Genomic DNA, 72,089 nt, shown 5'->3' with positions numbered 1-72,089 from the left:
ACCACCCTGATTTCAAAGTGTTTCTGTTTGCCTACTACAGATTTGCTCATTCTGTTAGACTTTAGTTGGACACTTAGGTAGTCAGGGCCAGGGTTCCCAACAAGAAAACAAGGAGCTAGGACAGCTAGGATAAAAGCGCACTAGCATCCTGGTTTACAGCTTAGGCAAGACCACAGTAGCATCCTGTCTAGCAGCCTCTGTAGAAGTGCCTTTTGCAAAACATCTTGAGACAAAAAAATTAACCGTAAGACATTGGTCACTAACACAAGTTGCAGCAGTTAGTCTTCAAATATCAGTCCCAAAGACCATCAACATGGGAACAATAACCCAATAACCCAATAGGTAGACAGATGTGAGATGAAAGCCCTGACTGGCACATGTTAGCAGCCAATCCTCAGGGAGCCCACACTAAGGATGCTCAAGATAGTTCCACTAAAGAGCTTATAAAGTCCCTGGATGTGGGATGTCTGCATGGCTCAGTTGGTTAAGTGTTTGCCTTCAGCTCATTTCATGATCCCAGGGTCCTGGGATTGAGTCCCACATCTGGTTCCTTGCTCAGCCAGGAGTCTGTTTCTCCCTCAGCCCCTCCACCTGCTTGTGCACTCATTCTCTCTCTCTCCCTTAGACAAATAAATTAATAAAACCTTAAAAAAGAAAAAGAAGAAAAAAACACTGGATGTGAATGACAAAAGGGCAGCCCTCTCAGGTCCCCTCCCTCTTCAGGAGCTTTGTACTAGGCTCAATAAACTTTGCCTTGCTGCCCACCACTCTTTGTCTGGTCTACCTCTTCTTTCTTTGAAGGATTTGACCAAGAACCTCCAGCACCAAGGAAATAGAAATCCTGTAATATTTCCTTTTATTTATTTATTTATTTATTTATTTATTTATTTATTTTAAAGGCTTTCAAAATCCTGCCATTTTCCATAACGCTCTTACACATGGTATTTTCTGGGATTTTGATCTGTGAGCCAAATTTAAAAAAATGTTTTTCTTCAGGCAGGTGAATTTTTATTAACATTCACATTCACATGTTAACATTAAGCCTTACTAACATAACATATGATACATGTTTGATCCTAGATTTGTCATATATTTTATATTGTAATGTTAATGAGTACTATTAAACTGGCCATATTTATTTAAATGCCTTAGGGGTTTACTTTGCTCCTTATTTAAAGATTTCTTTTTTTTTTAAATTTTATTTTTTATAAACATATAATATATTTTTTTCCCCAGGGGTACAGGTCTGTGAATCGCCAGGTTTACACACTTCACAGCACTCACCATAGCACATACCCTCCCCAATGTCCATAACCCCACCCCTCCTCTCCCAACCCCCCTCCCCCCAGCAACCCTCAGTTTGTTTTGTGAGATTAAGAGTCACTTATGGTTTATCTCCCACCCTTTTGGAGGGGCTCCTGGGTGGCTTAGTCTGTTAAAAATTTCTTTTGTCATTTAGAAGTATTTTAATTTTTGTTCTATCAAGTCTGTTATCTTTATTCTTTTTGATGTATTATTTCCCTGTTTTCTTATTTAGCCTTTAATTATCTGGCTTGTTGATTTAGCTTGCTGGTGTTTGGTTGGTGTTACTGGCTTATTGATGTTAGCTCATAACTGTTGCCTCTGTAACAAGAAATGAGCTTATTCTTTCTTTTTTCACCTCCTGATTTTAGTTGAATTATTGCTACTCTGTAAGAATGTATTAACATATAAAACATAACCCATACTACACAACTCATAGCATATTCTTCTTCTATCCATTTCCCCACTTTTGTTTCAGCTTTACATCTGCAATTAAGAATTAACTGCTCACCTCCAGTCTTCTGTTGAGGTTTGTCCAGTAATCCCTTGGTTGGGTAAAACTCATCTTCTATTACATTGCTCAACAATGGCTCTTGGGTACAGAATCCCCTATGTCATGCACATTTAAAGTTCTCTTTCTATAGCCTTGTTACTTGAGAGAGAGCTTGAATGTCGATTTTGAAAAATCTGATGCCAGTCTAATCCCTCTGCCTTTATGAGTTATTTAAGCTTTTTGTCTGAAGGCCCTGTGGGATTTTTCTTTTTAAGTTTGAGCATATTTCTAAGGTATGTCTCAGCATGGACTGCTGCAAGTCTGTTTTTCCTGCTACATAGTCAGCCCTTTCAATATATGAAATGTTTTCTTTTATTTCTAGAAAGTTTTGGGGGTTATACTTTTATATGTTATATTTTAAGCCATAATTTCTATTCCATTGTCTTGTTCCTCTTGTGCAGGGACCCTAATTATGCATAAATTATGTCTTCAGTTTAAGCACTTTCTCTCAGACACGTTTTACTTATGTTGTCTCATTTTCATTTTTTTGGAATATGTTCCTTCTTATTTTTAGCCCTCTGTATTAAGTTTTCACCTAGAGTTAATCATTTTTGGCCACCTCATTTGGCCTTCATAATTGACAGGATTTTACCCTTTCCTTCTTTTTATGTTCTGCGTTTAATTAACTCTCATTGCTTTTCTTTTTACATCTTTTCCATTTCAATGCTTGCTCTTTTGAATTTCATATTCAAGATGTTTTCACATGCCCCAGTTCTCCTATGAGATTAGTTAACTGAGTTTGGAGCAGATAGTTATAGTTTTTTTTTCTGATACTGTTTGGGGAATGGGCAGATCATTTCCATTGAACGAATTATTTTAAAATATCCTTCTCTGTTTTATTTTTTATAATCAGTTTGAATATATGATGCTTGCTTTCATCTCTACCTTTCTGGTAAGGAGATGGGGTTGCTTAAGGGTGGTTTATAAGATTTTAAATTTAAGTATGTTCTCTTTTTGTCAGTGTAGCAAAGTATGGTTTCTTTATTTGATGGCTTTTGGCAAAGATAGAGCGGTGGAAGGAATTGTGTGTCTTTAACTAAAGATGTTTTTCCTCTGGTGCCTTAATGTCTTGTTACCACACGGTCCAAAAGTGCTTCTCCTTTCTTTTTTACATTCTTTCTGAACTTTTTCTCCCTGAAAGTGTTCCTTTTTCAAAAATTCTTTATCAAGTCATGTGTGCATGGTTTTTTCTTTTTTTTTCTTTTCCCCCAAGTTTTTATTTAAATTCCAGTTAGTTAACATACAGTGTAATATTAGTTTCAGATATAGAGTTTAGTGGTTCAGCATTTCCCTACAATACCCAGTGTTCATTACAAGTACCCTCGTTAATCCCCATCACCAATTTAACCCATCCCCATGTCCACCTCCTCGCTAGTAACCATTAGTTTGTTCTCTGTAGTTCAGAGTCTGTTTCTTGGTTTCTCTGTCTTCACCAGCCCCCTGCCACCCATGCTAGATGCAACATGGGGGGTTATGGTTTTTTCTTTTTAAAGATTTATTTATTTATTTATCATATATATATATATATATATATAGAGAGAGAGAGAGAGAGAGAGAGTGTGTGTGCAAGCCAGAGGAGGGGAGGGGCAGAGGGAAAGAGAGAGAGAGAAGAGAATCTCAAGCCTATTCCCCGCTGAGCATGGATCTCAAGACTCAGAACATGACCTGAGCCAAAATCAACAGTCAGCCACTTCACTGACTCTGCCACCCAGGCATTGCTTGTGTGCGCAATCCTTTCTCCATGGTGGGTTCTAACCTATTAGAGTTCTTCTTCAGCACTTTCACAATGAGTGTTGCCTCTGTCTGTCTGGTGGGGATTTGGGGATCAGTCTTAGACCTGTCAGTAACCTTCATTCTTGTCTTTTTCTCACAGATGTTCCCAGACTACTCTTGCTCTCTGAGTGTGGTAGGAGCAGTAGAGATAAACTACTGGACTTAGTGTTGATTTCTCTGCTTTCAGATAATTTGAATTTTGGATATTCTTCAAGTTCAACTGAATGTAGGTGGTAGCTTTACTGGTGTTTCTTGTCATTGTCATTGTTGTTGTTCTTTTGGCTCTATCGGGATATTTTAATTTAAGAAGTGCCATTTCTTTGGCTACAATTTATTACCTTCCCTTTTTAAATTAAAAAGTATTCATCAGCTCACAGCTTGTAGCATTCAGATATATAGGAATATAGCACCATTTTTTTTTTCCCCTGTAAGAGTTTACATAGAGCCTAGAGCCAAGTATGGCAAACTTTTTCTATGAAGAACCGTATGTTAAATAGTTTTCACTTCATAGGTCATGTGACCTTCATAATAATTCTTCAAACCACAAGGTGTGATGTGAAATCAGTGACAAAGTAGCACTCTCAGCTGACCTGCAGATGTGTAACTGTAGATGGTTTCCCCCAACCACAGATGCATGATGTGTTATACTAAACAATTTTTATTAAGTTACTTAGTTTGGGGGTGATTTGTTTAAAGCAATAGATAACTGGATATAGCCCATTAGAATAGATATACTCATAATATATTTATATTTACACAGTAGACCTTTGAATAGATATATTCATAATATATTTATACTTACACAGTAGATCTTTGAACAACACAGCTTTAAACCATGTAGGTCCACTTATATGTGGATTTTAAAAAATTAATACAATACTGTAAATGTATTTTTTTCTTATGATTTTTTAAAAAGATTTTATTTATTTACTTGACAGAGAGACACACAGCGAGAGAGGGAACACAGGCAGGGGGAGTGGGAGAGGGAGAAGCAGGCTCCCCACTGAGCAGGAAGCCCAATGCAGGGCTCTATCCCAGGACCCAGAGTCATGACCTGAGCCGAAGGCAGATGCTTAACTGATTGAGCCACCCAGGCACCCCTCTTTATGATTTTCTTAATAACATCTTTTCTCTAGTTATTGTAAGAATGCACTGCATATTACATAGAACATATAAACCCTATTAATTGATGATTTATGTTATCAGTAAGGCTTCTAATCAACACCAGGATATTAGCTAAGTTTTGGGAGAGTCAAAAGTTATACACAGATTTTCAGCTGTGCAGGGAGTTGGTGTCCCTAACTCTTGGATTGTTTAAGGGTAAACTGTATACAACATACCACTGTTGGTGCTAGGAGAGAGAATGGCATTTACTCATTTTTTTTAATTGAGCAATTCATTCATTCATTTCTTATTAGAGCTTTTTGTATATTAAGGATTGGCTTTGTATTTTTTTAATAATAGTGAATAATCTCAAATGATACAGAATTCATATGTCAAAAGAGTTTCCATTTATTTTTAAGTTGAATAATGTATTATTCCAATAAAACATTTACACAAAAGTTAGTTATTTCCATGGTCATATTCACTTTGCATGACTTTCTGAAATGATGACAGAAATTTCAGTATTGGAAGGGAGCTGGAGGGATCTTCTAGGTTCAATATTGATGAATACTTTCTTAGTTCTTTTGATAATTTAATGAATTTCTCTTTCCAGAAGGAAAAGACTGAAATTATTTTCTTTATACATAGCAACGCAGAGCTCCTTTTTACAGATGGAGCCAACATTTGTGGAAGGTAAGGGGAGTACATGGATGTCCAAACAAGAAAGAACCCATAATAGGTGATGAATTTGAACCAAGTAGATTATTGGCTTTTGATCATTTGAGTTAAACTCTTATTCTGAACTAAACACAATTTCTTCAGCTCTCTGCTGTACTTTGGTGGCATAGATAAAGTTAGAGAGCTACTTTAAGGTTCATTTAATTCCCTTGGCAAAGAGCCAGCTCATAAAATTAAGTGATTCTTCACTTTCTTCAGAACACTTTCTCTGGCTTACATTTTTCTTTCTGACAATTTCCTGGGAAGTAACTTCATGAACACATAGAGCACTGCAAATGTGAATGTGGGTGAGAATCTATGCATGAAAATCCCAAATGACCCAAAACATTGTTTGTAGCCAGAGGAACAAATTCAAGAGGACTTGGCACCATCCAGACATATGTTACCAGATTTTGTTTAGTCAAACCTGACATAATAAAATATCAAAGGTTTGTTATTTGAATAAAACATTGTACTTTATGATCTTCGTTAATATTGCCTTGGATAACTTTTGTGTTCTTTTTTATATTTTTGATATATTGTGGAAAGGGGAAGAACATGTACAAATAGAGATTTTTTTTTTCTTGGGGGAAAAAATGGAAATCTATGATAATCATTTTCCAGGGCCACAGCAGTATTTCACAGATTTTATGCAATTCTTCTCAACATTAGACTCCCTTGGGAAAGTTTAGCAATATATTCATACTCAGTTCTATACAGACTCAGTTCTTACTAGGTATGAGACATTATGCTAAACTCAAAGATAAAGGAACAAGACCTTGATACTCTTTTCAGAACATCATATTCTAGGTCAGAGGTCATAAAATTGGCACCAATTTGGTCTGAATATATCCATTATGTTAGCCAATACAGAGTTAGGCTCCCAAATTTTAAATTAGTGGCAAATTCAATTCATATTAAGCTATTGCATTTGGCCTTAAAAATCAGAATATATAACAACACTAAGCACATGTTACACATGACAGCTATCAGCTGAGCTAGTGCTGCTCCTTTAGAAGGTATGAACTCTCACTTAATTCTACCTGATCTATACATTCATGCTGTTTGTGGGACCTTGTAAGCACTTGAGTCTGCGATGTGGTCACATTGATATAGAAAAAAATATAGACTCATTGATAATTACATTTTATGAGAAAGGCTGAATAGAGGCATTTTTATGAAGCCATGGGATATGGTATGTATGTGTGTGGGGGGGTGGATATTTTGGAGGAATATTTCTGGAAATATTTTATTGACAACTTATGTTAAGTTGCATTTGTTTGTGAGATTGATTTCCTGGTTGTCTAACAATGTTTTAAGGAAAAAAAACTCATAGTGAACTGTGAACTCCATCAAGCATAATTTAGGCACCCACTCCTTCATGTTGTCAATCTATAGTTCCATTCATTGTCACATGAGTATGTACAATGCTACATCCACTCATTTATACACTGGATGTTGAGATCTCCCTGGGGATTGGCTTCAGTGCCATTCTCCTCTCTGCCTAAGTATCTCTCCAGTTCTCTTCTCCATGGTCTTACTCAGGTAGGATCATTTTTAAAGTGGTGGTAATGGTTTTACCTCTTGTTACTATCACAGAGGTCTATGAATTTTTATTAGGGGGTATTTCAAATCTGAAATACCTACACAACTGAGAAGATTAGAGTCCTAACAATAAAATGCTCTTCATTATAACAAGCCAATATTTGGAAACAGGTGCCCATCGAATTATGTCATATAGACTTGGATGTTCATCTTACTTTTGAGATAAGCCTTGACTAAGTACTTGGAAAGCATGATAGATGAACTGAGGGATAGAGAAAGGAAAGCAAAAGAGTACTAGACTACACAGTGCTCTAGGATGCTCTGGGCTACACTGGGGCAGGGGGACAACAAGACACATGTGACTGTGCAATTGTGACCATGAAGAAAGGACCATGTGGGAAGAAGGAATTCACAACTTAGACTGGTACTTCACCTGCATCTGAACTTATTCTGCTGTACTTGGCATTTAACAACAGCAATCATCTGCACATTTGAGAAATACAGTGACAAGTAAAATGTTTGCTTGCCAATAAGCTCTATGTGTGTTTATGTCCTCAAAAAACCCAAGTAATTAACTCTGAGGTTTCAATCCAGAAGAATCATTTAAATGATGTGATATTCATGACTAGAGAATGGTGCTTCATATGAAATATAAAAGGCCCCAGGAAAATAAAACCAAAGCATTTTCTTGCTTTCCTTTAATACCAACCAGATTAATGTAAGCAAAATAAATGAATAATGGAAATAATGAATTATACTGTTTAAATTTATTTCCATTAAAAAAAATGCATTGCCTCAGAAACCTGAGTGCTCTAGATGGATTTTTCATATTGGTACAAATCATTACATTATTACTTAATCCTTCACTTCATCATACCTGGTTGAAAAAAGCCATGTCATGAACAGCCACATAGTTAGTCCTGTTTCCCTTTTCTTTGTGATTTATAATTTCTCTGCAATTAGTCTATTTTATACTGTCATTAAACACAAAAAAATTACAAAGAAAGGCAGTACTTAATTTCCTGCATAGGCAGGTGGTGTTGATTGCCAAAGATGAAGGGCCCCACAGGAATCAGCTTTAGACTTGAAATTTAATATCTCTATCAATTTATTAATTACCTTGAAAAAGTAGTATATTGCCTCCTAATTTCCAAATTGCAATTACAAAGGATAATCGATTTGCAATGGAACAACCGAGTTGAGAGCAGCTAAAATGCAAAAAGGGCAAGAATTTGTAGGCATATCCAGAGGGAAAAAAAGTTTATACAGCACAAAAAGGTGAAAAGTAATTCTAGATCTACACTGCTTAGAAAATTAAAGAAAAAATATGAATTTACAACTTTATTCATTGCAATGTCTCCAAATAATGATAAACAAATGGAATTTTCCAAGAAGACAGGGGGGATAAAACATCCTGAGATGCATTTTTTTCCACTGTCCCTAATCTACCCGATGATTAATTGGGATGTTTTAGTTGTCAGTCCTGAATTTCATTTTAAAAAGTAATTACTCTCTGGGTGCCTGGCTTACTCAGTCAGTAGAGCATGGGGCTCTTGATGGCAGGGTTGTGAGTTTCAACCCCATGTGGGGCATAGAACTTACTTAAAAAAAAAAATGAAGGATCCTTTTAAAAGGAAAAGTAATTACCCTCTCCTTTGTTATGACAATTCCTGTGCCAGAGATACTGTAATTAAAACCATAAGAAGATGTCCTTGAAAAGTAAATGATCACCTAACCCCCCAAAACACACCCACATACACTCAGGATGAGGGGACAAGAAAGGAAGAGAAAAAGAATTCACGGCACTTGCCTTAGTTCACGGCACTTGCCTTAGCTTGGATTACCTACCCAAAACAAATCCTAGGACAAGGGCTTGTATCTTTGGGAACTTGGAAACAGGGCCTGAGGTATAGATTTGTGCTGAGTGGGTTTTCCAAATCAACATGTATGAGGAAGTGGAAGTGGATTTGGACAAATGGGGAAATTGAACTGTGATGTCCTGCCAACAGAGGCCTCAGCCAATTCTACACAGGGCTCTGAATCTGAGATGGCCTTGCAGAGTTCTTCCCAACTAGGGAAGAGGTCTAGGCCTTTGTACTCCAATACTGACCTGTCCTTAGATGTTAATTCACCCTGGAAAAGTAGGATGGTCTTGAGTAATGCAGCTCTTTCACTGAAAAGCAATTCTCAGAGAACCATCAACAAACAATACTTTCAAGACCTTTGACTTGAGGGCCTTTGATCTCATAGGAGGGTGACAGCAGAGCACTTCAGCAGCCAGTGCAGCTTTCTTGAAGGTAGATTGTTTTGAAAAGTGATCACAAGGAAGAAGATGGGGGTGTGGGGCTGTGAAGAATAAAACGGAGAGGAGGCATGAGTTCCTTATTGAGTGAACTGGTCACAGACGTGGACAACTGGGGCTCCTGCTGGGAACATTCCAAAGAATTTTGTGGAATGCACAGAAACATCCATCTGAGACAGAAAATGGGAATTTTGTTGATTGGCTTCATTCTCCAGTGTGCGAGTGTTGCTCCAGGGCTGTTAACTGTCTTACACTTCTCGACTTGTGCTTGTGCCAGAATAACTGAGCAGTCTCCTGCAGGAATCCTACATAACTATAGCTAAAACATGGCAGAAGGCAAGAGCCACGTGGTGTAATTGAGATAAGGTGCTCTCAGGCTATACCTGATGGTGGCTGGTTGCCAGAATAGGGGCCAAAGCAAAAGGGTAGGCTGAGGTGGTATCCAATAGAGAGTAAATCATAGTAGCTTTGCCTTATCTATTCTTAATAGCTACCTGACATAGGATCTTCAGTCTTTCTTGCTTATTTGGCAAACTCATAACTGGGAATCAATATTTATTGGCTTTATGTCCAGTTGCATTTTGCCACACATATTACCACCAGGAATATTTGGAAAAGCATGATGAAAATCTTTAGAACTATGTTGGACTCCAATTGAAGAGCTTTAACCTTTTTTCTCTTTAGATCAAGGCAAAAATATCAAGATTTTTATATTGCTTTTTATAATAATGAGTTTGGTAGTATGCGTTTTCTCATTTATTCAGCAGCCTCAAGGAAGTACGCAATACACATACGTGAATTTTTCAAGTAATTTCTAGAATCCTAGAAAGGGAGATCATATTGGAGAACATCTAGTGAAATTAACCTTATTTACACTAGAGTGAACTAAGGCCAAAACAGAGTAAGTCACCTTGATGATAGCACACTGCTCATTAGTGACTGGACTGAGTAGGACCCAAGTTCATGACTGCAGTCCAGCACCTCTTCCATCCAATACTTCATTTCCTCCCATACTACATTCCCACCTTTTCACTCCTAACCATGACTAAGCACACTACCTTGTTCCTACACTTTTTTAGCAGAATACACTGAGCATAATCTATTATGTAAAATGTTAATTTTGTTGCAAGATGGTGAATTAGGTATAAGTTCCTCTCTTCTAGCTAAACCAAATCAGAGATACCATGCTTGTTTTGTAGAAAGTAAATAAAAAGCTTTGCTCAGAAACAGGAGTTTTTATCTGAAAGACAGGAGACTCTCATCTCTGAAAGAGCAGTGTGGGTAGGGTTGGGCTGCCGAAGAAGACAGGGGCCAATGACGTGTAAGAGAGCAGAACATAGCTGGAAGTGTAGGAGTGACATCAGGGGAGGGGCAGATCTGGGGGGCCATAGAACAGAGAGCGGAGGACGGTCAATGACACGATGAAGTAGGTGATTAGTTGGGACACCAAAGCCAAAGAGGGTGGTTATGCCCACTGCCCACTCACTTAGCCCTGCTCCCCAATTGGTTGCAACAGAATTGTTGCCTCCAGGAAGCAGAACTCAAGGCAGAGCGACAGGGCCGTGTCTTGGGCCAGAAGAAACCTGCCAGCAGGCAAAAAGAGCCAACAGAATAACTTGCCTCTTTTGTCCATAGCTCTAGGTTGAAAAATACTTTTTTCTCTGGAGAATTTGCAACCCTGAAAATGCACTTATATATTTTTGAAATTTAAATTATGTTACCTTTCTGGTTCAGACAATTATAAGCTAAGGATTAAATGAAAACATGCTTAGAATGACAGTACCTGGATACTTATAGAAGAAAATAATTATATGGTGAAAATATTCTCCATTCAGCCTCCTTCAGGATTCTCCTCAGTTAAGATCTGTTGGGTCCCCACAGTAAAATTACAGGACACTGGAGCAGAGACAACAGTGGTAGAGGAATAATCTAAGAAGCACAGACACTGGGATTGTTAGCTAGAGAGCACTAAAACAAAGGAGCACTAAAATTGCTTAATTGAAATGAAGGAGGAAATACAAATATCAGCAAGAAATCATATTGTCAAGTAAGAAAAAGGAGGTGTCCCTGGGTGGCGCAGTTGAGCGTCCATCTCTTGGTTTTGGCTCAGGTCATGATCTCATGGTCTTGAGACTGAGTCCTGCATTGGTCTCTGAACTCAGCAGGGAGTCTACTTGAGATTCTCTCCCCCTTTCCCTCTGCCCACTTGTACTCTCTCTCTCTCTCCAATAAATAAATAAAATCTTAAGAAAAATAAGAAAGGGCAGATTTGACAAATAACAGAATAAAAACATTATAAATGAAAAATAGTTCTTGAAATTAAACATTCTGCTTTTCAAACAGCAGATTAGATACAATTTAGAGGGAACTTTCAAACTACGAAAGTGGTTTGAATGCACTTAAAGGAAGAAAGTACTTTTAATAAGAGATGAAGAAAATGTGTCTGAGAAGTTATGAGACAGAATAGGAAAAGATGTCCTAACAGACATTCAACATTCCAGGAGGAAAAAATAGAGAAAGTGAAGAGGGAATATTTATGGCTGAAAAGTTTAAAAAATCGATAGAGGGTATACAGACGTGTAATCAAGAGAAGCATGGAATATTCTCAGCAAGGTAAATTGTTTTTTCTCAGATAAAAGCCTCAGATAGTTGTTGTTACAGAACTGGAAGAGGAAAGACAAAAGATCTTACAAATTGGCGAAAAGGAAAAACATTTCAACAGAGGAGTGATGTTTAGACCAAGATGATGGAACCAGGAACAAGAATAATCCTATCTACAAGGGGCTCAGGGAAGTTAACTATAACTCTACAATTATGTGGTCAGCCTAATTTTTGTTGCTGAATTAGCACAAAATAAAGGTATTTTCAAACAAGCAAAAATTGAAGGAATTCACAACCAGTAGTCTCAGTGAAAGAACTTTTGAAGGAATTTGGGGAAGAAAAACAATGGTCCACAATAGAAGGTCTGGGGTACAAAAAGATTCCTCCCACTGTAGATAATATAGTCAGTAATATTGCAATAATTCTACATGGTGACAGATGGTAACTAGACTTGGCAAGGGGGTTATTTCATAATGTATAAAATATCAAATCACTATGATGTACAACCAAAACCGGTAGGATATTGTATGCCAGTTATACTTCAATTAAGACCAAAATCCTTTGAAGCCAATAAATGGTTAAAAAAGAAAGGAATGATGTTTATTTGGGGTGATTATAATACAACTAAATTGCTGACAGTAATATTACATAAGTTACAATGGAGTCGTATTGAATGTGCTTTAGTTCGTTTCCGTATCTTACCTGAGATAAAGAGGTGGATTTACTCTAGAATTCAAATATCCGTGTGTGCTAGACATCCCCCACTTACCACTCAGCCCTCTCTCCATTATCTTGCTCTGTGCCTGGGAAGGGGACCCTTGTGGACTTCTGCATGGGTCCCTTGCCCTTTAGATTTCAGTTGGTTTGGAGGTGACAGAAGAATGAAGTAGAGATATTTGTTTGCCTGGCTCCCTCCCAACAGGGTCACAGGTGGGCTGCATCCCTCTTTGAAAGATAGAGTCTGTTAGATAGGCCTCTTTTAAAGCTCTTACAGCTGCATCTGCTTTTCTTGGGCTTGGAAACTACTCTTCCTCCCCTGTTCTTTGAAGCCTCCATGTGCTAATGATCACTTATGGTTCCTTACAAAACACTGTTATACCCTACTATACCTTAGGAAAAATCCTTTATTAAAATATTCTCATTTAAGTGCTTAGTTCCTTGAAAGTACCCTGACTTATATAGCATGCTAACAATATAAGGAGAACTGCTGAGTAAATAAGAAAACAGTGTATAACTTGTGAAAAAGTAGAGGTTGAAAAATAAAATAACCAAGTCAATCAGAAAGAAGAAACAAAACAGAGGAAAATATTTAAAAATATGGAAATATAGAAAGACAAAATGATAGCACTAAATTCAAATACATCAATAATTACAAAAATATAAATGGACTAATCTTAACAATGAGAAGATACTGAATGTCATATTGGGTAGAAAAACAAATATATTTTATTTTTTTATTTGTAAGATATATTTTTATTTGTAAAATATATTCTTACAGGGCATACACCTATAACTTCTCAAAAATTTTTTAAGCAAAAGAATAAAACCAGGAAAGCTGGCATTGCTATATTAATAAAAGACAAACTAGAATTTTGGTTGAGAATATTAAGGATACAAAGGATTCAATAAGTAATGATAAGCAAAGGATCAAATATATGGAATATAAAAAATAATTCTGAACTTGAATTTATAATATTACCTCAAAAGACCTAAACTGAAAATGGGTAGAGGAGCATCTGGGTGGCTCAATTGGTGAAGCAGCTGACTTGAGTTCAGGTTATTATCTCAGGGTCCTGAGATTAAGCCCTGAGTCAGGCTCCCTGCTCAGTGGAGAGCATGCTTCTCCCTCTCCCTTTGCCCCCCTCTCCTCTTGTGTTCTTTCTCTCTTTCTCAAATAAATGAAAAAATCTTAAAAAAAGAAAATGAATTGAAGCTAAGGAGAAACTGACAAATTTAACATGCCTCTTTCAGTAATTGATAGATTAGGTAAACAAAAGTAATTACAATAGTATCAATGATTTGAACAATACAGTTAGTGAGTTTAATATAATGGGTGCATGTAGAATCCTATATTCGCTTGTTAAGAATACATCTTTTATAGAACACCTTGGGTATTCATATAAAAATGGACTATGTACTAAACCTTAAAAAATCTGTCAGCAAATTTCAAAGTCTTGATATTAGAAAGAGCACATTCTGAAATCAAAATTGATTAAGTTGGAAATAAGTTATAAACATATAACTTGTTAATTATAACATTTAAACATATAACTTTGGGGGGCATTGAAGAAACCAGGTACTTGCCTTTGTACCCATATCCCAGGTTTTGCTAACTGCATCTGTGGTGATAACACAGTCCTCTGTTCCCTGTACCATCTGGATCTTTCATTTTAGGAAAGTCTGCAATTGTTGCTATTCATATAAGTGCAGGTAAAATCAGATTTGCATCCTGTCCTAAACAACTATAACACCTGGAAAAATATATTAAAATAAAACAACAACCACTTTCAGGCATTGAAAAGCAACTAATGCAGGCTTGTAATGCTGGAAACTCAGGGTACACAGGGTGAAACACAGATTCACCCAGGCTTGCATCCTGAGGACATACTTCCAGGCCATGATTCAGGGAAAATGAGTCCAAGAAGGAAGCAGTGGTTTTGCTGGTATAAGCAACAGAGAAGAGTTCAAAGTACTAAGGTGACTGAGATTTTGGTGGTAGATTGACTGAGGGTGGACCACAGAGAAGGAGCTGCAAAATATGAGTAGAAACTCATCTTAGGTTCTTGGAGGACTTGTGGCTATGTGAGAACATGGGAGAAAGCAGCCGCTGGGAGGTCAAGATGTAAGTGAAAGTTCTGAAGAGCATACATTTCTGGGAAGACATTAGAAGTCAAGCTTAGAGTGGAGAGATTTGGAGGGACAAATATCCCAGACCTTCAGAAAACCCAAAAGACCATACCGTTTGAGAAAGGATAATACACCAGGCATAAGGCTATACCTTAGGAATAAACACAGAACTACATTAATAAAAATATTTTAAATTTGAGAACAGTTGATACAATGTTACATTAGTTTCAGGTGTACAACTTAGTGATTTGACAAATTTATACATCACGTTATGTTCACCACCAGTGTAGCTACCATTTGTCCCATTACATTACTATTATGATATCATTGACAATATTCCTTATCCGGTGCCTTTTATTCCTGTGACTTATTCATTCCATAAATGGAGGCTTGTATCTCCCATTTCCCTTCACCTGTTTTTGACCATTCCCTCATCCCCTCCCTTCTGGAAATCATCAGTTTGTGTTCTGTATTTATAGTTCTCATTCTGCTTTTTGTTTGTTTATTCCTTGTTTTTAAGAATCCATTTATAAGTAGAATCATATGGGATTTGTCTTCTCAGTCTGACTTATTTCTCATTTAAGTATAATACCCTGATCATAAAGTTATTCACTGGTCTGGAGAAGAGAGTGGAAGAACTCAGTGAGACCTTCAACCCAAAATGACATTTGAAGTGTCTTAGCCTGACAGAATATAGATAATCTACCAGCAGTTTATCTACCTGTCAGAACAAAACCCAGACTCTTTAGAAGGGGATAGTAAAATCCCCAGCTTTTATAATGTTCATCTACAATGTCTGGCATTCTGTTACTAGGTACTTAGATACTTAAATAAGCAGGAAAAGGAACTGATAATTAAAAGATAATTCTGTCAGTAAAAGGACACCAAAAATGATGTAGATTTTTGAAATAATAGATGAGGCTCTAGTATAATCATTATTACTATGTTAAAGAAAAAAATAAAAAAAAAGGACCAAAAAAATGGATGAAAGAGGAGTATTTCAACAAAAAATTAGAATTTATAAATAAATCAAATGAGCATTACAGAACTAAAGATATAATATCCTAGGTGAGAACTCACTCAATAGGCTTAACAGCTGACTAGATGCAGCAGAAGATAGCATCAGTAAATAGGAAGGCAGGCTTATTGAATATACCCAAAAAGAAGGAAAAAGAGAAAGCAAACAAACAAAAAAAAAACAGGACAGAGTATGCCAAAAATACAGTGGGGTATGATCTAAAGGTGTAACATATGTGTAATTGGAGTCCTAGAAGGAGAGGCAGGAAAAATGGAGGAGAAGAAAATTTGAAGAAATAATTGTTGGGAATTTTCTAAAATCTCATTAAAAGTACAGAGAAACACAAAGTCCTGAAAATAGAACAGGAAGCAGAGAGTAAGCAGCAGGTTTCTAGTGTAGTTTTTCATGTGACAAATGCTTAATGTCCCTTTAATTAGTGTTCTGCAGTGCACCCATAGGAAGGAGCTCAGACATGGGAATATCTGTTCCAAAACGTTCTCCATGAATCCTCCAACCAAAAGGATTTTATGTTGAACTTTTCCTATAAGCCAATGAAGCTCCTGCCAGAGTGACACAAGCCCTGGGGGGGCTTGGGGTATCTTTTGTGTAATCCTATGGCTCTGCATTACCATTTAAATGTCAATGACCCCTAAGTGTATCTCCGTAGTTGGATTCCCTTCAGTGATTAATAGAATTATTTCCAAATGAATAAAATACTTTCATTTGGATGCTGAAGAATGATCTATAATTAGCATGTCCAAAGCATCATTAATGACAGACAGTTCAACTCTGAAACTCCCCACATTAGTAAACTGGCACAGTTATTAAAAAAAAAAATCTAGAAACTACTCTTGATTTCTTCCTTTCTTTCATCTCCTACATTCATTCCATTAGGATTTTTGGTTAAGTTCTACATAATCTTCAAATTCATTCATTTCTGTCTATTTCCACCACTGGCCCATAGTCCCTACCACTATCATCTCTGCCTAGACTACTAAAATATCTTCCTTGTTTGCCTTCCTGTGTTCACTCTTGTATCCTCATCGCTGTAATATTTTGCAAATACAGCAGTATGAGTAATGTTTTTGGAATTAAAAAAATCAGATCATTTGGTTTAAATTGTCTACAGACAATTAAAGGTTTAAATTTTCATTGTACTTGGGATAAGTTTCCTTAGTCAGGCCTCTGAGACCCTGTGTCATCAGGCACCTGATTTTTCTTCAGCTTCATCTCTCATCCTTCTTCCTTTGTCATTAAAATGACTCCAGCTACTGCTCTCTTTCTGTTCCTTGGAACAATGAGCTGCCAGGCTGTCCCTGATGGCTGGCTCCTGGCTGTTTTTCAGACCCCGGTTCAAGTATGGAGACCTCACAGGTGCCTTTGCTGAACAGTCTCTCTCTTTCACAACCCTGTTTTATGTTTATTTATGCATTTACTTGTTTATTGCCTTCCTTTCTCATTAGTAAGTTTCATGAGGCAGGGGATGTTTTTCTCCCCAGAGACTAGAATAGTGCCTACCTGTAGTATGTGCTCAATTATCCATGGATGAGTGAAGAGACATACAGAAATGTTGATGTCCAAAGCAGTCTTATTTTCAGACGAGATCAGGCGCATTCAGGGTGGTATAGCCGTAGATGCTATTTTTCAAAGTTCCATACTAGGGACATTGAGCACGCATGTACTAGTTTGCTCTCAGGTACATTCTACACTTGACCTTTTCTCTGTATTGTAAGGAATGCATTTCCATGCTTTGTCATGTTCTGGCTTCCCAACAGTTTAACCAACAGGGGATCCAGGAGAAATTTGGGTTTTAGAGGAGCTAAGAGGCCAGAATGTTTCATCCCCAGTCTCCCTGTTTCAAGTGGCATCTCTAACAGTACTACACTACCTTGTGGCTCTAGCTGTGGAGTATGGAACAATGGGGTCTGAGCTCCCCCTGGGAAGCCCTTCATGTTGTTTTATCTCTTGCCATCGATACACCCCCAGATCCTGTCTGTGCTTTATGAACATCATTTTCTCAAGTCCTTCAGTCTTGAGCTGGTACAACTTCTTGCTGTTCACTGGTTCCCTGTCTCCTGTTTGTCTCTTTCACTATGTACCAGTTCCCAGGACTAAATATTCTTGTTTGCAATACCTGCAGTAGTTTCTATTTTTTTGAGTGGACTTATACTGATCCAAGCACATATTTCCAAAATGCTGTCATTGCTAAGAACACTTTGATGCTCCTCTTATACAACAGTTATCATATCATGTTTTACGAACCATCAAAAACAACAGTCTGATTAGTTTGATTCACTCTACAAGCCTACGAGTCACTTTTACTATTACCAAATACCTGAATGATATTTAAATTTTTAAAAAACCCACTATTCCCACATGTACTAAAGTTTCTGGTTGGAATTATAAAAGGGACATTTAAATTTTTTGAGAAATGACTATATTGTTGGCATAACAATATCCTTCTAAACATATCTATGTATCTTGTGTCCCTTTCTCTCATTCTTTCTCTCTCTTTGCCCCTTCTTTCTTTCTTAGATCAATGATAGTATTTTATAGTTACAGCAACTCACTTTTGCCCTTACAGATCTCAAATAGTATGGTTTATGGTTAGATATTGGCATATGTTTGATAATTTTAAAAGTTGATTAGTCAGCTCTAGACAGAGAAATGAAGAGAGATAGGAAATTTCGATAGCATTCTGTAATCTATATGTTCATTGTATTTTTATATTGTCCCTTGGATGTCAGTTTCATGCTTTAGTTTCATTCTACAAGTTGTTTATATGTAATTCATTCTGTGCAAGATATTCTACCTTCTCATGAAACAAGCACAAACTTGAGAACTTTTACATATTCAAGAGAAATGAAAATAAATCCTAAATTTATAACTAAATTTATATTGATTCTCTGACCAAAAAAAAGGCCAAGATCTTAAGCAAATGACTAAAATGAGTGTCAGTCATTTGAATTTCAAAATATGAACTGATTGTGTTCCAAGCAGCATTGGTGCCTGCATCTCCAGATGAGCCTTCTCCAAGAAGGTGTGTACTTCACAACAGGCTTGTCAAGGTCCACAGACAGTGAAAGTTCCACTGTAACTCTTGTGGGAAAAACACAAATTTACATGCAATACAATTCTTGTAATTGAAGTCTGGTGTGAGTAATGCAATATTTAACTTGCCTTTACAAAAGAAACTATTCATCAGATCAAAATTTGATATAGTAGTCTTTGTAACTTCTAAAAAATCATGAAACAAACAATTGTTAATTTGGTTTAGTACCTGTCACCCACTGTGTGGTATAAACAAACTGAAAGGCATTCTTACCCTTCAGAGCTAAACGGTGCTACTTTTATGGTGGCAATCTCTGAATCTCAATATAAAATATTTTTTTTCAAGTTCTGTCATATGGGAGAGCTTTATAAAATCTTTACAAAATCTTGTTTTGTAGTACATATATCAATGAAATTTAATGTTTAAATTGCATAATAAAATATATTTGTTTACTTATTTGTCTTTTATATCAATTGACCAATATAACAAGAGTTGTGTGTGCATCAGAATCTCTTTTCTAGAGGTGCCTGGGTGGTGCAGGTGGTAAGCATCTGCCTTGGGCTCAGATTGTGATCCCAGGGTCCTGGGATAAAGACCTATGTTGGACTCCCAGCTAAGTGGGGAGTCTGCAGCTCCTTCTCCCTCTGCCTTTTCCCCCTGCTTGTGCTCTCTCTCCCAAAAGAATGAGTAAAATGTTAAACAAATAATCTCTTTTCTGGTGTTTCTTCCTTCTGAATCTTCCATAAAGCTAGTCAGAGTCAACACCACTGATAAAATGCTGGGAGAGAGAAAAAGAGAGAGAAAAAGTGGACTTAATCCTGAAGATTAGTTTTATTTTGAATATACTTGGTTTGTGATACTATGTAGCTAAATAGCATGTCTAAGATACATAACCCTCCTTGATTCTGCTCCAAGGAGAGTGGATGGGGACTTAAATGCCCCCTCCTATGCAAGACATGACCACATGACTACTTAGAGATTTTATCTTTTGAGTAGGCCACAGAGTATGTCCAGTATAAAGAGGAGGGACCTAGAGAGTGTGCTCACATCCCAGACATTCTGTGTGTGTGTGTGTGTGTGTGTGTGTGTGCACACACAAAGATGGATAGAGAAGAGGAGCAAAAGAAGAGGTGGGAGTAGGGAAGCAGTCTCTAGTTCTGTTGCTGGGGTTTCCTGCCATTAGAAAATGTTTCTTGGTTTATATTTATACTTTGTCCCATAAAATTGTTTTATTTTCTTCAGTTAATTATACATTTTTACTTTTCATCTGTATATATTATTTCCTCCCAATCTCCTTTTAAATATATTTTCTTTCCATTTTTTCCCTTTGATTATTCACAATGACTGTTTTTTATTTTCCTGGAGCACCTAGTTGTAGGAAGTTCTTATAATGAAAGGACAATGTCAAGATAACATTCCATGCTTCAGAATCTCTACCAAGAGACTGACTTGTACAATCTGAAATGATATGCTTTGTACCACAAAATTTGGTCTGAAGTGATCAACATTAAGAAATAACTAGGTAAATTTATTGGACTTTAAAAAATAATCAAACAATTTTGTGGGCAGTGGAGAAAAATGATCTAGTCTATAAGAGTAACACAATTAAGCCAGCTTCATTTCTCCCTGGCAATAGTTAAAGCCATAAAACAGTGAAATATTTAGTATTTACAAAATACTCAAGGAAAGAAAGTGTGAACGAAGAATCTTACATCTAATCAAACTGTCATTTATGTGTAATGACAAAGAAAAATTTTTTTGAATATGTAAAAATTTAGATAATAGAACTTTATAAAATTGTAATCATAAACATGATAATTTCATCTTTAAAAACATTGTTATGGATTGAATTGTGTCCCCACAAATTCATATATTGAAGCTATAATCCTCAATGTGATTGTATTTGAAGATGGGTTTTTAAGAAGATATTAAAGTTGAAGGACTGATATTCTTACACTAAGAGAAAGAGCCACCAACTTTCTCTCTCTGTACACATGCCCACCCAAAAGGAATGGGTTTGGAGGGTACTCCTGTATTGTGTGAGAATTGAATTAAAATTCAATAGCAAGAAGGCTATGAACCAAAAAGAGAACTTTTACCAGAAACCAGCCCTGCTGGCACCTTGATCTTGGACTCCCAGCTTCCAGAAAGGTGAGAAAATAAATTTCTGTTGTTTACACTCCCCAGTCTGTGGCATATTGTGATGGTAGCTCTAGCTGACTAATACAAGCATACAATCCACCCTAAATAATAGGAGAATTATGTATAAAACACAAGGAAAAGAAACAGCATATACAGGAAAAGTTGTAAGAAAAAAAAATTACAGAAAGCAGAAAATGTAATACAAAATAATCTGAGATAATTGAGTCTAAACATATCTGTGAAGTTAATAAATATAAATGAACTTAATTCACCTATAAATGTATAAAAGACTTGAAATGGAATTAAAAGTCAAACCTCAGTTCTGTTCTATATGTAAGGGACATTCCTAAACTGAAGTGATTCAGAAAAGTTGCAGATAAAATGATGAAAAATTACACTAGAGAAATGCAATGGAAAAGAGAAAGCAGAGTAATGATGTGTTAGCACATAGGATTCATTTTTTAAAAAGATTTCATTTATTTATTTGTCAGAGAGAGAGAGAGAGAGAGAGCGAGCGAGCACAGGTAGGCAGAGGGAGAAGCAGACCCCTCTGTTGAGCAAGGAACCCAATGTGGGACTTGATTCCAGAACCCTGAGATCATGATCTGAGCTAAAGGCAGACACTTAACCGACTGAGCTACCCAGGCATCCCTACCATGTAGGATTCAACTGTGGCATTTGTTATGGCCTACTCAAAAGATAAAATCTCTAAGTAGGCATGTGATCACCTTACTTGCATAGGAGACAGCAATGAAGTTATGAAACACCTCCATTTTATCTCAGATGTACCTAACTTATGTGCTATTTTCTAGGAAGCCATGGCTCATATATCTTAAGATACATAACTTAAGATTATTAAGTTATTACCACAAACATCCAGGAACATCCTGCTAAGAGCATTTAATAAATAAGGATATTCACCCTAGCTGTTTCCATTAATTTATTTTCTACAGCATCTGTTATGGCATGCTTACAAGTAATCAGACAGCCACCTGCCTCTATATATTACACAGGAGTACCCTCCAAATCTCATTACTGAAGAGAAATGAATTGCTGGCCAACTGCTTCACTTCTTTCTTCCTAGATATTAATATCAGACAACATAAAATACAGGACAGAAAGAACTACATTAATGTTAATAAGTTAAATTTGCAAGGAAAACATGTTATAAATAATTATGAATGGCAATGCATCAGAAATATGGAAGTAATATCCATGAAACAGAATATAGAGGCACAAGGAACAGAATGAAACACATTTCTGGTAAGGGAATTTAATTCAATTCTCATACAATACATCAAGTTGACAGTAAATAAATAAGAATACAAAAGACTAAAACAACATGATTAGTAAGGTATGTCTGATCGACTTTTACTAACGTTTGTATTTTTACATTGGAGAGAATTTTTTTTCTTCAAAATCTTGAGGAACATTAACACTTACCTTCTGTTAAGTCACAGAAACAAATTGGAATATGTATTGAAAAGGACAAAAAGAAAGAAAGAAGGAGGTGTGTCTCGGCGGCCCAGTGGGTTAAAGCCTCTGCCTTCAGCTCAGGTCATGATCCCAGAGTCCTGGGATGGAGCCCCACATGGTACTCTCTGCTTGGAAGGGAGCCTTCTTCTGCGGCTCCTCCCACCTTCTCTGCCTGCCTCTGCCTACTTGTGATCTCTGTCTGTGAAATAAATAAAATCTTAAAAAAAAAAAAAGAAAGAAAGACGGAAAAGTTCAGATAACACTTATTTTACTTTTTACATTTTAGTCATGATGGTATTAATAAATAATTATTTAGGTAAGTAGTAAATTTTCTTCAAATTCCAACTTGATATGTTTCACTCAAAATTAAGGGAACCTTCTGGAACAAAATGGTTTTACATGATACTTGTACATTGCTTAAATACTACTCATAATATAACTATGCATGTCCATTTAAATTGGGCAAAGAGTAGGAGACAAAAAGTGAATCCTATGTTTTAGGAGACTATTTTGACAATCCTCTTGTTGCAAGTAAACCATATTTTTCAATTTAATTTTGTTAAAGATTTATTTATTTTATAGAGAGAGCAAATGTGAGTGGGGGGAGGGGTAGGTGGACAGAGAGAATTGTTGAGCAGACTCCCAGCTGAGCAGTGGAGCTACATGGACTTGATCCCAGGACCCTGAGATCATGACCTGAACTGAAATCAAGAGTCAGCTGCTTAACCGACTGAGCTACCCAGGCACCTTTCAATTTAATTATTTTTTATTAAGGTATAATTGACAAATAAAACTTTAAGATATTTAAAATACAATATGATCATTTCATTTACATGTACATTGTACGAGGACACCACCACATCAATTCAACACATCCATAATCTCTTTTTTTATTAAATTTTTTAATTTTTTAAATTACTTTTCAGTGTACTAGAATTCATTGTTTATGCACCACACCCAGAGCTCCATTCAATACGTGCCCTCCACAATACCGACCACCAGGCTGGCCCAACTTCCCACCCCCCGCCCCTTCAAACCCCTCAGATTGTTTTTCAGAGTCTGTAGTCTCTCATTGTTCATCTCCCCCTCCAATTTCCCTCAACTCCCTTCTCCTCTCCATCTCCCCATGTCCTCTGTGTTATTTCTTATGCTCCACAAGTAAGTGAAACCATATGATAACTGACGCTCTCTGCTTGACTTATTTCACTCAGCAGAATCTCCTCCAGTCCAGTCCATGTTGATACAAAAGTTGGGTATTCATCCTTTCTGATGGAGGCATAATACTCCATAATGTATATGGACTACATCTTCGGTATCTATTCATCTGTTGAAGGGCATCTTGGTTCTTTCCACAGTTTGGCAACTGTAGCCATTGCTACTATGAACATTGGGGTACAGATGGTCCTCCTTTTCACTACATCAGTATCTTTGGGGTAAATACCCAGTAGTGCAATGGCAGGGTCATAGGGAAGCTCTATTTTTAATTTCTTAAGGAATCTCCACACTGTTCTCCAAGTTGGCTGCACTAACTTGCATTCCCTCCAACAGTGCAAGAGGGTTCCCCTTTCTCCACATCCTCTCCAACACACGTTGTTTCCTTTCTTGTTAATTTTGCCCATTCTAACTGGTGTAAGGTGGTATCTCAATGTGGTTTTAATTTGAATCTCCCTGATGGCTAGTGATGATGAACATTTTTTCATGTGTCTGATAGCCATTTGTATGTCTTCATTGGAGAAGTGTCTGTTCATGTCTTCTGCCCATTTTTTGACATGATTATCTGTTTTGTGTGTGTTGAGTTTGAGGAGTTCTTTATAGATCCTGGATATCAACCTTTTGTCTGTACTGTCATTTACAAATATCTTCTCCCATTCTGTGAGCTGCCTCTTTGTTTTGTTTACTGTTTCCTTTGCTGTGTAGAAGCTTTTGATCTTGATGAAGTCCCAAAAGTTCATTTTCACTTTTGTTTCCATTGCCTTAGGAGACATATCTTGAGAAGTTGCTGTGGCTGATATTGAAGAGGTTACTGCCTATGTTCTCCTCTATGATTCTGATGGATTCCTGTCTCATATTGAGGTCTTTCATCCATTTCAAGTTTATCTTTGTTTACAGTGTAAGAGAATGTTCGAGTTTCATTCTCCTACATATAGCTGTCCAATTTTCCCAGCACCATTTATGGAAGAGACTGTCCCGACTGTCCTTTTTCCACTGTATATATTTTTTTTCCTGCTTTGTCGAAGATTATTTGACCATAGAGTTGAGGGTCCATATCTGGGCTCTCCACTCTGTTCCACTGATCTAAACACATCCATAATATCTTTTATCTTTTTTTTTTTTTTTTTTTTTTGGTGTTTGAAAACATTTGAGTTCTACTTTCTTAGCAAGTTTCAATTATAAATTACAGGGTTATCAATATGGTCATCATGTTATTCCTTACATCCTCAGATTTTATTCATCTTATAATTGAAAATTTGTATCTGTTACCAAAACTCCCTATTTCCCTACCTCCCAGCCCTCTGCTTGCAAGAATTCACTTTTTTTTTTTCTTTTAAGTTCCACAGTAAGTGTAACTATACAGTATTTGTCTTTTATGTCTGGCTCATTTCACTGAGCACAACACCTTCCATGTTATCACAAATGGCAGGGTTTCCTAATTTCTTAAGGCTGAATAATATTCCACATTTTCTGTATTCATTTATCAATTAATGGACACTAAAAGTTACTTCCATTCCTTTGCTATTGCAAACAATATTGCATTGAGCATATGAGTACATATTATCTCCTCGAGATAATGGTTTTATCTCCTTTGGATATATACCACAAACTGGGATTTCTGGATCATATGGAAATTCTGTTTTTAATTTCTTGAGGAACCTCCACACTGTTTACCATAAACAAAACTTGGTTGTAGTTCCTCCTCCTCCTCCTCCTTCTTCTTCTTCTTCTTCTTTTCTTTAAGGAAAGAGCACAAGCAGGGGGAGAAATGGAGGGAGAAGGAAAAGCAGACTCCTCACTGAGCAGGGAGCCCAACACAGGTCCTGACCCCTGGCCCCTGAGATCATGACCCAAGAACAAGGCAGCCTCCTAACCAACTTAGCCACCCAGGCACCCCAACTGTAGTTATTTTTAGTAGTTTTGTCTTTTAACTTTCACACTAGAGTTATAAACCATTTACCCATTACCATTATAACATTAGAATATTCTGAATTTAACTATATACTTACCTATCTCAGAGTGATTTATACTTTTATAATATATTTTTCTTTTACTAGATAGTGTCCTATTATTTCAGTGTGAAGAACTACCTTTAACATTTTTTTGTAAAACCAGTCTACTGCTGATGAATTCTACTGACTAGAAAACTGTCTGTCCTTCAATTTTAAAGGACAACTTTGCTAGGTTGAACATTCTTATTTCGCAGTTTTTTTTTTTTTCTTTCAGGACTTTGAATATGTCACCCCACTTTCTTCTGGTATGCAAAGTTTCCACTAAAAGAAATCCTCTTATAGTCTGGGGATATTCCCTTGTTTGTAAAAAGTGTTTCTCTCTTGCTGCTTTTAAAATTCCTTGCTTTAATTTTTGACAATTTAATTACAATGTGTTTTTGTGTGGGTGTCTCAATTCATCTTGTTTACAACTTTCTGGGATTTCTTTATCTAGATGTCTATTTCTTTGCCCAGGATAGAAAAATTTTCTGTCATTATTTCTTTGAGTAAGCTTTCTGCCTTTTTTCTTTCTCTTCACCTTCTGGAACCCCTATAATGTGTATAGTGGAAAACTTCATAGTATCCCTTTATCTTTATTCCTTTCTAATCTTTTTTTCTTTTTGCTCTTTTATTTAGATGAATTCTACTACCCTGTCTTCAAGTTGCCTTATCCTTTTTTCACTTGATCTAGTTTGCTGTTTAACCTCTGTATTGCATTTTTTTCAGTTTAATTATTGTATTCTTTAGCTCTATAATTTTTGTTCGGTATTTTAAAAGTATTTTTTATCTCTTTGCTGAAATTCTCACTTTGTTCATGCATTGCTCACACTCTAGGGTGTCTGCATGGCCTCTCCTGGGACAGCCAAGGGTAAGGTAGAAAGCAGTTGTTCAGAGGTCAAAGAGTACCTCAGTTTCTGGGAAACTAGTTATCTTCCAAACTAGCAGTTGGTCCAGTTCCTCAATGGACAGTACCTTTGTAAACCTACCCTAATGTCCTTATTTGCTAATTTATGCATGATGAGTTATGGTTATTCCTGAATTAAAAGCTCCTGATCATCTTGCTGTCCTTGAAAGTCATGTTTTTATACATAAAATGAAGCCATAAAACAATAAAGTTCATAAAACAATAAGGTTCTTATTGAACCTTGAATTGCCATGAAATGTAAGGAGACTCAATAAAGTAAGTGAACTCTGTGGAAGGTAAGAATCAGATATCAATTAAAAGTATTTAATTTCAGTTTACCAAAGTAAAGTCTACAAAATTGTTATGGATCACAATTAGATTCAAGTCATCAACGAGTGGTATGCAAATAAATGTTTAACAACCAACTCTCTGGTAAACACTAACCAAACCCTGATTTGTAACATTTGCCAGTTTCTGAGGTGTAAATATACCTATCACTGCTTATTTCAGCTACGAATATGATGCTACTGAACATGAAGTTGGAAAGAGACAGGCAACAGTAGCCCATTACATAGTTTCCCTTGTACTGATATAATAGCTATACCTCCCAAGGCATGGATTATAGCAAAACATAAAAAAAAATAGGAAGTGACTCATTTTAAAGTATCTATTACCTTCATTTATAACATAATTTATTTAACTGTAAGTTTATGTAATGTAACTTTTTTTAAAAGACTTTATTTATTTGCCAGAGAGAGAGACAGCCAGAGAGGGAACAGAAGCAGGGGGAGTGGCAGAAGGAGAGGGAGAAGCAGGCTTCCTGCTGAGCAGGGAGCCTGATCCCAGTGTGACCTGAGCCAAAGGCAGACACTTAAGGACTAAGCCACACAGATGCCCTGTAATGTAACTTTAGTAATGTCCGCTTTTAACAAATGATTAAATATCCCTAAAATGTTAACAGCTGATTTCAGTATACTACTCCATCTACCTTGTGATCAAATTATCCAACCTCTGAGAATTTATCCTACCTGTATACATATACAGTGACAGTATTGTTTCTGGCAGAAGGCAATGAAAATAATCTAAGTTTCTATTTGTGAAGGATTTGTTACATAAACCCTGGTATACTCACAAAATGGAATGCTCTGGAGAAATTAAAGAAATTTTTAAAAGAATAAGAAAACTGTCTTGATATAGAAATATCTCGTGTGTATGCTGTATGAAAAATGCATGGCTCAGGACAATGAATATTTTTTGTGTAAAAATGTAGAGAAAGCACTTTAATTATATTTGCATAAAAGGATTTAAAAAAAGAACACAGAGGAAACTCAAAAAGTAGTTTACTTCTATGAGGTAGGGATAGAAAAGGGGAGATAGAGATAGGATGGGAAGGAGCGAAACTTCTCAATACCTTTGTAAACAGTTTGGATTTTTGGTTCATAGAACTAAAGCAAGTAACAATCTTTTTAAACCAATAAAAAAGAATCTTTTTCTATATTAAACTATGCATAATATTTTCTTAATGACCAACTAAACTTGATAAATTGTACTATATTTTGAATTGTATTACTTTCACATGTGTGATATAATCCTGTTCATATCAATTACTTTTCTTCAAATAAACATATTTGCAGTATAACACTTACTCAGTGTCTTTCTTTGACTTTACTGTGGAACTGACTAGTCTATCCTTCTACTTACTGTAGGTGTCTAAATATAACTCCTTTTTAGGGGAGTTTAATATACTAACATTGGTGAAATTTTTCAAAATAATTCCCATCGTGACCATTTCTCTGTTTCATAAAATATATTAACTAGCTCTTGCACAATAGACAATGAAGCCACAGTTCATACTTCAAAGTTAGAGTGAACACTTGACACACTTCTCACATTTTAATTTTACTCCTATGACTCATCTCTGTCTTCATTCAAACTAAAATTTTTGTACATCCTGAGGAGGTGAAAAGATCATTGGGTGGGATTCAAAAGAATGATTCTATTTCTGGCTCTTCCACTTACTAAATGATCATGGCTATGTGGCTTAAAACCTTGGAGCCCGTGTTTTAATTATAAAATAGAGATAGGGTTATTCTGCTTAAAGTACAAGGAAGTTATCACATCCAAATGAAATACTATTATATGAAGTACTTTGACAAAATCAAAAGCTTGCACAAATTTATGCTACCATTATTGCCATCAGTACAAGGAGATGCTTTGATATACTGCAAAGAATTTGAAATCAGTAAAAAACAGTAACTTTGAAGTCAAACTGGGTTTCAATTTTGCTGTATTATTGAAAAATTTTATATGTGAATTCTATTTTTATTTACTTTTATCTCTTTACTTAAAGTAATATTTTATAGCACCTACTCCCTCTGCTGTTCAAATGTTTTTGTTTTCACTTTCTGTTAAACTGGGGTCGAGAGGAGGGAGAAGGGGAAATCAGGAATAAAAGCTAACAAAATTCACCTCTGTGTCACCTGATATACTAGTGCAATTATCTCTTTCTTAGGGAGGATTATTCAAACATTCTGTACTTTTTTTTTTTTTGTAGTTTGTAGAACTAAGCTTTGATCTTCTTTTCAAATATCACTCTTTGAGTGTAGTCTGCAGCCTTTAATTTTAATGGCATATGCTGTAAAAATGCTAGAAATTAGAGATCATTTTCTTATAAAACAAAGGAGTCAATCAGAAATGGTTTCATTCTATGTCAGGAGTTATTGTGGCTTCTCCACCCAGGAGATTTTATTTCTAGACTATGAGAGTTAGCTGAATAATTGTGAAATTTATTGCAAAACACATGACATTTTTGGCAAGCCCTCGCTTCAAACACAAAGCTTATTTTGAGTCTAAACTCTTTGGAGTCATGAACTTCGAAATTTTGTTAAGCTCAGTGAATTTATTGATCTTAATAAATGTACACAATGCCACCTAAGATTCAAAGGAAACTACCAGCTTATTTTCTGTAGATTTATTATCCCTTGAGTTCTGTCACTTTGCTCATAATTTTGCTTTAAGTATGTAAGAAAAAGGGACAGAAAATGCTATTAAAGTATTAAGCCAAGGTGATATTAAATCAAATGTAACCACTGTCTCAAGTTAATGGTACCTTTCAAACACATGCTAAGATTCTATCAACACCTTTTCTGGTCTCAAGCCCATCCATCTGCTTTTGGTTTTTTATTGTGAAATGTAATATATAACCCACCATTACTCTTCATTCATTCATTCAATATATGTTTTGTAAATGCCAGATACTGTACTGGGAAATATATGTAATAATATTATTATCAATACTTATAAAATCAAAATACTTTCCACACTTTGCATATAGAACAGTGAATTTGGTGAGGTTGAGTGAGGCAGATGAGTTGGAGGGGAGGAGTGTTTGTGTTTGTGGCATGTACTGGCTACACTCTGGGGTATCTGTTCATCTTATCCTGAGCCATTCAAGGGGAAAACAGAAAGTGGCTATTCTGGGGTCAAAGATTCCCTCAGTTCCTGGTAACCAGTTATCCTTCAAACTAGCTCTCAATTCCTCAATTGATAGGCTTTTATAAACCTGCCCTAAATGTCCTTGCTTGCTACATTGTGCATCAGTAGTTATGATTATTTCTGAATTAAAAACTCCTGACCTTCTTGCTCTCCCTTGATATTCATGTTTTTAATGCATGAAGTGAAATCATAAGACAGTTGTATGAACTATGAGCAATACAAATAATATGCTCATATTTTTAAAGTGGCTCTTCTGATTCAGCTCTCAGAAGTTGAAGATCTGAAGTGCATCCAGCTGTTTTCAAGTAGAAGGGGGCAGTAAAGATGGAAGTAGAGAGGCACCCTCCTCTTCTCTAGACCCACTTGGGGCGGCTTGCATCAGAGATGAAGAGATGGTTCAGGAATATCTACGAAAAGCATTTCCTGGGAGGATTCCCTTCTCACTATGTGTCTTCTAAGCCAAATGAGGGGCAAACAAACACTGGGAAGAGAGCATGATTCCCAGAACAGCAGTCCTAGTACAATTAATATAAGGTGTTAATTGGGGCTGTGCTAGGGATCCACAACGTTATTGGTTTGACAGAAATACACCAAATAAAGAGAAAAGAATCTCTTAAAATTCTAACATGTTTCTGTAAAAGGTTTTAGAAAAATAAAATTATATGAGATATGATATTACTGGGAGGCACATGGAAATTTTCTAATTCCTACAAATAATTCACACCGTGCCTAATGAGCTGAGGTACAATGTGGCTTCAACATGTGTGGTCCCATGGCCTGGCAGGGTTGGATTGGTAGGCCATGCCTCTCCACAATAACCAGTGAGAACACCCCTTGGTCAGCACCAAGTACTGGTCACGGCCTACAGTGTGTGAAGAGTACGTTTTAATATCAGTGGAAACACACACAGTGTTGATAATTAAAAGGGAGAAGAAATCTTTTCTTGGGAGTCTTTGTGTTGATGTTGTTTTGTGACACTAATGCATTATTTCATCCATTCTAATATAACTCAAAGGTGAGCCAAGAAAGTCAAGGCTGGGTAAGACAGTATCTTTTCAGTTAATTAGGATGTTAGGGAAGGTAGATTATCAAACACAAAAGTATAATGTTTCAAAATGAACTGAAAGAAAGTCACAAAAACTTCCTTCTCTATGATTGTAGGTAAAGTGTGACCAGGGTAACATATGAGTCGCTTCTCCCAACTTCCTCCTTGCAGCAGGGTGAGTATAATTAGCAAAGATCCTTGTGAATCAGGGAATGTGGGTCCTGAGAGTTACTGTAAACTTGGTAACTGAGAGAATTTTTTTTTTAAGTTTTTGTTTTAATTCCAGTTAGTTAACATACAGTGTTATATTACTTTCAGGTGTGCAATTTAGTGATTTAACACTTCCATACATCACCCAGTGCTTATCACAAGTGCCCTCCTAATAAAAAGATTGTAAGGTGTGGAAAAAGCTGAGGGAAATCAGGAAAGGAGGAATTGAGTACTTCAGTGAGAGAAGCAGGAGAGAGGGGAGTTATTCCACCTTTTGGCATGAAGGAAGAATTCTTGCAACCCCGAGAGGGTAGCGGTGTTGAGGGGGCTGCCATGCAGGAGTTGTTCCTTCACAGTGGAAGCAGGCTGACACAGGACCCTGGTGGAAGAACCATGGGACAAAAATAGGACTTCACTCTCCACCTGCCTTCTCATCTCTTGCCAGTATGCTTCTGTATCTGGACCCAACCAGTACTTTCTAGACACAGATCAGGGTGAAGAGGACAGAGAGTGGATGTGTAGTGGCAAACAAAATTATCCACATGGTTCTGGGGAAACAGGAAACCTAGTCTTCTCCTGCCTCTCCTGCCTCAGAGCTGGGTCCTTGACTCCTGAATGTCATATAGACTAACAGCCTGGGGCCTTGTCAATACAGAGTGGACACCCACCCACCCCATAGTGTGCACTATTCTCTCACCTGGTGATTGGCCCAGTAGGGATCCTTTCTGTACCCACAGTGAGAACCAAAGTGAGGAATGGCCTTGGGTAGGGCAGAAGGCAGGTGTCTTTTCTACTAGCCAGCTGACATCGTCCTCATCTCCAGAGTGAGAGTTCCTTCAACAGAAAACCCTAATTTCAAGTGGTTTTTCAGAATTTCATTACATTTAATTGTCTCTTCATTTCTGTTCCATTGCTCAAATAGAAAGCCCACTTTTATTATAGATAATGCCAGGCCCTCAGTGACCTTTTCTTTGTCAAGTACCTTATTTTATATTCTCTGTCACGTGGACACTGTTGATCACCTCTCCTTGAAATTCTCTCTTCTCCAGATTTCCCTGACTCTGTTTCTCTTTCTCCTCCTTCATTTATGCCTATTATCAGTCCTCCTCGTGAGATCCCTACCCCTATGGTGTGGTTTTTCAGCATTGTCTCATCAGCTTGCCTTTCTTGCCATCCTCACCCCGGCACCCTTATTCCTGCCCTTGGCTCTAACTGTCTTTGATCTCTCCAACACAGACTCTCCCCAGAGTTAGATGATCCTCCACCACATACACAAACAACTGCCTCATGGGTGCCTCAAACACATCTTTGCAAAACCTGGACTCATTGCATTCTCCTCCCAGCTTGCTGTGACTTCTCCTACATTTCTTATTTCAGTTAATAGTGCTGTCCTCCACTTGGTCACCCAACCATAAGCCCAAAGTAATTCCAGGCTCTTCATCCTCCCTAACTTCTATATTCATTTAAACTACAGGTTTTGCGAATCTAATTTCCTAAATGGTCCTCAAAACTACCATGTACCCTACGTGTGCAGCAATTACCTTGTTTTAGGGTTGAATCATCTCTCACCCAGACTATTATAGTAGTTCTAATATGTTTTTCTTCAAATATGCCCTCCTCAAACCACCACTGCCTCCTTGCAAGCTACTCCTCAGTCTGTGCACCATTGTCCTTGGGACTCTCCACTTACGTATTCCTCTGTCCTCCACCTGGCTCTCACCTCAATACCATCAGTGCTGCTAACACTGGGAACACTGTCATTTATTGCCTTGTGTTGCCATAATTTCTCTCACTCCCCAACCTAGCACCTGACATGGGACTGGCACTGAATTTTCAAATCTGTGGATCCAGTTTGATCAAGTGGTTCAGGGTTGGCAGTTTCAGGTTTAAGACTCAGCTCCGTGACCATGGGAAAGTCCTCATTTTATCCCTTATTTATATAATACGCTGCTATGGGTCACACTAAGATGCCTTTTAGTGGTAACAGTACATGATGTTGATTCAATAAGGGACTCATCACCTCTGCTCTTTTTTCTTCCAATACAGTATACAAATTAAAGATAAGTGATATTTCAAAAATCCCAAATCTGAGCATACTATCCTCCTGCCTGAGACTCTTCATGTCCCTTCCTGTGTCTTACACTGAAATCCAAACCTTCAACCATATATTTGTTTTTTTTTCTTTATTTTTTTAAAGATTTATTTACTTAGAGAGATTGAGAGGGAGAGAAAGAGAGAGAGAGAGAGAGAGAGTGAGCACAAGCAGGAGGGGCAGAAGGAGAGGGAAAGAGAATTCCAAGCAGACTCCAGGCTGAGCACAAAACCCACAGGACTCAATATCCTGACCTCAAGATCACAACCTGAGTGCTGCTCAAGAGTCAGGTGCTCAACTGACTGAGCCGCCCAGTTGCCCCAGGGATCAGTGTAATCTTGACCTCTACTCTCACTTTATCTTGTGCCACACTTCCCTCGGTCACCAGGCTCAGATACCTTGGACTCCCCTCAGTTCCATAAATGTGTTTCACTTCTGCCCATGCATGTTCTTCACATTTGCTAGAATGATCCTGCCTAGAATGTTCCTTTCTTCCTCTTCACCTGGAGAACTACCTGCAGTCTTGAAGTGGCAGCTTCAACACTACTTGGTTCACAGGGACTTCCCTGATGCTTTTGTCGTGAGGACATCTGGTCTTTGGGGCCTCCCTAAACATGTGCAGGCTCTATACCTGCAATAACTCACAGGATGTCTTCATGACAAAGACACGAAGGGGACTTACATCTTTATTATGGCAATTTGAAGATAGAGTCTTGAAGAAGGGGAGCCTTTTATTTACTTCACACAAACTAGTTGCATTCATCGTTGACTACCTTGTTTTATTAAATATGTTTCCTATAAAAGACTCACCAGTTAACTGTACTTGTTATTAATTATTCATAAAATTTTAAAGACTTCTGTCTCTCACACTAGATTGGATAATTTGCCCTTGTCTTGTTAATCCCTTGAGTCCTGCCTTCTCACCTGTATTCAGCAATATCTGATCAGTGACATGAAGGACACTGCTGCATTCTGGCTCCTCTGAGGCTGCACTGGTCACACCTGGGTCTTAAGCAAATGTAATTGCTACCTTCAGCTATATACTTATTGCAGGTTTATATCTGCTTTTAGAGCCACAAAAAAGCCAGTTGATCACAGTTTACTGGTGGTATCCATAGTCTATACAATAGAAATACCAAACCACACACTCCCCAAACTACTTTGTAGCATGAATAAGAGTCACTGAGAACACATTTTGCAGCTTTAAAAGTACTTTACTTGTAGTTATAAGCATAGTGGTAGCCCTGAGCAGAATGGCAGGTAGCAATCAAGTGCGGGTGAGTTTAACAACATGTGCTTTGTATCACTGCATAATACTATACAGCATTTTAGCAGTTTGTTTTTCCTCTCCATTTTATAGGCTCTTCTCCAGTATTGTGATAAAATCTCATACTCCTGACAACCTGACTGCACATAAGCAGACTTCCTCACTGTGTTCAGAGACACAAGCCAGGTTCCCCTGGCAACTGCAACTGCCTGAAGGTTTCTTAATGCTCTGCCCATTTTGGCTTCACTTTATTTTGGCCATTAGTTTGGTAAAAAAGAAAAAAAATAAGAGTATTCAAATGAAACAAAACTTCCTTTATCATAATTAGTAGTATTTTGCCTTCAAAAGGCTGTCCCAACTAGTAGAGTTTTCTTATTGGTGATCAGAATGAGAACATCATCTTATAGTTTAGAAGTCCCAGGCTGAGTTCTGCATTCTGCTTTCATTATAGAGTACCTAGCAAACCTCTACACACACACACACACACACACACACACACACTATGAGAGAGCAAAAAGTTCAAGTTATTGGAATTGTACAAACTTGGAAACTTCTTTAAAGTTTTTTTTTAACCTCTTGAAAACTGTTAGGGTGCCTTAGTGGCTCAGTCGGTTAAGCCTCTGCCTTTGGCTCAGTTCATGATTTCAGGGGCCTGGGATCCAGCCCCACATTGGGCTCCCTGCTCAGTGGGGAGTCTGCTTCTCTCTCTCCCTCTGCCCTCTGTCCCTCTGCCCCCCACACCCACTCATGCGCTCTCTCTCAAATAAATAAATCTTAGAAAAAGAAAGTTTACTTATATCTTTTCAAGTAATACCTTTCCTGTTCCTCTTTTTTATCTTTGCCAAATAACCCTTTCTCTCTATATATTTTGTCTTTTGGGGAAGAGTCACTCTGCATTTGCTCCCTTACATGAAACTATTCTGTGCAATCAGCATATGGCAAGAGCCAGAAACACCTGTGTTTGAGCCCAGCTCAGTAATGTTACCAGCTGTATGAGCCACCTGGGTGCTAAGTACAACAACAAAAATTAGCCAATGTGGTGAATGCAAAAGCAGGATAGATATTGTAAATACTCTTTCAAAAGGGATGGGGTTGGGGGATTGGGTGAGCCTGGTGATAGGTATTATAGAGGGCACGTATTGCATGGAGCACTGGGTATGGTGCATAAACAATGAATTCTGGAATACTGAAAAGCAATAAAACAAAATGAAAACAAAACAAAACAAAAGTGTGTTGCACAGAGACAGTTGTAGGTATTTTCAATGCATGAAATCATAAATAAATAGGTAGTAGACAGAAAGATGGATAATTCCGTCTTTCCTAGTTATTTTACTTAAACATATTATTTTTACTTTCTTACTTGGATACTGCTTAGTTTTCAAACACAATGTCTTCCTGGGTTAGTTTGGTGGTAGTCTGGGATCCCTCTGGCAGGAAATGAGGCCCCAGACATCTGGAGATGATTCATCTGCCATCTTCCTAATACAGAAGTACCCTCAGACATATGGAGATCCCACCATTCTGATGTTTTGTCATCTTCTAATGAAAACCTGCAATCAAAACCTAAAAAAAAAAAAAAAGTAAGATTTGATAATTTTCAAAACACCTATGATCCCAGGGTTGGAGGGATTCTTTTGGGCAAAGGAGAGCTTTGCTGTTGTTCTTTGAATCAAATTCCTAAGAAGAGCTGTGCATTTTGAGGTTGTTGTTAAGACTCCGGTGTCAAATGCCTCTTTGGGGGTCACAGTATCTTGAATAAGGTAGGAGCTCTCTTCTGCAGTCGACTGATGAATGGAATGACTGTGTCAGCATCCTGACTCCCATACCCAATTTGGAAAGGGGAAGCTCCTCACTGTCCTTCAGGACCCTCACTTCAGTGGCTGAGTCCTTGCTCCCCTGTACAACTTACCTTGGCCTTCCTTCATTTTCGTCATTGTTCCCTGGGTCTCTTTGTTGGAGGGCGTCTTTCACCCAGCAGAATCTGAGCAATCCTTGACTGGTGGAGTTAACCACAGAAATGACAATGGCTGAATTTCTCTATGGGAGTTCAGATTCTTGGGGGCTTCATAGAGAAGGCACCCTAGGGACAGAAAATTGATGACTGCAGGGAATAAAGAAAGAAAGAGACATTGTCAACTCCCCAGCCAACACCAAGGCCTGAGTAGGAAGAGTATTTTACTTATTCGCAGGTAATAGCACGAGATACAGTTAATATCTCTAAGGTGCAGTATGTGTGTCATCTCAGAGAAGACTAGAAGGAATGGAATGTAGAGGAATATTCTATTTATGTATACTAAATCATTAATATCTTATGACCTGGTCTTATTCTAATTAGACTATTTTGCTACTTTATTTGGATGGGTCATTCAAATGAACAAAAGTACGTTTTTTCTCCTCTCTTGAAAGAAGACCTGCCTGGAGAATGAGGCCCGCAGTAGTTCTAGACTTTATTATAGATAATCTAGATGTATGCTGCCATTGAGGCACATCCTTCCTCCTTACTAAAACTAAAGGGAACAGCAGCTCAGTCTTTGGGCTGTCCAAGACAGGGTGCTGTGGCTCTGGGTAGTTGGTGCTCACTGAGCCTCAGCTGGGGGCTGCCGGAGGCTGGTCAGTTACCTCCGCGGGCCAAGCTGGGTTTGGGTGGGCGGCACGGGGCGGGGCAGGGCGGGGCGCGGCCCGGGGCGGGGCTCCCCTGAGCTCTCTCCCCGCCCGGCCAGTGCTCCCGCCGAGTCCTAGCAGCAAAGGCCTGGCTGAGCCGCCGCAGGTTGTGGGGAGCCGAGTGAGCCGCGGCGACGGAGCTGGGTAGAAAAGGTACCTCCCTCGGAGCACTGGGCTTGGGCTGCGCGGCGACTCGGAGGGCTGAGCCGCCCCGGGAGCGCAAGGTTCCGCAGGAGCCAGGACGTCCCCTGAACCACTGCTCCGGGCTCCGGGAGCCGGAGGTAAGCTTCGGGCTTTTGACTTTCTAGGAGCAGTCCTGGGGAGCCAGGGTTCTGAGCTCGAGTGCTTTTTGCTCCTGGAAGCTCAGAGCATCAGTCTGGGGACAATTCCACCAGGGGACCGTGCCTAGGAAAGGGCTGGAGGGGATTTCTGGAGCTGGGGAAGAGGAGCGAGCGCTGGCCGTCCGCCTCACCAGTACCCAGCGGCAGCGAGAGGTCCACCCTCCTTCTCCCGCCCTGGGGGACGTGGCGCCGGATTGGGCATCAGGGGGTCCCGGGCTCCGCGGGCTACTGGCCTCCACGCGCTGGCCCGCGTACGGGCAAAGTTTGCCTCTCTGGGTCCAGCTAGCTCTCGTGACCCCGCAGTTCTTCCTCTGCTTGCCCTCCAGCTGCAGCCGCCTGACTATGGAGTCCCCGGTCCAGATCTTCCGCGGGGAGCCGAGCCCCACCTGCTCCCCGAGCACCTGCCTGCTCCCAAACGGCAGCTGGCTGCCTGACTGGGCCGAGGCGGACCGCAACAGCAGCGGGGGCTCCGAGGGCGCGCAGCTGGAGTCCGCGCACATCTCTCCCGCCATCCCGGTCATCATCACGGCGGTCTACTCGGTGGTGTTCGTCGTGGGCTTGGTGGGCAACTCTCTGGTCATGTTCGTGATCATCCGGTGAGTGTGGGGTCCGGGCGCCGCAGTGCGTGGGGTCTGGAGGGAAGGTCGGGTTCTGCCGCCAGGACTGGAGGTTGGGGCTCCAGCCTGGTGGCGGAGACTCCTTGCAGTTCTTGCGGGGACCCCGGAGATTCTCAGAGGGTGGCCTCCTTGAAGTAAAGGATTTCCTGGAAGAGTTTTGGGTGGGGAACTGCGAAATTCACATGGGGCGAATCACACAGCCAGGGGCTATTTGAGCATTTGAATGACCCTCCTCTTCACCCACCCCCAACCCTGGCCCCTACTGAAAACTGTGGTCAGGCAAAGTACTAGGGTGTGGAGAAAGGTCAGTGTCTTCTGGAAAGGAAGCTAGTTCCTTTAACTGGCTTTTTTGCCTGGTTGCCCACGCCAGTTCGGAGCACTTTGTTCTGTCCTTTGCAAATATTTCTTAAGGTAAAATTCAGGCCCATCAAATGCATTGGAGATAATTCAGAATTTTACGTGACTCATCAGATTGGTATTATGGTTTATAAGCAAAAGCCAATATACTATTTAGAGTTGTTGGTAACCATGCATGAGCCCTTTTAGTACTGAAATGTTTCCTCATTTATTTAGAATATCAGTGATTTTTTGGTAAATAAGCCATCCAATATTTATCCTCTAAAGTGGGTAGTGGAGGTTTTCAAATATTGCTTTACTTTTTATTTTCCATCTAGAGAAGCTGATGGTTCTATTTTATTGTTCTTTGGTGGCATTACATTGAAGTCAACTTCTAATTATAAATACCCAAATATCCACCTATATCTGCTAATTTTCTGGTAAGTGAAGCAATTCTTATTTTGGCCTCTTTCAACAAAGAAAACAAGACAAGGAAAAAAAAATCCCAACTTTGCTCTGGATGCCCTTTGATATATATGTATTTTCCTTTCTGGGAGAGTTGAGAATGAATAAGGCGCTTACATTCCTTTGAGAGGTCCCTGTGAAATAAGGGACACAAGTCACTCTTTTCAGAGGCATTGAAGGGATGAATAAAAACTATGTTTTTGTTTTTAAATTCTAACTTTAGCTCTATATTTTATATGACCCTTAAGAACACTATCTATAGTAGCATGAGTCTTGGGAAATCATCATAATAAAAAATGCCCATTAAACTGTCTACCTAGGTTTGAGAATGTAAGGTCTTTTATCTTCATCTGCACTCTGGAACTAAAACCCATCATTTAGGCCTCCGAATACATATTATAAATCTCATTTTACCTACAGTTAGTGCTTGTGGCTTATTAGCCTTGGTTTCCGTAATTGTGTATTGCATTTTTTGGGCATTTGCTCTATGATGCGTAAAGGCTACAGAGGGAGAAAATATTTTAAAACATGTTGTTTTTCCAAATCATTAGTAATTTCAGGGCTGCTCACCTTTAGAGAGAAGATTATAGCAACCAAAAGAAAAGAAAAGAAAAGACAACTGTGCTTTCAATTACAATTACAAATTTTTAAAAAATCTCTGTTCAGAGGCTGTTGTTTTGTAATGAAACATTGTTAAACAAGAAGATGCTAAGAAAAAAAAAGTGTGTTCCTACTTATATTTAAGTGCATGAGCAAAATAAATACATCTTACTGTTACTTGAATGAGCACCTGAGGTTTTGAGTTTGAGAAGAGCTTCTTAGTTGCTTAACAACTGTTTATATAACTGTGCAGAATATGATCAAAAGGAATGAAGAATCCTAAAATGTGTGTAAAGACAACTCCATGGGGAACAGTAGACATGTCAGAATGAAAACAGAATTATAGATTAACTAGGACTTTTAATGACAAATATGAATATGTAGAAATAGAAATGAAATATAAATATATATAACAATTACATATAATTACATATAATGAATAATCACCATTATAAATCATAATATGGTACACTTACTAATTATTCACATATTTATATAACATATGCAGTCTATAATTATATGTGTGTGTGTGTATCCAAAAGATACCCAGGACTAAAATTTGTTAAAAGGAGATAAATTCAACTAAAAATACAAAGAAGTTAGCGAGTTCATGTAACAATCATCCATCCTCCCACCCCACTCTTACCTACTTGGAGATGAAATATGAAAAGTGAGGAGTTCTGCTATCATCCTGGAATGCCAATGTACTGAAACATTAGTTTGCTTACAGCTATAGCTAAGAGGATTAAGGAGTATTTGGAGTTGGTTAAGACTGAGACATGGTCAAAGATTTGAAAAATAAAACCTCAGAAGAGAAGTTGGTGAACTTGGGTTTATTTTGCTCAGAAGAAGGAACTGAAGACTTGAGAGAGGTGGGTATGGTGTACACATCAGAACTGAGAGCAGAACAGGAGTGAGGATTCATATGCGGATTTGTAATTGATCTTGAGGGCTGAGCAACACTGCTTGAAAAGATGGAGGATCACTTTTGAGAGGAACACTATTTTAAAATACTACACATTGAAAAGAGTCATGGTTCAGCCGTCTAGGACATCATTCTAAAGATGCTTGGATGTCAGGGCAGGTGCAGGTCCAAGATGGCCAGCTCAGACCTGGGGAGTAACTTAGGGTTGTGGAAAAAGCTTTGACTGTTTTTAGAACTGTCTTATACAATGCTTTCCCATATTGGGTGCCTGAAATGCCACTCAGTACCCTCTGAATATATTTATAATTTCAAGGGTTTTCATCATTTCATAGGTACCAATTGCCATAACTGCCTAATATTAGGGCATAGTAACTTTTCATTGTGAAAACCTTAAAATTAAGCACCTACATGCTCCCTTCTCACTAGACTTTGGCATTTGTGGTCCTGGGATGGGAGGTTCGTTTTTTTTTTTAAAGACTTTATTTATTTATTTGACAGACAGCTATCACAAGTATGCAGAGAGGCAGGCAGAGAGAGAGGAGGAAGCATACTCCCCGCTGAGCAGGGAGCCAGATGTGGGGCTTGATCCCAGGACCCTGGGATCATGACCTGAGCCGAAGGCAGAGGCTTAACCCACTGAGCCACTCAGGCGCCCCAGGTTGGAAGGTTCTTACCTCAGCCCTGGATCTCTATATTTGGCTCCTGCGGAGACCTCGGGTGTGCCAATGGGTGTGACACTTAGGATCCTAAGCCTGTGTTCTCTCCCCCTCTACCTGTGTAGGTCACCTGCAGCGAATGTTGTGATGGCCACCCACACCCACACCCACATCCTGGATCCTGCCAGGCAGTCTCACCTGTGACATCTAAAACTTCCATTCTCCTGCAACTTCCGTGCAATAGCTGTCTCCACCCCTAGCAGACATGACTAAAACTTGAGAGACACTAAATATATGCCAGATGGGTAAAGCTCCCTACTTAATGGGAATAATTTTATTTATTCTATACAACCATAGGTGTATTACTATCCCATTTAACAGATGGTGAAATGAAGGCAAAGAAAGATTAAATAAACTGACAAAGGTCACACCTTGCTGATCGTGGAGCCAGACTGACCCCAGAGCCTGTGCTTTGGCTCACTGTTCAATTCACTGCCCATTATACCACTCTGGCAGACCTGTGGATATTTTCTTACTGGGCAGTAAGAATTCATTTTCTCCCAGGCTCTCCTTTTCTCTTAACTTGCCTGGACACCATAAACCATCACTGCAGCTTCTCTTGACAATACATTCAGCTGCCTTGCCTTCTTGTCCTTCTGCTGTTGTTTTCCACTGAACCACGACCCTGGATCAAGCTAGTAGTTTATCTTTCTGTTCCTATTCCCAGCGAATTGAATGCCGCTGAATAAAATCAATTTTATCTTTGTAAAGATACACTTGAAGGCAAAGTCGCCGCCTTCAAGAGTAGTTGAACCCAAGTCTGCCTAGTGTTTCTGTGTCTCTCTCTTATTTCCAGAAAGAAACAATACCTTTTCCTATTTGTCACTAAAAAGCAAAAAACAAAACAAAACAAACGAACAACAACAAAAAAAACAAAACAAAAGAAAACAAAAAAGCAAAAAACTCCAAACTAATTTAATCAGTACTAATTCCTAAGCCCTCCCTGACCATATTTCATCATGGTCAGGGGATCATCTTAACCCAGTAGTTCACTGTGACACTAGAGTCTAGCTGCTGGGAGTGTTCTGCCTATATACATGCATTGGCAGCCACCCTCCCTCATATCATCCCATCTCTGTGGAGATGTTTCCTTCTTTGTATCCATAGCAGATCCCTGCTCCTGAGGGTTGAATCTCATCACCTTGGGCTCTCCTGAGGTCTCTGCTGTGTTAGCTAACCCATTTCTCTGCTATTTATAATCTCTCCACTGCTTTTGTCCTTTAAGCTCCTGGACATACTCAAGCATTTGTCATCTTACAGGTAGTCAATATCCACGACCCTTCCATTTTTCTGAGTTCCCTTACCTAATGTCTTTTCATCCTCCTGTGTATTGTAGGTAAACTTCTTAGAGGGATAATCCTTCTTCATTTTCCTGTCTTTCACATGTTCCTCAGCCCTGTGCGCATGGGTTCCCTCCCTGATGCTCCTTTACCAAAGCTAGAGCATCATGTTTCAGCTTCTCATTTTGGCTGACTGTGCCTTGATTTCTGTGGAGATTTGATATACTCAACCAGTCTTATGCCCCTTGCTTTCTCTGATAGCACCCTGTCCTTCACTTCCTGACACATCCTTGGGTTTCTCTTGTCCACAGCACAGCCTACTCTTTTTGTGTTTCTTAATTGGTCATATTTTCCAGAGCCTTCTCAGCTCTTCTATCCTCACTTTTCTCACTCTCTGTATTAGTCAGGATTCATTCAGAACAGTAGAACCAGTAGGAGATGTACCTGTGAAGAGATTTGTTGCAAGGAATTGGGTTATGTGTTGGTGGGACTGGCTGAGCAAGTCTGGTGGGAAGGCAGGCATCAGCAGAAGCAGGCTACTTGTGGCAGGGGGATCTTCTTTCTCAGGGAAACCTTTGCTCTGCCCTATCTTGGTGTGCTAAGGCTGCTGTCACAAAGGTCCACAGACTGGGTGGTTTAAACAACAGAAATTATTTTCTCACAGGGAGACTAGAAGTCCGAGATCAAGGTGTTAGCAGGGTTGGTTTCTTCTGAGACCTCTCTCCTTGGCTTATAGATGGCTCTTTTCTCCGTGTCCTCACGTGGTCTTCTTTCCATGTGTGTCTGTGTCTTAATCTCCTACTTTGATATAGACACCAGTCAAATTGTATTAAAGCCTGCTTGTATGACCCCATTTTAACTTGATTTTACTTCACTTTGTCTCTTTGAAGTCTTTATCTTCAAATAGAATTTGAACGCATGTATCTGAGGGGACATAATTCAGCCCTAATCTCGGCTTATCCTATTTCTGTTCTCCTTAAGAAAACACTCTCCTCAAGCTTCAATTTTCATGAAAATTATGTATATATGTTCTCTTTTGTTTAATTTGAAGGAAAGCATTACTCTTGTAAAGGCATACTTCTTTTAAAGTTAAATATAAGGATAAACAAGGAAAAAACTATTAGGACAAAAATAATAGGAATCAAAATTACTTGGTTGTTGGCCTTAAGTTTTGCCTTTTGCTTTTCTCATTAGTTTTCATTAATTCACCACTACCACAATAAAGACTTCTAGGTCTTTTGCTACCCTTGACCAGGGAGTAGAAGACTTTTGCTTTCTTATAGTTCAGCCTGGGCAGTGTTGAAATTTCCTAACGGGCAGCTTTATAAGAGACATAGGGAAACAAACAAACAAAATAAAACAAAAACAAAAACAAAAACAGAACCACAAAAATACTCTGGAAATGCTTCCATTTCCAGAACTCAAATTTCTTCTCCAAAGGCAGCCAACACATTCAAGCTTGCTGGACACAGAGGTGGTTTTTTACAAGGGTACCCATTTTCTTATCAATTAGGGGACAGAGTGCTTCTCTAAGCTACTGACAGAAATCCCACTCTGCAGAGACCATCTTAGGTCAAATGGCATATACAGACTCAGGTCACCCCTGAGTTGGTCTGGGCCCCATGGTTGAACTTGTGTCAGTTCTAGGAAACTGTGGCTATCACCGAATTAAGAAAGAAGTGAGTTGACCCAATCAGAGTGTCTGATGAGTCTCTTCCATCCATGAAAAAGAGTATCTTTTCCTTCTTGAAGTTCTCATTGCATTCACGGCAATTGTATGTACACACATATTCCACATTCTCTCAAGTGTTACTGTAGCCTACCTTGGATAATATCGCCAGACTATACCTAGCAAGGCACTGAAGGAAAGGCAGAGGCTTATTGGTATAATTAACCTTGTGCTGCTCCATCTCTGACATCTGTCTTATCTCAGGCTTTGATTGAAAAATATGTTCTCATTTATCCTGAGTCCTCTCTTTGGAATCAATGTTGAACATATCCTCAAAAGTAAGCATAGTGAAGATCCCTCCAGAAATTATTTTCCAAAAGTGCCTATCTTGCATTTCTCCAGGTAATTTTGTCATTTCACAAGCTCTTAAAAGAGAGACTTGATTTCATTGCAAGTGATGATATGGATTTGCAAAGTGGAACTATTTTCTTCCCTGTGGAACATGAGATTGCAGCTGAAATCCAAATCCTTGTGTTTCAGAGATCAGAAAAGAATCAGCTGTATACCACCACCCCCCCCCCAAAAAAAAAGGAAAAGAAAGAAAGAAAGTCATCAAACTCCTAACCTTTAACAGACTCTAGGCAAAATTGTAGTCTTCAAAATCACTTCTTGATTCTGTTGACCTTATGAGACTTTACAATTTTTCCTGGTGCCTGTCTTCAACTTAGTTTTAGGAGGGACTTATTTCTGGCTGGGAGATGATTGCCTCTCTCCATTGATCACTCACTTGTATCTCTTGAGTAGCTGTATCTTTCTGTGAGCTATGTAGTTGGCGTTTTTTTCACTCCAGATTAACTTCTGGATGCACTCAATTGTCATTGCCCCAGGGAGCTCAGCCCGTCCGCAGTGCAAAAACCTAAAATTGTATGGCTGCAGGATAGCCTTTTTTCTAAAGTTTGGCTTATGTGGTTTCAGTGGTGCAAGTAATGCAGGCTCAAAACTGTATTAACAAAAGATGTATTCCTCCACAGAAAATCAGCCCATCTTTCTTTGTTTCTTTCTTTGGAGGGGATACTGACTTATTTCTGAGATAACAAAAATTTATGTAAGAGAGGAGACTTTAGGCGTGGGGATAATATTGTAAAAGGGGTGTGTGTGTGTGTGTGTGTGTGTGTGTAAACACTCACCTTTCCCTGGTCCAGCAAAGATGAAAGATGAGAAAAATTGAAGGCATGTGATGAATATGTGATAAATTGAGAGATCCCAAAAGACTGGTCTGAAGTGGGGGGAAGGGAGGCTTCATATTAAAAACAGCTAGAGTTACGAGTATTTAGAGACCCTCTTTCACAATAGGAGCACTCTTCTGAGCTCCTGCTAAGTGTTTGCTCACTTAACTTCATAAGACAACGAACTCTCTCTGCTTACCATGTTGCTTTCCACCCCGGAGCGGGGTTGAGGGGGGCGGCATTTCCTACTGATAAGAGTACAGAGTGGAAGGGTAATCTTGTCTCCTCTCTGCCAGCATCCTGTGGTACCCTTGGCTACTTCAGTTTTCTGTATAAAGTTGGAAAAAAAATCATCTAAGATATCTGTGTACTTCTAAATATCCAGATAGTTGTAGGCTGAGAAACAGCATGTCAATCACATGAGATTTACAGTTGTTCTACTGTTGTCAGGCATGATAAACACTCACGCTGTGTGCACAGCTGAGTACACTAGAACATTGATGCTGGGTGTCAGGACCATGCCTACAGAGGACGAGCAGGTCCTGGTACCTGCTGTATCAGTGAAATCACTGTTTTGCATTCTCCCACCACCCTGCCTGACAGCCTGCCCCCCGTGCGAGGTGATGCATGTCCACCATTCTGGCTATATACATCACTGCCAGCATGGTTGCTGAGGCTGTGACAGTCATGGAACTCAGGGACACATCTGCTCCTCTGTTCTTCCTATAGCTTTTTCTCTTTGAATATGAGAGAGTAATTCTGGGGAACTGGAGGGACCTGACATCTGAATGAATCTGTGGATTCACATAGCGAATGTGAATATAAGTGAGTATATTCAATTTCAGAGTCAGATGAAACAAGGACCAAATTTCCTTTCCTTCCCTTAAAAAATTAATAAGCTATTGCCCCTTAGTAAAGAACCATAGTTTCAATAGTAAATAATCCAAAAAGACACAGCAACTCAATTTTGAGATGAACTGGAAGTTATCTAGGGAATTAATGAAGCAAACTCATTATGTTTTCAAATAAGTTCTTCTGAAAATTCACATCAGTAAAGCCACCATTTCTGATCATTTAAAATATAAAATCTGGAATGCTCTGTATCTGGAAAACATGCCCAGAAAAACGAATAAATCATGCTTGTTGACAGTGCAGAGAAAAGAATGTTGAAGCATGTCTCTCATTATGCTAGTTGTCCACTGTTGGTTTAAAAGGATTGCATTTTCCCAGGTGTCACAGAAATTTCCTTCTACTGAGCATGGTGTGTTAGGGGTCTTCAGAAGCTAGTGCAGCTCAGGTCTTGTAAGATAGTGAGTGGCCAGCTTCCTGTGGGTCAGGAGTGTTTGGTCACACTCATTTTCTTCACCAGGACCAAAGAGTGATTCTTCAGGTGTATTCTTTTTTTTTTTTTTTCATTTTTTTAAAATTTATTTTCAGCATAACAGTATTCATTGTTTTTGTACCACACTCAGTGCTCCATGCAACCGGTGCCCTCTCTAATACCCACCACCTGGTTCCCCCAACCTCCCACCCCCCCCACCTCTTCAGGTGTATTCTAAAGGCCTGTAGGCATTCTCCATACTAAAGGGTTCTATTCAGAAAAATGACCACTCGTGTGTTTGTTTGTTTCATTCTGTTGGAGCTGTGGTTTGAGGGCTACAGATTTTACTCCCTTATGTCCACTAATTTGTAGTCTCAGGCAAGCCATTTACTTCCTCTTTACTCTGTTTCCTCACCCAAACAATGGGTATTGTTTGTGGGAAAACTGCAACACTGTAGTGTACATGATAGCCTTTGTCTGTAGATGGGCAGTATGTTAGTATTCAATATTAGTATTCCTTGACTCATGCCCCATTCCCTCATATCAAATGTTTTTTACCCTCATGATGCATAGTTACCACACTTATCAGAATAGCTTTCAATCTTTAGCTGCTGGAAGGAGCAGATGCACAGAATCACATAAATTCTCTGAAATTTCTGCCTCTTTAAGAAACTTTTGAATGACAGCCCCGAATGGCCTTTACTGATTAGCTGTGCACTCTGAGAACCCCTGAGAATTATCTCTTAGACAGCTTACTCTTCAAAAGAAGTGGGAGCAGTGGTATATAATGGGACTGTGAGGAAGTTTATTAGGGCCGTGGCAGGTAATGACCACCGCAATGATACCAGCAGCAGGAATGATGACTGTGAGGACTGGCATCCAGTGATCAATCAACAAATACCAAGTCCTGTGATGAGTACTTTGAGGGATTGTCTCATTTAGTCATCAAGACAACTTTGCCAGATAAAGTTCTCAAAACAGAGTTTGTCCCATAATAAGTCCTCTGTGAACACTCCACATGGTTTTGCCTCTTGGTATTCAAGGTCCTCTGTGCCCTGACACCCCTTTTCCCAGCTCAGTCAGGTTCTCATTACTGTAGCCATGAAAACCTCTCTCTCCAGATCCTTCTCAAAGTGCAAGATCCTGTCCAGGTTTTGTCTTCTTTAAAATGTGCCCCCATCTCTTCACTACACGCTGATCCTGCCCTGTCTGGTCCTCTACTTTACGTTGTAATTTTGACTTAGTGGGTTGAAAAGCTCCTCGGGTCACAGTCAGTTTATTGGTTTTCTCAGTCATCCTCAATGCCCAGTATATTGTTGTATATGGAGCAGGCACTTAAAAATGTGTTGAAATAATGAAATGATGAATATAGGGGAAGAAGCTTCACTATAACCAGAGAGAAGAGAGGGTGTGTGTGTATTGTCAGCATGGGGGACAATTTCAGGTAAGAGCTAAAAATAACTGAAATCAATAAATGGAAAACATGTTTGTATTTAAAGATAGATGGTCATTACCCATCAAGATTATAGGTTTATTATGCTGTCATAATGCTAAAAAGGAGCTCCTGACTAAGGAAGGATCCTTTAAATTTAAAATAAAAAAGCACCCGGGCAATGCACCTCAACAGCAAGGGATGCTAATAATTCAAGAACAAGCTTTTCTACCTGCACAGTATCTGAGCACAGCAGGCATATGGGAAGGACAAGAAGATGTGAGACTCTGTGGTTCAAGGTCAATGTTCCCTTACTGGTGTCTCATTTTTCTCGGGGCAAGTGCCAGGCTTTCCCAGAAAACCTGCGTGGAGACATTGGTTCCTGATAGCTCAGCAGATAACCTTGTACATGTATGGCTGCCAGTCAGAAGCCACCCCTTAATTCTCTGTAAAGAGAACTCCAGTAGGAAGGTCTTGAATTAAGATATGATGACGAACATTCCTTACTCCCAGAGACACCCTCTGACATGTAGCCAGGCGATGATCTTCCTCCTGGCTGCCACCCTGGATTCTCTGGTTGACCTCTCTTCCCAGCCTGCTCCCTGCTTCCCGTCTGGTACACCTTACCATCACTTTCAGGTTTGTAACATTGACAAGTGTAGTGAGGACAGCCCACAGACTTTGCTCTTTTAGTGCCATATGTTCCTGTGGTGTGTACGCTAAAAAGTGCAACCACTCTCTGCCAGCCCACCTCCAGCTTCTCCACATGAGCCAAACTTCCCACCCAGATGGTGCCATTTTATTTGAAATACTTGCACATTTTTGTAAAGCAGGATGGATGAAATGGAAAATAATTTCATATCTTATCATAGTAAGAAAGCTTATTCCCCCCTCCCTCAGGGCACATGTGACTAAAAGAACTAGCTACTATCTCCTTTTAATTAAATTAACAAAACCAGAGTGCTCAACCAGAGGGTCTTATTATCACAGGGTGGAGGTCTTATTTTCAAGGATCTGGTCCAATGTAGTACATAAAAGACTGTCAGTAAATATTGTTGAACTTATAGTTTATTCACTAGTTTGAATTATACCTGTCATTTCTCTCCTTTTGTGTGGTAGGTTTATAAGTATGTGTCTTTCAGAACCCTGGGAGAGGGACCTTGCCTTGCTGCCCCTTTCAGATCATCCCATGGAGTCCCCACCTTTGCCAACATTAGAAACATCATGTTAGGATGCCTGGGTGGCTCAGACAATTAGGCATCTGTCTTTGGCTTAGATCTTGATCCCAGGATCCTGGGATTGAGTCCCACATTGGGCTCTTGCTCAACAAGGAGTCTGCTTCTTTCTCTGCCCTCCTCTGCTTCTGCTTGTGTGCGCTCTCTCTCTCTCTCTCTCTCTGACAAATAAATAAACCAAATCTTGAAAAAATAAATTAAAACAAAACAAAACAAAAACATCACTTTACTCACCTAAGTCTAACTTGCTTCACTAATATTAGGGAGAAGACATAAATCTCCTGGCTAAACTCGAGGAGCTATTGTCTTAAGAATCAGATAAAATACATGGAGGTCAAAGCACTGGCCTTGGTAAATTATACAGTGCTGGGGGCATTTAAGAATGCGGAAACTGGCATCCAGCACCCAGGTTTGAGTCTTGCAATGCTGTTTATAACCATATTACTTTGAAAAATGCATGTAACTCCCATGATTCTCAGTGGCGTCATCTGTAGAAAAGGGATACTGATATCTACCATGTGAAGTTGCGGTGAGGACTGAATGGGATAAATGTGTGGGAGGTACACAGAGTCTGACACAGGGAGTGTTTGAAATACATGATTACTAAGATTGTCATCATTAACATGAACCATCTCAAAATGAGAGTGATGCCCTGATGTTGGTATGCTGTTGGATCGGGGGATCTCCATGGCAGGAGGCTTCAGGTATGTCTTTAGGTCTCTGGTAAGTGTCTCTGGCCCTGGAGGATGGTGACAGTCATAGCTCCTACATGAATGGTCCAGCCAGAGCTTGTTTCTCTTGAAGAGCTTTTGCTACAATTAGTATACTTAAAATTAATGTAATTTGTAGACATTTCTGTTATAGGTACTTATTCTCTTATTCTGAGAAATGACAGGATTTGGATTCTTTATAAATTCAGGGCTTAAGCAATTTCATACATTTATTTGTTCAAGTACTTTTGAAAAGCTAAGCGAAAATTACTCATCATTTTATTATTAAAGATACATATTTATACATATTTGCATCAATTTTTAAATTTACATTCTGGTTAGTTAACATATAGTATAATGTTGGTTTTAGATATAGAATTTAGTGACTAATCACACTTATAACACCTGCTGCTCATCACAAGTCCCCTCCTTAATGCCCATCACCCATCTAGCCCATCTCCCTGCCCACCTCCCCTCCAACAACCCTCAGTTTGTTTTCTACAGTTGAAAGTCTCTTATGGTTTGCTTCCTTCATTCTCTCTCTCTCTTTTTTTTCTCCTTCTCTTTTTTTCCCTTCCTCTGTGTTCACCGTTTTGTTTCTTAAATTCCACATATGAATGAAATCATATGGTATTTGTCTTTCTCTAACTGACTTACTTTGCTTAACATAATACATAATTTCCATCCTTGTTGCTGCAAACGGCAAGATTTCATTCTTCTTATGGCTGAGTAATATTCCATTGTGTATATATACCACACCTTCTTTATTCATTCATCAGTCAGTGGACACTTGGGCTCTTTCTATAATTTGGGCTATTGTTGATAAAGGTGCATATTATATTTTATTATAACTCATATTTAATTTCATTCACATTCTTCCAATATGTTGCAGGCATCATTTTGCTCTTTAATATTTCATATTAAAGCTGAACTATGGCTCTAACGAAAACTAGGTTCCTTTTTTTCTTCTTGTGGTGACTGATGGCTTCCACATACATAAGGGAGGGAGAGGAGTTAAAGACCATGAAATAAATTGGACATGTTCTTTGGATTAGGGGCATTCCATTAATTATCTCGGGAGCTCTATGAGATAAACATTGTATTTCCCATTTTATAGTTGAGAAACTGAAGCTCCATTTTTAGTGACCTCTTCAAAATCTAACAGAGTGAAAAATAAGGACTTGAACCCAAGTTTACCCAAGCAGGGAACTGTCTCATCTGCCTAACTTCATAAAGTAAGAAGAGAATATCAGGGTCACTAAATATGAAAGCAAAGTCAAAGGCACTCCCCACTATAATCTTTGTTAATATCGGGGATTCTTGGAGAGAAAGTTGACAGAATAGGAGGTTGGCTTGTAAGATGCACTTTTCAAACATAAAACTATACCTTAAAGAAGACATTTGAACATATAGCATTTCAGTCTTGCTCATTGGAAATATTTGCTCTGTCTCAGTAAGTGAATTTCCCTAGTTATCTATGCCTTTATAATACCTATGCTCTCAGCATTGGCCATATACATTTACTCATTATTTATTTATTTGAGAGAGAGAGAGAGAGAGAGAAAGATCACAAGTGGGGGAGGGGATGGGCAGAGGGAGAAGCAGACTCTCAGTTGAGCAGGCAACCTGACATGGACTTGATCCCAAGACCATGAGATAGTGATCTGGGCTAAAGGCAGACACTTAACGGGACTGAGCCACCCAGGCACTCCACATTTAATAAAATTTATAGGCCACTTAACAATATTTGAGTGAAAATTGTAAAGGTAAAACATGACATATTTTAAAATAAGCTTCTCATTCTCCAGATTAAAGCACTGTTTAAATAGCAGAGCATCAGAATGGAAACCCACAGATACTGACCCTGTGCCATGCTTTACCATGCCTTCAACCCAGCACAGACAAAACATTTTCTAGCAAGAAGGAAAGAGAGGAGGGGAAGATTTGGGGGAGGGTAAGTGGGATGCTAAGAGTGATCCTGTATGTCACACATTTTGTGTCAGGTCATCTACTGCCTTTACCTCTGGTATGGCCATTCGGTTTTATTATCTTTATGTGACAGGACATGAAACTCAGAAAAGTCATACACTAAATCCAGACTCTGGATGATCTAACTTCATAGAAGACCACCTTGCCTCCCAGGAGAGCCAAGGTTGTTCTGTCACTACATGTTAAAAGACATTTCTCATGTAGAGATTTATGTATTGAAAGACACCCTAGCAGTGATCAATAAAAACCATTGATATTGATTTTATAAAGAAAGCAATTAATTTTCCTTAGGACAGCTCCTTATAAGTGACCCTAAATAACAGTCAAAACCATAACACTAAGAAGGTATGTGGGGCATGACTGAGTTAATTACGATAAGGTCTATAAATCTGAGGTGTATAGAAAGTAATTAACATGGATTTCCCCTACATATTCAGAGGCATTTGGCCTCTGAAAACCTGCTGATACTGTTTGGAATGTTTCATGCCCTATAGATCCCTCAGGGAGCATTCTCTAAGTAAAACAGTCCTCTTAATTCAGTTTTAGTTGAAAATAGAATTGTTCTAAACTTCATGTTATAATGGGAAGAATAATTTGGCCTTAAAGGCAATGTTTTTGGCCTGTTTTGAAAATTACTGTCCCCTCAGTTGGAAGAAGAAACAACTTATGTGTTTTAAAAATCTCTCAAGATGAGAGTAAAGAAAAACTGAGTTCTCACCTACTGTGCTAGATTACATTTTGTGCTGTGATGTGTATAAGTAAGAACTCAGCCAGCCTTATTTACATAATGCATTTACAATGAAAAACTAATGGCACACTGGCAAACAAAAGTCAACAAACTTAGCTGTGTTTTAGCCATTGAAATTGAATGTATTTTAAAAATGAAAACCATTTTGAATTTTCAAAAGACGTAATTACAATGATGGATTTCTCAAAATGACCCTGAAGAAAAGTTGAAGAAGCTTTATCTTTTGTTTTACACAGTGAAGAGGAAGAAATAAAAAAGTATAAAAAATGCTTAAAAGCAAGCAACTCCAGGTAGGATTAAGATGAATTGCCAGTCACAAAATAAAGACCAACCTGTATTATGTGCGAGTCTGACAAAAAGATCTGTTATGTATATTCATCTATTCATCTATGATATTTTATTTGCACTATATTTTGAACAAAGCACCAGAATAAAAGCTAAGTCAAGTCAAAGATTTTTGTCCACTTTTTTCCTATTACCCTTAATGTCTAGAACAGTCCTTTTACATCTTAGATGCTCAATAAATATGTAAAGAATAAGTGAATGAAAAACAAATTCAATAGTTCAAAGGCTGTTACAAACACATTTGGATTTGTGTTACAAACACACTCATGGATTTGATACAAAGTTGAAGAGAAATGCTCTTGTTTCTTGTCTTTTAGATACACAAAGATGAAGACAGCAACCAACATTTATATATTTAACTTGGCGTTGGCAGATGCTTTGGTTACTACAACCATGCCCTTCCAGAGCACAGTCTATCTGATGAATTCGTGGCCATTTGGGGATGTGCTGTGCAAGATAGTCATTTCCATTGACTACTATAACATGTTTACCAGCATATTCACCTTGACCATGATGAGTGTGGACCGATACATTGCTGTGTGCCACCCTGTCAAAGCTTTAGACTTCCGCACCCCTATGAAGGCAAAGATCATTAACATCTGTATTTGGCTCTTATCATCATCTGTTGGCATATCTGCGATAGTCCTTGGAGGGACCAAAGTCAGGGAAGGTAAGAACAGTCATGTTCATCTCATTTTTACAATCCTACTTCTAATTAGAGAAACTTTCAGTTTAGAAATGAGTAGGACACATATCTAGGGGAAAAACCAAAAACCAGTGGAAACACAAGGCATAAATCCATGGAAGGTGAGAAACACAACACTTTTATGCTTTCTATGTCTAAACATAGGATGGATAAAGACATTACCCAAACATAGATGCCCAAACTATCTGCTACTCTGGAAGAGTTTATCAGAATCTGGAGAGGTGGGGATGAAGCAGGGAACCACAGGCATGTAGATTTTTAGAATACAATTTATTGCATGCTGGCAGTTGTAAGATACACCTACTTGGTCCTTTTCTTTCTCCTTAAAAAAGGACGCTAAATCATTAGAAACCTATGCTGACTCTTTACTCATTTTCTTCAGGGATTAATCTCCATGTCACCATTATAACACCTTCATTTGGTTGTAGGACATTCAGAATTGGGTTCACTGATGGATGATAGTACACATGAGCAAAACTTAGATTTTGTATATACTAGTTCTTACCTAATGCAAACAGGATACCTGATGTTTTCCCAGTATTACTAGGGTAGTGGTTCTCACCCTGGGCTGCATGTTGGATTCACCTGGGTACTTCAGAAAATACAGATGATCCTTGAATAATGTTGGTGCAACAACCCCAGACAGTCAAAAATCCTTGTATTACCTTTGACTCCCCCAAACTTAACTACTGATAGTGTACTGTTGACTCAGAAGCCTTACTGATGACCTAAACAGTTGATTAATACATATTTTATATGTTATATGTTTGTATGCTGTATTCTTACAATAAAGTAAGCTGGAGAAAATAAAGTGTAATGGAGAAAATCATAAGGTAAAGAAAATTAATTTTTAGTACTGTTCTGTAATTAAAAAAAAAAAACTGTGTGTAAGTGCACATGTGCAGTTTAAACCCATGCTGTTCAAGGGCTATACTGCTGCCTCGGTCCCACACCTGGAGGCTCTGGTTTAATTGACCAGAGGCACAGTCTTTATATCAAGGTATTTTTAAAGATTGATTGATTGATTGATTGATTTATGGGGGGTGGGCATAAGGAGGGGGAGAAAGAAACCTAAACGGACTTCATGCTGAGCATGAAGCCCAATGTGGGGCTTGATCCCAAGATCCTAGCTGAGACCAAGAGTCAGATGTTTAACATCTGTGCCACCCAGGCATCCCTGGGTGTTAAGACTTTTAAGATGTCCCTAGAGACTCTAATCTGGCCAGGGTGAGGACTACTGCCCCATCAGTTTTACTTTACTAGTAAAAGTAAAGCTATGAAAATATCTTTGGTCTTAGTAGAAATCCATTGGGGAGAGGGGAACAGAACCGTCACTTTGGACTTTATAAATGCTGTTTATTGTTGTAGCAGTTCTCTAAAAAGTCTAGTTTATTAGGGAGGCTCATGACACTTGTAAATACAGATAATTGAATATGTGTAGTAGGGACCTACCAGATCATAGAAAGGGCAGGTGCTAAAATCATAGTTTCTCCAGGATAGTTCACATTTGTAATGAAACACAATCTTTTCCCTCTTAAACTATAAAATGAATTTCCAGCTTAGCTGTGGAAGGTGTTAAGCTATAATATTTGGTAAATTTTAAGATATGCCAAACTTTATCAGAGAAGCATTTTAATTATACACACAGGATTTTGTTTCTTTGTGTATACAACAAATGGACATATAGTTGCAAGAAATGCTTCCCAGACTAGGGTGTTAATGTTTAATAACTGGATTCAAAAGGAGAGGCTGCATATACCCCATGAGGACTAGAAGAATGGGCCAAATGATAAAAGAAGGTGGCGATTTTCCCTAGGCAAATGAGGAACTGATTTTGATATTTCATGACATACTTGCAGACTTAGCCACTGGACTCCTCTAATCATTGTCAGAAAAATGACATCCTAGAAGCAATGGATTTCAATTCATTTTTTGAAAAATGAAATGAAGATAAATGTAGGTTTTCCAGGAAGGAGTTGCTGTAGGTGAATGTGTGCAGATGCCATGGAAGAAAGGATCCACCAGTATTGGGAGATTAATTTGTGCAGCAAACAGAGGGGAAAATGGGAAAAATTAAAGTAGTTTTGTAGAGAGCTCATTTCTTTCTTTGTTTCTTTTTTTTTAATTATAAGAAGATGATTCTTTAAACAATTTTCTAAAGCAGATTTTGACTATGTGATGAAAGATTGTCTCTGAACCATCTAATATATTCATTTTTGAGTGCTGAGTGACACTCCTTGTCAAGACTGTTGGGTGACCAAGAGGAGTATTTTAGACAATCTCTGTGACCTGAATCAGAACTGAATGGCATTGGTAGTTCATACTGTCATGTTTGTGGAGAATGCTTACTGAAGGAAATCAGGCATCAACTACATTAGAACACGTCCACCTAGATGAGAAATTTCAGTTAATGCTTCTGAGTTTCTTTCTGGTTTCTTTTTGGTTAAGACCACAGATTCTGGAAGCAAAGTGCCTGGGATTGAATCCTGATTTCATCATTTATGGACACTATCCTTTTGGAGACATTACTTAGATTTCTGTCCCTCAATGTCCTTATCTGCATAATAGGGATAAATAATAGTGTCTACCTCTTAGGGTGTTTTCCAGATCTAATGAGTCAGTGCATGGAAAGTTTAGAAGCAGGGCCATGTCTAGTAAGTCATTGATAAATGTTAACTAGCATCTTTATCTGACATAGTGATTTTAACTGGTCCTGCCTTATTGCTTATGTTTATTAACATCTGTAGGGTATTCATTCAATATCGAGGGCTCTTGCATGCAGCAAGAATTTCACTTTATGGGTATATGATGTTAAATATAACATTTTACACAGTATATATGTGTGTACTATTTATTTTGGGAATTCATAGTCTGTTTATTACCACTAATATAATTACTAAGTTATGGTAATGACTACAAACAGAAACAGAATTCTTCTTCTTCTTTTTTTTAAAGATTCTGAGGATTTTAAAGATTTTATTTATTTATTCAACAGAGAGATCACAAGTAGGCAGAGAGGCAGGCAGAGAGAGAGGGGGAAGCAGGCTCCCCGCTGAACAGAGAGCCCGATGTGGGGCTCGATCCCAGGACCCTGCTGAAGGCAGAGGCTTAACCCACTGAGCCATCCAGGGGCCCCTCTATAGAACTTTTTTACTTGCTTAACGGTAACCTTTGGCCATTGCCTTCCATCCCTCCTGCCCCAAGCTCCTGGAAACCACAGTTCTACTCCTGCTTCTATGAGATTCCACATATAAGGGAGATCGTATAGTTTTTGTCTTTCTGTGTCTGGCTTATTTCATTTAGCATAATGTTCACCAGATCTATCCATGTGGCCACAAATGGCAGGATTTCTTTCATTTTAATAACTGAATAATATTCCATTGTGTATGTGTATATATACATCATATACCACATTTTCTTTATCCATTCATCCATTGGTGCACAGCCCCCCCCCCCCATATCTTGGCTATTGTAAATAATGCTGCAGTGAACATGGGAGTACAGATATCTTTGAGATATTGATTTCATTTCCTTTGGACATATACCAAGAAGTGGAACTACTGGATTATATGATAGTTCTATTTTTACCTTTTTGAGGAACCTCCATACTGTTTGCCAGAATGGCTGTACCAGTTTGCGTTCCCACCAGTGGGGGTTCCCTTTTCTCCACATCCCTGCCTACACTTACCTTTTTTTTAAATGTTTGATAATAGCCACAGTAAGAGGTATGAAATGATATCTCATTGTGATTTTGATTGGCACTTCTCTGATGATTGGTGGTGTTGAGCACCTTTTTATAATCCTGTTGGCAGTTTGTAAGTCTTCTTTGGAGAAATGTCTATTTAGGTTCTTTGTCCATTTTAAATCAGGTTATTTGCTTTCCTGCTATTGAGTTGTATGATTTCCTTATATATTTTATTTTATTTATTTATTTTTTAAGATTTTATTTATTTATTTGACAGACAGAGATTACAAGTAGGCAGAGAGGCAGGCAGAGAGAGGAGGAAGCAGGCTCCCTGCTGAGCAGAGAGCCAGACATGAGGCTTGATCTCAGGACCCTGGGATCATGATCTGAGCTGAAGACAGAGGTTTTAACCCACTGAGCCAGGTGCCCCATGATTTCCTTATATATTTTAGATATTAACCCCTTATCAGATACATGATGTGCAAATATTTTTTTCCATTTTGTAGGTTGCCTTTTCATTTTGTTGTTTCCTTTGCTGTGCAGGAGGGGTTTTTTGTTTGTTTGTTTGTTTTGGGTTTTTGGTTTTTGTTTGTTTGTTTTTAGTTTGAATTAGTTTGATGTAATCTCACTTGTTTATTTTTGGTTCGTTTCTTGTACTTTTGGTGTCATATAAGTATCAGTATCAAGAAGCTTTTCCTTTATGTTATCTTCTAGAAGTTTTGCGGTTTTATTTACATTGTCTTTAATCCATTTTGAGTTGATTTTTATGTACGGTGTAAGATAAGTGTCCATTCTTTTCATTCTTTTGCATGTGGATATCCCATTTTCCTGGCACCACTTATTGAAGACCCTATCCTTTCCCCATTTCTATTTGTGGCATCCTTATTGAAGATTACTTAATTGTATATGTGTGGGTTTATTTCTGGGCTCTCTATTCTCCATTCCATTGGAATATGTGTCTGTTTTCTATGCCAGCACCAGACTGTTTTGATTATTATAGCTTTGTAATATAATTCGAAATCAGGAATTGTGATACCTCTAGCTTTGTTCTTGCTCAAGATTGCTTTGACAATTCAGCGTCTTTTGTGGTTCCTTATGAGTTTGAGGATTATTTTTTCATTTTGTTTTGTTTTGTTTTGAGAGAGAGAGAATCACTGAGTGCAGGGTGGGGAGAAGCAAGGAGAGGGAGAGAGAATCTTACCCAGGCTCCATGCTCAGTGAGGAGCCAATGGGGCTCAATCTCACAATGTTGAGATCATGACTTGAGCCTAAATCAAGAATTGTACACTTAACTGACTGAGCAACCCAGGTGCCCCTGAGGATTATTTTATTCTGTTGCCTTGAAAAGTGCCTTTGGGTTTTGATAGAGGTTGTACTGAATCTTTAGATTGTTTTGTGTGTATAGACATTTTAATAATGTTAATTCTTTTGATCCATGAACATAGGATATCTTTCCATTTATTTATATCTTCTTAAATTTCTTTCATCAATGTTTTACAGTTGTCAGTATACAGATAGGTTTATTTGTAGATTAACATAAATGCCATTGTTTTATTTCTTTTTAAGATAGTTTATTGTTGGTGTATAGAAATGCAACCAGTTTTTGTATGTTGATTTTGAATTCTGCAACTTTACTGAATTAGTTTTTTCTAATAGTGTTTTAATGGAGTCTTTGGGGTTTTCTATATGTAAGATTGTGTCATCTCCAAACAAATTTTATATTTTTCTTTCTGATTTGGATGCCCTTTATTTATTTTTCTTTCTTTTTTTTTAATTTCTTTTCAGCATAACAGTATTCATTGTTTTTGCACCACACCCAGTGCTCCATGCAATCCGTGCCCTCTCTAATAGCCACCACCTGGTTCCCCCAACCTCCCACCCCCTGCCCCTTCAAAACCCTCAGATTGTTTTTCAGAGTCCATAGTCTCTCATGGTTCACCTCCCTTTCCAATTTCCCTCAACTCCCTTCTCCTCTCCATCTCTTTCTTGCCTAAGAGCTATGGCTAGGACTTCCAGTACTATGTTGAATAAAAGTGGTGAGAATGAGCATCTTTGCTTTGTTCCTGAGCTTAAAGGAAAAGCTTTCAATCTTTCACTATTGAATAGGATGTAGCTGTGGGCTTGTCATATATGGCCTTATTATGTTGAGGTACATTCCTTCTGTACTTACTATGTTGAGAGTTTTAATCATGAATAAATGTTGAATTTTTGTCAAATATTTTTCTGCATCTATTGTGATGATCTTTTGATTTTTATTTATTTTTTTAAGATTTTATTTATTTGACAGACAGAGATCACAAGCAGGCAGATAGGCAGGCAGAGAGAGGAGGAAGCAGGCTCCCTGCTGAGCAGAGAGCCCAATGTGGGGCTCGATCCCAGGACCCTGAGATCATGACCTGAGCCAAAGGCAGAGGCTTAACCCACTGAACCACCCTGGCACCCCGATCTTTTGATTTTTAATTTTTCATTCTATTAATGTGGTGTATCACATTATTTGACTTGTATATGCTCAGCCATACTTGCCTCCCAGGGATAAATCCCACTTGATTATAATATATGATTCTTTTCTTGTGCTGTTGAATTTGGTTTGCTAGTGTTTTGTAGGACTTTTGCATCGTGTTCATCAGAGATATCGTGGTGTCCTTGTCTGGTTTTGGTATCAAGTTAATGTTAGCCTTATAAAATGAGTTTGGAAGTATACTTTCTTCTTTTGAAAAAGTTTGAAATGTATTGGTATCCTTTTTAAGTGCTTGATAGAACTCACAAGTGAAACCACCTGGCACTTGGTTTTCCTTTGTTGGGAGGTTTTTGATATAGTCTCAATCTATTTGTTATTGGTCTGTCAGATTTTCTATTTCTTTATGATTCAGTTTTGTAGGTTGTATGTTTCTGGGATTTACCCATTTTTTCTAGGTTATGCAATTTGTTGACATGTAATTGTTTATAGTAGTCTCTTATGATCCTTTGTATTTCCATGTTATCTGTTGTAATGTCTTTTCTTTGATTTCGTCTTCTCTCCTTTTTTCCTGGTCTAAGGGTTTGACTTTTTTTATCTTCAAAAAAACTGTTTTTTTTCCCTACTGTTTTCTGGTCTCTATTTCATTTATTTCTGCTCTTTTCTTTATTTCCTTCCTTCTACTAACTTTGGGCTTTGTTCATTCTTCTTTTTCTAGTTCATTAATATATAAAGCTATGTTATTTACTTCTTAATGTAGGTGGTTATCACTATAAACTTCCTTCTAAGAACAGCTTTTACTATATCCCATAGTTTTAGTATATTGTATTTCTATTTATTCATCTCAAGCATTTTTAAATTTTCTTTGATTTCTTCTTTGACCCTTAGTTGTTCAGGAGCGTATTATTTAATTTCTACAGATTTGTGGATTTTCCAATTTTCTTCCTATTTAATGTCTATTTTCATGTGATCAGAAAAGATATTTGATATGATTTCAGTCTTCTTAAACTTGTTAAGGCTTGCCTTATGGCATAATGTATGTTCTATACTGGAGAATATTTCATGTGCACTTAAAAATAATGTGTATTCTGTTTCTTGTGAATGGAATGTTTTGTATATGTTTGTGAAGTCCATTTTATTTTTTAATTTATTATTTATTTTTAAAATGATTTTATTTTTTTGTTTATTTATTTACTTATTTATTTTGGTGGGGGGGAGCAGAAGGGGAGGGAAAGGGAGGAGAAAAGAATCTTATGCAGACTCCACAGTGAACCCCACCCAGAGCTCAATTTCATGACCCCTGTGATTGTGACCTGAGCCAAAACCAAAAGACAGACACATTATCAACTGAGCCATCCAGGCCTCCCCCACCACCCCATTTAATTTATAGTGTTGCTCAAGTCTACTGTTTCCTAATTGATTTTATATCTGAGTGATCTATCCATTGTTGAAAGTAGGATATGGAAGTGCCCTATTCTGGGTGTTATATTTAAACAATTACTTTTGGAGCACTACATCAAAAACTAATGATGTATTTTATGGTGACTAACATAACACAATAAAAAAATAGTGCCCCATTATTGCTATCTCTGTCTCCTTTCAGTTTTATTAATATATGCTTCATGTATCTAGCTACTCCAATGTTGGATGCATATATACTTAACAATTGTTGCATCCTTTTGATAACTTGGTTCTTTTATCATCATATAGTGACTTTGTTCCCTCTTATGACAGATTCTAAGTTGAAGCCAGTTTTGTCTGATGTAAGAATAGCTACTTCTGGGGGCGCCTGGATGGCTCACTGGGATAAGCCTCTGCTTTCAGCTCAGGTCATGGTCTCATGGTCTCAGGGTCCTGGGATTGAGTCCCGCATCGGGCTCTCTGCTCAGCAGGGAGCCTGCTTCCCCCTATCTCTCTGCCTGCCTCTCTGCCTACTTATGATCTGTCTGTCAAATAAATAAATAAAATCTTAAAAAAATAGATACTTCTGCTCTCTTTTGGTTTCCATTTGCATGGAATATCTTTTTCATCCTTCAGTTTCAATCTATGTGTATCATTAAAGCAAAAGATACATTTTTTTCCTGAAAGAGAATATTTAATAAAAAATTGTGCATGTGGACTTGAATTTCCTTGATGATTGTCTCAGTATTCTCCTTTATCTTTGTTGGTATAAGCTTAGCTTCACTGACATTTCTGGAGGATATTTCTAACTCTATCACTGAGTGTTTTCCAAAGTCTTATAAAAGTAGTGGTTGTTGATTATTTCACCCATTCACCAAATACTTATTGAGCTCCTACAATGTGCAAGACAATTTCTTCAAGAGGAAGCTGATTGAACATCAGCTCTTAGGTTGCCTTACTTATCTCAGCAGATTGCTCTTCCATAATAACTACTGTAATCAGTCCCCATTTTCAAGGGTTTCCATGTGGTATTCATTTATTCACTTATTTAACAATTTGTACTCCTTAAGCACCTTATGTTCTTAGTTAAAAGATTTGTATTCCTTAAGCATCCTATGTTCTTTCTACCCTATGTGGCAAGGATTATATATTGAGGACAGCAGGCTGGTTATCCACCCTAAGGTAGTATGCATTCTGGATGGAGAGAAAAATACCAGGAAAGGTAACATATTATTACAGAAGAGATTCTTTCTAGCTTCTGTCATTATATAATGATAAAAAAATAATTTGAGTATAATATATAGAAAGAATATAAGTTGCAAGGGACAGAACTATTCAAATGGATCAGACTCTGTATAAATGTCTCTGATGTGACATTTAAACTCAAGCCAACCTCAAGAAAGAGACAATGTTGATATACACAAAAGCTAAGCGTGGAAAGGACAAAACAAAACTAAACATGTTCCCTACTTTCAAGGAGACTAGTTTCAGTAGACAAGTCAAATCCAGACGGGTATATTTTTTTAAATTCAGATTTTTGCAATGTGCACTGTCAAAAGTTGCTTAATATGATTTTTTAATGATAATAGTGATGATTTTTTAAAAAATGATTTTAACTATTAGTATTCCCATGAACACTAAAAGCACAAATTTAAAAAGATGCTTGTTTGTTTCTAATAGCCTTCATAGTAATAGTACTTTAAACAATGATTTTTTTCAGAGAATCAAAAATTACAAGTTATTCTGGAAATTTGCATTTACTATGAAAGGTTTTATCTGGTATCTAGTTGATTAAAGATAAATTTCTAAGATAGTCATCTTAATTGGGCAAAATGATTATATTCTTTGTATTGTAAGTATATCTAATTGAGATTCTAAGATGGTACATTTTGTTTTTACTTAGAGATATTTGATTAAGATCACATTAAAATGTTTTAGAAAATATAGAAATGTTTCACTACTTAAAAATATTCTTGTTCTATTTTTGAAGTAATTTTTCTCAATATCAGAAGAATATATCATTATAAAAATTTTGCTCTTATTGCTCATGATTACTTTATCAGTAAGGAAGGATCAGATCACGACAAAGAGTTTTTCCTGCTCTGTGCTCAATGATTTTTCAGAGGGAAGAGGAAAAAATGTGGGCTGGCTGATTCTTGAGGAAGAAGGGAGCCCCAGAAGGGTTAGCAGGCCCCCAAAGAAAGTATCAAAAAAGTGCTTATTCCTGGATCTCTGTTTTTTCTGGTCTCTGCTCTTTCCAATATGAAGGTCACTCCAAAGAAATACTATCCAGCAAAGAGAAGGAGAGCAAATAACACAATTTTCCAATTGATCAAATAAAATATTTGTTTTATCTGTTACATAGTGTTGATAAAAATGAAAAATATGTCTCACTTATGAATTTCCTTGATGATGGTGCTAATGAAGATGATTTTCTTCCTCCTTTTTCTCCCTTTCCTTGTTCTGTTTTTTTTTCTTTTCTTTTCTTCCTCCTCCTCTTCCTTCCCCCAAAATTTACTCATGTTTCAACAACACCCTTAAGCAATTGATTCCTTTAAGTCACAACTCCTGCATCATATTTAAACACAATTTGTATAAATTTTTACTGGCCCACAGAATGTTTTTTGTAAATCACTAGATGTTTTCAGACATGTTGGCTTTTGCTAAATTGAATGGCTATATTTGAAACATTTACTCCTTTATTACAAATAGATACTAGCTTTTATTGTCAGAGCCTTAGATCTGGGAGAATTGTTAATGATTTGAATTGCAAGTAAGGGCTTATGCTATAAATTACCAGTTTAGTTCTTCTGAAAGTCATTCACATAAAGCTGGTTTCCACAACTACATAATTCATATCACTAGCTAGTAATATGTATTTCATAGCATTGCATATGTTAACAGTAAATGGTGACTTTCTGGCTTCATTGATCTAAGCATGGATAGGATGGTTAATATCCATAGCATTCATTCCTAATTTGTGATCTACATTAGGTAATATCATCTCACCATAATTGGATCTTAGTACCCAGACATATTAAAACTCACTTTTAGAATTCTTTGCAGCCACAGTAATAAGAAAAGATTTTCTTTTTGTGCTTCTGTTTATTTTGTTCACCTTGTCCAGATGTGGATGTCATTGAGTGCTCCTTGCAGTTCCCAGATGATGATTACTCCTGGTGGGACCTCTTCATGAAGATCTGTGTCTTCGTCTTTGCCTTTGTGATCCCTGTCATCATCATCATCATCTGCTACACCCTGATGATCCTGCGTTTGAAGAGTGTCCGACTCCTTTCTGGCTCCAGAGAGAAAGATCGCAACCTCCGTCGGATCACCAGGCTGGTTCTGGTGGTGGTGGCGGTCTTTATCATCTGTTGGACCCCCATTCACATTTTCATCCTTGTGGAGGCTCTGGGGAATGCTTCTCACAGCACAGCTGCCCTTTCCAGCTATTATTTCTGCATTGCCTTAGGTTATACTAACAGCAGCCTGAACCCCATTCTCTATGCCTTTCTTGATGAAAACTTCAAGCGATGTTTCAGAGACTTCTGCTTTCCAATTAAGATGAGGATGGAGCGACAGAGCACTAGTAGAGTCAGAAATACAGTTCAGGATCCTACTTACATGAGGGATGTTGATGGGATAAATAAACCAGTATGACTAGTCATGGAGATGTCTTCTTACAGTTCTTCAGGAAGAGAAGAGTTTAATGATCTCGGGTTAACTCAGATTAGTACTGAAGTCTGAGATGGAAAGGTAGAATTTTTAACAAACTTTTAGAAATCTCATGGTCTGAAGTTGTAAGATGCAGGCTGGGTTAGCCACTCAGGTCTGTGGAAGTATCAAAGCTGTAGGGATGGAGTATAAAGGATTTGAATAAGCAAATTCAGCCTCTTTATAAGGCAAGGAAGCAAGGCTGACTCCCAGTTCCTTTGATGAACAAAGAAATAAGCCTTTTTCTTCTGATTACCTAGATTTAGTCCAGGACCCATCTGCTGTGGCCTTTCTGTGCAGTGTGGTTCCAAAAGCTCTGTTTAGAAAAAAGGACAAGGAAAAATTATTCGTTTCAGAGCTTAGTAGATGACCTATCCAGATGCTTTACATTGACAACAACAACCTGAAAAAAAACAAGAACCATTTCCAGGACATGTGCCTAGCTCACTTTATGCTATGTGGACACACATTTCACATGGCTGTGTAGTGACGACTCTGGCTTAAGTATGGCTTGGACCCACACCTGAGGTGTCTGATGTTCATGTATAATAGGAAATTATCTTGATATTTATGAAGTTATTTAAACATGCAAAAGGTGATTTCCAACATAGTTTAATTTCTTAAAAGGCACAGTTCGTTTCGCAGCATGCTATTCAGATAAATAATTTCATGATAAAGCATGTCCTGATGTCAAGAAATACAAAGTGGTTTAAATACCACTGAAGTATATATATTTCATCTGTAATTAATAGTATACATGCTAATAAGGGCTGGGCTTGCCCCGCAGTCAGGCACTTTCCTGAGGACATACTCACAATATCCCCTGAGTTATTAACAATTGATGTGGAGACATTTTGTGGCAACAGGAGCTTCACTCTGGGAATTAGTCAGACACCGTCTTTGTCAGACGCCATCTTTTTCAGACCCTTGAGCACCATTTAGGCAATTCAATGGTGCTTATAACTCATGTGTTAACCACAAAATATTTTACTCATTCCCAGGTTGTTGACTTGACAGAATCCAATTTATATGCAACATCTCCTCATGAATATATAGCTTTACCAAATGTTCTTTATCTGTGGAGGGAGGGCATTTTGCTCATGTTAATCTTGGGCTAGGATTTTGTGGTTTTTGGCAGGAAGTAGAAATGTTCCTAATTGCGGGCTGAACAAGGACATTATGTCACCTGTGGTGCTTGGCCATACCTTGCACTGTGTTCTGTGAAGAACATACCAGCTGAGGATAATGCTATGAGAGCACATTTAGGATAATTTTGCTAAAACTTCCAGATGATATATTAATTCCCTCATCTTTCCCCTGAAAGTTATGATTTCAAAGGTAATGGCTTTTTCTGTAATTTGCCTGGGGAGAAGAAAGGGATAATTTAGAAATAACCCCTGTCTCTTCTCTTCCTTAATCTTATATGTTATTAGGGCAGCACCTCCTGGAATTTAATGGGAAAATCAAATTTATAGTCCTACATACTCATAGACATCATTACATCTATAATTTCTGTTCACTGTGTACTTTCTGTCTTGTGTATATACTCCTTTTGGAAGCAAACCTTGCACTGAAGGCTTTATATGTGGCTATTGATGATACTTGTCTATATCCCAGATTTTCATGGTATCTGACAGATGACTTAAGGCCAAAAGGCAAAGTTCTTCCAAATGAACCCACAGTGCTCTTTGAGCATTTCTTAAATTTCACTGGTTTTCTTTGGTGTCCTTGTATTCTTACAACTAAATGTAGATAGGAATGGCTTAAATATTGGTTGGCATTTACCCCATGGTTAAAAATCTTGGCTACCATATAGAATGGATATTTATGCAGAGAGCAGTTTCAGGAACAAGCCCTACTGATGGGAGAAATATACAAATCTCTTTATGGAACAGTAAGACCCAGGGGATTTTCTTGAAGGATTCTTACACAGTGCAAAAATATACATTCATGGAATAAAATTATAGTAACTATAGTAATGGTTTCTCTTTCACTTAGCACCCCACGTGCCCTTATGGCATCTGTTGCCATTGTTAGAGTCTGAACTTTAACCAGATTATCCTGCATGTCTTTATATCTAAGTTTGCAGCTCATGGAGAGAGAGAAGTAGCTCTGAGTGCCCATGAGAGATGTTCTAAGTTCTCTGTTATTGTGGGCACCAATTTCCCCAAACTGGAAGAAGAGAGAGAGGCTTTGTCATTTTAGGGCACCATTTTAAAGAATGAAAAAGTGAGTCATCCACGTTAAAGAAAATACCATTTACACAAAAATATTCATTTGTCAAAAGTGTGTATGTGGGCATGCATGTGTAAGTAAGTGAGTGTATATGTCTGTGTGTGTGCTCATGTGATCATGTGAGCATACATATGTGAAAGTGTCACTATATGTCTTTCTGTGTGTGCATTGTGGGTGTGCATGGCTGCATGTGTGGATATATGTGTGTGATTGTGTAAGTATGCACATGTGAGTGTACATGTTTGTGCATGTGAGTATTCATGAGTATGTGTGTTTTTGTGTATGTGATTTTGTGTGCATGTGTGTGTGAGTGTGAGTACACGTGTGTATATATGTGATTGTGTGTTCACATGCATGCATGTGTATGTGAGATGATGTATGTTTATCTATGTTCCATGTTTTGATATTCCTGCTTTCTCATCACAACAAGGAGGATACACACAGAGCAGAACTGTGTGTATCAAACCTCAAGATCAACGCTACCTAAATTCCATCTTCCCACCCTGGTGACTTCTGAAAGATAAGATCTATTGAGGGGTCATAAAAAGATACAGAGAAATGAAACAACCATGCAGGAGGCAGCAATGAGGATGAAAACCCATAATTCTAGCTGGGGGAGACTGGCATTAATGTCTCAGAAATACTCCTAAGAATCTAAAAGCATCCCCTATGCAGAGAGCTGAAGTCAAAACTCAAAGCATAATGCTACAAAAGAACACAGTTTGGAAGTTAGTTTTGAAAAAATCAAGGAATATTCACATAAATCTTAAGAAAGTGGTTTCATTCTATGATGTGTTGCTGAGAAATACAGGTTCTTAAATCTGTAGAACCATTATTGGATAATTTATAGATGTTTTATCTAGTATTGGGACATAATAAGATGGATAACTGGAATACACTTCATTGGTATTCCTTACTAGCTCGCTCTAAAATTAGACTTTTTTAACGAGAAAACTATGACAAGGCTATATGTCCATCCAATGAGATTTATTTTTTAAACAAGAACTGTTTAGAAGTTTCAGCATAAGTACGAAAATCCCATCCCAAAAGGTCATAAACCTGTTTGCTCTGAGGCAGATTTCTTCCCTGAAACAAAAGTATACTCACATATTCTTTATTGTATATATTTACATCTTGTAATTTTGGAAGGTGATAATTATGCATCGTATATAAGATTGTGTGTCTTGCAAAAAAATAAAAATTGTGCCTGCTCAAAACTCGAGTCGATTACTGTGGTAAATCATATATTCTTTAATGGCTTTGATGATGCTGTACTTCAGTAAGAACAATGTTAACTGTTTCTCAAAACTAAAAACAGTCTCTTTGTTTTTTCATCTATGACAATGTTGTGGATAATTAATGGAAAGGAGCAAAACATGTAAGGATCTAAACTATGATCTTAAATTCTAAAACCTACCAATCACTTAGGAAAATTCATGTCTTTCCACAGTTATCCTGTCAGGATCCAAGAATCAATGTTACACACAGCCTTCTCTATGGAAAACCACTTTTCCATTATGGAAAATATTCAAAATTCAAAACAAAACTGTCCCATCAATAAAAACATAAAGAAGTCAACCTCTGCTGCCCTTCTTCCAATACAACAGCATTGCCACCGTAAATTACTTTTTTTCTAAGCCTCATGGTATTTGTACACATAAAGAGTAATTTAAAAACCTGTATCTTGACAAAAGGAAGATTTTTTTTTTTTAAGTAGAAACAAACTTAGAGAAAGGAAGTCAAACAGGGACTCCTCTTGCTAATTGGAGAGAACACACTAGCATGGCCCACTTTTATTTAAAACAGCAAATTTCTTGTTACAAACTTTATCTTTGATTGATAACTCACTTTCATTTGGGATTGGATACCAAGTGTGTTATAGCTGTACTGAAGAGAAAACTAAATTTGCAGCAAATTTTAGGCATTACGACATCTTCTCTCTGTAATTAATTTGTTATGCTGTACATTCCTACAGATAGCCTCGAGGTTTGTAGAAACTAGTTGATAATGATAAAAAACAAATATCATAACCAATTTTTTCAGTAGCTGTTGCTTGAGAGGATGTTCAAACGTATTTATGTCAGGAATTATGCCAGATTCTTCCTAGGTAAATAAAACAGATATAATTTTGATACTTTTATCTAAGAAAAATAAACAATTAAGGAAATAATTATAATGTACTGCAATGAGGGCACAACTTAGTGGATACAACCTATTCTAAAAGGTATAGCTATCCATTTATGTAGACATACTTTTAAAAATGCTTTCATCTATGTCTATACATTGCACTTGAAACTACTAGAAAAGGTAGAGTAATGGTGTTCTTACATATGAAGATAGTTAAAATGGCAACTACTAGTAAATAAGATAAGTGACTTCGTGGGTTTTAAAGAGTCAAGGAAGGCTATATGTTGAAAGCCAAATCATTCAGGAACGATATAATCTTGGAATTATACCAAATGATGAGACATTGATAACTACGACCTGTGCTATAAAGGTGTTTGTAAAACAGAGACCAAACTACAGGGTCTAGTGTAGTTACTTTCAACAATTTTTAATGGAAATAGGGAGGAAAGAGTTAAAAATAGCTGGTTTGCAACCAATTCATCCCTTTGAAGAGGAGCCCTCTTGCAAGGTGGGGCAGGAACAAAGATCGTTAACTGCCTAATATCCTCAACAGGATCTCTGAAAAATAATGATTTTTGCCTGGTGGAAGAGACCTTATCCATAGAATGCCCTTAGCAGGATGTCCCTGGCTAGAAGATTACTCGTAATAAACCAGTAAGTTTATAGTTTTGAAGGGCATAAAGTGGGTATGTTTCATAATGTAAACACTCCTTGCTGTTTGAAGGGGACTACAACTGCATCAGAAACCTCAGCTGTTATTTAGGGAAAGAGATTCAATGTCAGATGTGGGAAAGAAGGACCAGGGACCACTTGTAAAGTCTCAGATGACTCTCTACTTCATCAAAACTGTGGGTTTTCTGTATCCTTGAAAGTACAAATAAAACTTTATATTTCTGTGTGATAATGTGCCTCAACTGGAAATTCAGCCTAAAAATATGCTGTTCAAGACTAGGAGTTATTTACTGAAGAAAAGTATCAGTTAAGTTTTGATTTAAAACTAACAGTGCTGCTATGGCTAGTGCTAATTATTATACAACCTCTTGTTTATTGTTATACTGAGTGTTTTCTATGTCCTGAGTTCATACACTCAACAAGCCTATGAGTTAGTTGAAATGGAAAAGTCAAGTAAGTTTGCCAATGTGGCAGAATAAGTGGCAGAGACTATGACATGGAAAATAACGACATTTCTCAGGATCAGTGTTCTCGGATGTTGGTAAGCTGCAACAGAAGAGATCGAGAAAGTAAACATTAACATACACTTGGGAATTAGATGGCTTTGATTAAATCCCATATCCAGCTCAGATTTGTGTGGTCATAGGCAAGATATTATTTTTTCTGCATGACAGTAACCTCTGTTAAACATTGACAGAAAGAATATCTACCACATGGAATTATTAGGCTCCTATAACAAAAGTCAGTACTCAGTAAGTGTTAGTTAATATAATTACTATTATTCTCAATGAGACCCATTGCAAAAACATTGGATTCCATGATTTCCATAGTTTCTTCCAATTCTAAAACTGCACAGCTCCGAGATTCCCCGTGGGCTGCTTCACACAGCCATGTGACACATCACTGCCATGTGACACATCACGCCATGTGAAGTTCAGCAGGTAGTGAGGATACAACTCTGGAAAGAGAACTCCCACAGCTATCTACCACAGTACCAATCTTGTCAAACCTTCCATTCTTTCCTCAGTGGCTCCAAAAGAAAAAAGGGGAAGACTGGTGGGAGTAGAAAGTCAGGGACAGCAGCATTTTTAAAAAAAATTATTTTATTTTTTTTCACTGTTCCAAGATTCATTGTTTATGCACCATATTCAGTGCTCCATGCAGTGCATGCCCTCCTTAATACCCACCACCAGGCTCAACCAACACTCCACCTCCCTCTCCTCCAAAATCCTCAGTTTGTTTCTCAGAGTCCACAGTCTCTCATGGTTTGTCTCCCCCTCCAATTTCCCCAAGTCACTTCTCCTCTCCTTCTCCCAATGTCCTCTGTGTTATTCCTTATGCTCTACAAGTAAGTGAAACCATATGATACTTGATTCTCTCTGCTTGATTTATTTCACTCAGCATAATCTTCTCCAGTCCCATCCATGCTGATATAAAAGTTGGGTATTCATCCTTTCTTATGGAGGTATAATATTCTATTGTATATATGGACCATATCTTCTTTATCCATTTGTCTGTTGAAGGGTATCTTGGCTCTCTCCACAGTTTGGCAACTGTGGCCATTGTTGCTATGAAGATTGGGGTACAGATGGCCCTTTTATTTCACTACATCTGTATCTTTAGGGTAAATACCCAGTAGTGCAATTGCAGGGTCATAGGGTAGTTCTATTTTTAATTTCTTAAGAAATATCCACACTGTTTTCCAAAGTGGCTGCACTAATTTGCATTCCCATCAACAGTGTAAGGGGGTTCCCCTTTCTCCACATCCTCTCCAACTCTTGTTGTTTACTGTCTTAATTTTGGCCATTCTAATTGGTGTAAGGTGGTATC

At 38.1% G+C, this 72,089-nt stretch overlaps 1 protein-coding gene across 1 annotated transcript; it reads left to right on the top strand.

Moving 5' to 3' along the window:
* Nucleotides 1–37,562: 37,562 nt before the first annotated feature.
* On the top strand, nt 37,563–66,119 carry OPRK1 (opioid receptor kappa 1). Its single transcript, XM_032846605.1, has 4 exons — nt 37,563–37,590; nt 37,977–38,246; nt 53,582–53,934; nt 64,639–66,119. Exons 2-4 carry the CDS (start codon nt 37,993–37,995, stop codon nt 65,169–65,171), a joined length of 1,140 nt encoding a protein of 379 aa, XP_032702496.1. The 5' UTR covers nt 37,563–37,590; nt 37,977–37,992; the 3' UTR covers nt 65,172–66,119.
* The last annotated feature ends 5,970 nt before the right edge of the window (nt 66,120–72,089 follow it).

The sequence above is a fragment of the Lontra canadensis genome, unplaced genomic scaffold, assembly GCF_010015895.1.
Source record: "Lontra canadensis isolate GAN:19392208 unplaced genomic scaffold, GSC_riverotter_1.0 scaffold177, whole genome shotgun sequence".
In the NCBI taxonomy this organism is placed as follows: Eukaryota; Metazoa; Chordata; class Mammalia; order Carnivora; family Mustelidae; genus Lontra; species Lontra canadensis.
The sequence above is the reverse complement of the archived record's forward strand: the minus strand, read 5'-3'. Positions and strand labels throughout refer to the sequence as shown.

What these genes read in the sequence shown, in the direction of transcription:
- OPRK1 (XM_032846605.1), top strand. Translation starts at nt 37,993, where the DNA reads ATGGAGTCCCCGGTCCAGATCTTCCGCGGGGAGCCGAGCCCCACCTGC. An exon ending in GTCATGTTCGTGATCATCCG is followed by an intron (nt 38,247 to 53,581) that starts GTGAGTGTGGGG and finishes CTTGTCTTTTAG; the next exon opens with ATACACAAAGATGAAGACAG. An exon ending in AGGGACCAAAGTCAGGGAAG is followed by an intron (nt 53,935 to 64,638) that starts GTAAGAACAGTC and finishes CACCTTGTCCAG; the next exon opens with ATGTGGATGTCATTGAGTGC.